Source organism: Artibeus jamaicensis, unplaced genomic scaffold (genome assembly GCF_021234435.1).
Source record: "Artibeus jamaicensis isolate MK-2021 breed Jamaican fruit bat unplaced genomic scaffold, CSHL_Jam_final contig_1998, whole genome shotgun sequence".
In the NCBI taxonomy this organism is placed as follows: Eukaryota; Metazoa; Chordata; class Mammalia; order Chiroptera; family Phyllostomidae; genus Artibeus; species Artibeus jamaicensis.
Window position 1 is genome coordinate 13,182,634 of NW_026521407.1, and position 70,660 is coordinate 13,253,293.

A 70,660-nucleotide genomic window follows, 5' to 3' on the forward strand; every position below is an offset into this window, starting at 1 on the left:
CCAGTCCATAATGCCGTGGCAGTTTTAGCTCCAGAACAAAATCGATGTTTGGCCCGGGGGCTCTCCGAAACTCCAGAACCTCCTCTGGAGGAGGAACATCCTGCAGCCCCGCAGCCGACTGCAGGGAACCCAAAGCACCCTGAGGCGACACTCCGCATCCCCATCCTGTTCAGGCTCAGCAGCCAACTTCGACTGAAATGACAGTTCAGCCTTTGGACTGGCGCTCACCGTAACTACTTGACACCTTGCCCCGTCCCTGCACATGCCCTGGGTGCAGAGTATGCCAAAAGGTGCCCGGAGGTGAGCGGGGCCAGAGGGTGGGCTCTGCCCAAACTGTCTCGGGTGAAAGGACGTGGAGCCCACTGGCTGGGCCGAAAAGGGAAAAAAGGGAGTGAAACAGCTTCCCTTCTGCACAGCCCACCCACCTGTCTCCGAGCTCCACCTCAGGCTCCTCTGGCCTCTGAGCAGCAATCATTTCTCGGATGTGCTGGCGTGAGGAAGATGTAAGCCAAGCGCCAGCGGCCACTGGCCCTCCCAGCAGCTCTCCTTCCTCGTCCTTGGCAGCTAAAGGCGGTTTAGAGCCATCAACTCCCCAATGCTGCCCTCCTCCCCCGGACCTCTCCAGTTCCTCCTCTCCTTCAGCCGCCCCGGCCACCTTGTTCTCCCCCAGAAAGTCTCTCCTAGTTAGCGCCCCCACTGCCACAGCCTCTCTCAACTCTTGTCCCTCAGCCTTGGAGATTCCATTGCTTTGTCTTCCAGTTATCCCATGTGAATAGTCCTTGTCACGCCCTGGCCAGTGTGGCTCAGTTGGTTGGGCATCATACCACAAAGCGAAAGGTTGCTGATTTGATTCCAGGTCAGGGCACATGCCTGGGATACGGAGGTTTGGTTCCTGGCCAGGGTATGAACGAGAGGCAACCCATGTCTCACATAAATGTTCCTCTCCTTCTCTTTCTTCCTCCCTCCCCTCTCTCTAAAAATAAGTAAAATATTTTATTTAATAAAAAGGGTTCTTGCCTTTCCAGTTAAAACCGGAATAACCCACCACACCTGGAGGTATTCAGGGCAGTGGTTCTCAACCTTGACAACACATGAGAATCTCCTGGAAAGTTAAAAAAAATTTTCCCCCTGAAACCTAGGTCATATTCCAGATCAAGTAGCTCAAAACCTCTGGGGACAAGCCCCAGAACGGGGACTGATTAAACTCTCCAGGTGGTTGCAGTTCAGACAAAGGCGAGACTCCTTGCTGCAGACCTCTGGAGTCTGCCACAAACACTGTCTTTCAGACCCCTGCCCGTCCTGGGAGGGGATGCAGGACAGGTGTTAGACTATTCTACAAGGAGGAAGATGAGGCTCAGGGGGTGCCTGCCATGTGGCTGCCACCAGCAGGGCTGGCTGGGACCGGAAGCCAACTGTCTGCATTCTGGATCCACAGCTTTCACTGCTGCCTCTTTAATTACTGCCAGGAGCAGGGGGCAGAGGCTGCGTCCAGCCCGTCTGCCCTGAAATGACCAACATGATGCTGGACTTAGGCCAGGGCTCTGGCAGTTGGGTACTGAAGGACTGAGGAGGCGGGAGGGCTTCCCTGCTGGGCCCTGTGCAGAACTGAAGTTGAGAACCTGTGCTAGAGGGACCTGCTCAGAGGCCCTATGACGAGGCATGTACCAACTGCACTTGGCGGGACCGAGGACCTGCCAGACTCCCCCACCCCAGTTCCCTCTTGTTCTATGTGACATATAAAATGAAAGGGCACAAAAGGGGGAGAAGGAATGAACACACTTTAAGAAATGTTTCCCATGCTTGTCTGCAACATGCTCATCTGTACCTGTGCTGTGGGGACTGAAAGGGGAGTTCTAGAAGTTAGAACGGTACTTTGGGAGGTCTTTTGGCCATACCCTGACTACTTCAAGTACAGCTCAGAGCTGCTGTTGAGCCCGCAACTTTGGATCTAAAAAGGACCAAACAAATCTGCACTTGTTTCCTCCTCTTTCAACAACAGGCCTAAGATGCTTCTTCTGGGCAGACCAGCCGGATAGTTATGTCGCCCTCTGGTGGCCAGGCCTGAGTACAGCTCCCATTCTCCACTTGCAGAAGTCCCCAAATTGCCTCTCCCCTTTCAATTTAGGAAACTAGCCCTGGGTGGTGTGGCTTAGTGAATTGCGTGCCAGCCTGTAAACCAAAGGGTCACTAGTTTGATTCCCAGTCAGGGCACATGCCTGGGTTGCAGGACATATCCCATGTGGGGGACACCCAAACACTGATGATTCCTTTCCCTCCTTCCCCCCTCTAAAAATAAAAATCTTCAACTGGGGAAAGTTTTATTTTCAGACAAAGAACCTCCTATGTAAGGTGCAACAAATGCCTTTTAGCCTTATAACCAATCCTGGCAGAGTGCCTTGGTCTCCTGAATCTCATACCAAGCACAGGGGCCAGGTCAGCGCAGTATGAGCTTGGGCGATGAAATCCTACAGAAGGCTAGCTCCTCCGGGACTCCTCATGGGGCCTCGGGAAAGTCACTAAAAGTGCAGCCTCCTCAGACACACAACAGGGATAGTACAGCGCCAAACTCAGAGGGCTTGTGCCACGTACGGGGGACAGCCAGGAAAATAACTATGCCTGGCTACCAGTAAGGACCCCGGGCAAGCGAGCGGCATTAATGGTCCGAGTTTTCCCTTGAGCAAATATGGCACTGCCCCCGTCCCTGTTCCTGTTCAGTCATGCTCCTCTCTTTGCTTTGGCTGCCGGGGCCTGAAGCCAAATTAGGCATTCCCCAGAGCACTTCAGAAGGGTTTCCTGACATACTTGAGTTGGTACTGACATTCTACTCTGATTTGTTCTTGGTCCTCACTTCTATTTCACTGTTTTAGTTATTTCCTACAAGTCTCCTCACATCTTTTCTGGAATAAGATAGGATATAAACAAATAAGACTTTACTGGGGACTTTTTAAGTTTTGTTCACACAATATTGAAGGTCTGTCTGTAAAAAGCCCAGCCATTTTTAATATAACAAGAACAGTTTGCAGGACATAGATATAACTTGGCAGTGAACTGGACAGCCAAGGACAGTGAACTGGAATGTGCACGTGTGAACAATGAGGACTACACTGCACTAGTCAGTGGGGGCAGTACACACCCTCGAGTGAGCATGTGTTCAGTGTGGCTGTTGCATTCAAAATGACTGAGCAAGTAGAGCAATGAATCTGCATCACATTTTGCATTAAGCTTGACCATTCTTCACAGAAACTATTCAGATGATTCAGAAGGCCGCAGCTATGGGCAACTGGTGACTGGCAGCTTCATCACGACAACGCATCTGCTCGTGCATTGCCTCGTGCAGAGTTTTTCTGCGAAACATCAAATCACCCAAGTGACCCAGCCCCACTATAGCCCAGATTTGGTGCCTTGTAACTTCTGGCCTTTTCCAAAACTAAAATCACCTTTGAAAAGGGAAATTTCAGACCATTGATGAGATTCAGGAAAATATGACAGGGCACCTAATGGCAATAGGGAGAACTGTGTGAGGTCCCTATGTGTCTACTTTAAAGCGGACAAAGATGACATTGTCCTATGTACAATTTTTCTTGTATCTTCTTCAATAAAGGTCTCTTTTTCATAGCACGTGGCTGGCTACTTTCTGAACAGACCTCACATGCTAAGCTAGTTCATCATACATTTTCACATGCTATCACCTTTGATTAAGACAAATATTCGGATTCAGAAAGTTTGGGGTAGGCCCCAAGAATCTGTAATGACAAGTTTCCCGGCTGCTTGTGAGGCAGCCAGATGAGCCCCTACCCACGGAACAGTACTGGAGAATGTCTGACTTAGAAACATGAAAAAGAGGGTTATAAGTTTTAACAATGAATGTTAAATAGCTTTACAAAACAATATTCTAAATAAAATAAATCTCAACTTTATTCAACTGGTATGCTTCCAAAACAATGGGTTCAAGTCCAAATTTGCAAATCAAACCCATTTAAGTCACCAGGGCAAAAGACTCAGGGAAAAACCCGGAAATGAAGCCTATACAAATCAAGACTCTCTTACTTACTTGGTCTTCAAGACTGGTGTTTCTTAAGGTGGTCACACAAGTATATTCCACAGAAAGAAGATACTCCCAAGTTCCTTGACAACCCACTCATCTCAAGCCTCAAAAGGCAAACCTGTACCAACAGGCTGCACAAGGTCACAGACGCTGCCAACTAGAGATCCTTGTACCAGCTCAATGTGATAATTCACCCCAGCTCCACTAGAAGGCGCTCCTTCCCTGGCCCAGGACTGTTCCCTACACTGGGACTGTGGAGACAGAGCACCCAGTTAGGACAAAGTGGGTTTCTCACAGACACACCATGGCTGCTGTTTCCTAGCCCAGGATGGCAAAGAGCCACAAAAATGCCCCCACAATTTTTATTACAAAGGAAGGAGAGTGGCTCTGAAGGAGGGGGAAGGCCTTACTCCTGGTTCATCAAGGCCAACGATCACTATAAAATGAGGAAAGACAGTGGTGTGACCACAAATGGATGGATGTCACATCAGAACAAAAGAGAGCGGAGGGAGTTTTGGTTTCCCAGAGTTCAAGTCCAACTGACTTAGCTGCTCCTTGTACACCTTCCTCCAAAGCACACATGGTCTGGCAAGATCTTCAAGGGGATAGGACAGCCAGGTCTGTGCAGTTTAAAACCCCATTTTACAGACTGCTAAAAGCTCCGTGCCAGGTCCCCAGGATGGCAGGGGTGGTGGGCATGGAGGGAAATTTCGAACTGCACCTCCCTAAAGTTAGATCTGGGTCTGACGATGCCTCAACCCCCCCCCCCCACTATTTTCATTCTGTCAGGGTACTCAGACCTTTTCGGAAGGGGTCACACATTCCCCTTTCCTCAGAAACCCAGGGCCCAGAGCAACAGAGAGTCCACCAAAAAAAGTATGAAATCAGTACCCAGGAAATGCAGAACTAGTAAGAAACATTTACCAAAAGGGGATCTACGTCACAGATGTGGCTGAAGAGACCAATACTGCCACAGAAACAGATGGGAGGTGAGTGAGGCAGCTGGAATGGAACACACAGAAAAGGGAGAGATGACAGAAGGTAGTCCAAAAGACAAGAAATAAAGACGGTTGGTGGAGCAAGACAAAGGTGGGGTAATACTGACCAGGTTTCCAGTTTTTCTGGGACATTCTGAGTGCTATTTTATGTCTTGCCATAAGGCTACTGAGCATAGAGCTTTCTGGTACTTTCAGCAATTAATCAAAATAGAGACTAGCTTTACCACGAATTCCACAATACACCAGGTGGTGCACAGTCTTAATCCAGGGTTGGTCAGAGAAGAAAGAGGGTCCTGGGCCCTGGAATGACAGTCTCACAAGGACACCAGAGACGGTTTTAGCGTGGCATTTGCCCACACTGGCTGGGCACAATCAGGGCTTGGCTGGCAGCTGCTAATGGATTTCAAGGGAAGGGAAGAAAGCCAAAGCATCAGAGATGCTAAAACTGGAAATGAGACTAAATTGACAGATCACTTTCCTTTGCTCACAGTACTAAGGGGCAAACGCCCAACAAACCCTGGGCATGGGTGCCAGGCTACAGTCTTGGAACTTTAAAAGCCAACCATTCTAATAACTACCAAAAAACCAAAAAAAATGGTAACTAAGGTTTTTAGTCTCAAGCCTGAACACACCCAGAAAGTAACGGTGGCCTTACTTTGGAAAGAAGGAACACCCAACGGCTGTAACGTGGAAACTGTTGCTCGCCAGCAGCAGCAGCAGCAGCAACGCCTGTTTCCTCTAAGTAGCTGCTTCTGGGGAAGGGCGACGAGTGTGGGCGATCAGTCATCTGCTTGCCATGAGGGGCTGGGGGGGTGGCCAGTAGCAAGAGCATCGGAGTCCACTTACTACAATGGACACAGGAAAGGAAGACTTCCTTCCCCTCCTTTTCGCTTCTGCTTTAGCCTATCCATCAGGAGCCAGAAAGGCTGGATGATAACGAAGTGTGGACAGTCCTGTGCACAAGGGTCACCACGAAAGCCGTCCAGGGGTGCGCACCGGCCACGTGGACAAAACCACCAAAACCACTCTTTTCCGTCCTGCTTCATCCCTTGCTCTTCCGTCACTTCCTCTCCCAGGGAGGGCGAGCGTTGAGAGAACAGGTGCTTCTTTCTCTTCCTACGCATCCCGAGCTTGGCAGCACCAGCTTCCCCTCCAAGATGCCTCGGAAAACAGAGCAGGCTTGAAATTCTCACTAGGTTACAGTCCGCAATGACTTCTCAGTGGTTTTCACAGTTAAGATGAACGTACATTTTGAAATGTGGCCTCTGGGCCCCCCAACCTCCCTCGCGAGCACATGTTCTCTCTCTCTCTCTCTCACACACACACACACACACACACAGTGGGAACGCTGTGCAGCTGCCAGGCTCAGCTGGCTCATGTCAAGTACTGCACCACGAGGAACATGACCACACAGGTGAGCAGCATCCCACCGACCATTAAGTACTTGTCCTGGAAAGCCCGCTTCTCGATGAGTCGCATCACTGTGTTGGACAAGCCCAGCATGTTGGCAATGTCAAGGATCCTCTTCTGAGTCCCCTGGGCGGACAAGGAGAGAAAGAAACAGAGATCAGCTCTCTCTGCCCAAGGCGGGTGGACGTGGTCATGAGACGGGACTTGACCAACAACGGTCTCCTGGCCATGCCTGCAGCGTCCACAGCGCAGCATCAACCAGAAATGGGCCACTCTCGTGTGGCCGAATGACTTCTGATCAAGATACCAGAGCACCACCACGGGAAAGAAAAGTCTCTCCCACAAATGTGCCGGAACAATTGGTTATATACTATGTATCACATATGCACATATTCCTTGTATAAATCATATATATATTTATGTGTATAAAAACTGATCCTTGATTCATATATACAAAATTAATTTGGATTATAGAATTAAACACGAAGGCTAAAACTATAATTAGCCTTCCAGAAGAACACACGGACTATCTTAAAAGCAGAAAGAATGCAGGTGTGCATCAGCAGAGGACGGACGGACAATTATGACGCGTCTGACAACGGGACACTGCTGGGCAACACAAAGGACCTAACTGCTAACGTGTAACACTACGAGTGAGTGAGAAAAACACTCCTGAGAGGAGGAAGTCACACACACACTAGTAATGTGAACACAGTTACATGAAGTCCAGGAACAAGCAGAATTAATTCCTGGTGAAATAAATCGGAACAGTGGTTTAAATAAATCAGAACGATAAATCCACAGGGACTGGGGGAGGGGCAGCCTGCCTCGGACGGGCACCAGGGGACTTTTAAGGGTGACGAAAAGGCCATGTCTTGATAGTGGTGTGAGTTACAAAAGGGCGTGGTTTGTCAAAATTCAATGACCTGTACAAATAAGATCTGTATACTTCTCTGTGTGTGCACATCACCTCAATATAAACCCTGAGAGTATTTTACATTAAGACTCAGCCTCTCCTCCCAGCCCCCAAATCCTTGCTGCTGTCAGACGTCTCTTCCTGCCGAACAGAAATCGGGGGACCCTGCTGAGCACAATGGGCAGGCAGTGCCCAGGTTCTCGAGAAGGCTCGACGCGGGCAAGACGGATCGACAGCAACACAACGGACAGACACCAACACAATCATCCAAAACCCTTTATATAAATGCCACCGCCCACCACAGAATACAGAGGGTGTTTTATTCCTAAACCAACCGCCCAAACCACCCAGCCCGATCTTCCTCTCCACTTTCTCTTTCCTTTGGAAGCACATTCAAATTCTTACGAAGTAACAAATACAAGCGAGTGCTGGGCAGACCCCGAGCTGCTTCTCCCCACGTCACCAACTGCTTCTGTATGGACGGCATCCAACCGACGGCCCCACATCCATCTTTCAAATGAACCACACGCATTAACGAGCAACTGAGAGATGAGGCCAGAGGAGCAGGAATTTCACGAGGCACCATGGACAGGAACTCAAACCTACGTTCTGCCCAGACAATGACTCAACAGCCTCGCCAAAGAGAGATCTCACAAGTCAAACTTGATCATCGCCAGGGAACAGAGGCTTGGCTTTGCCACACCGGGGATGGTAAATATTAGACTCTCGCTGAAGATTCTGCTCAGCTCTGAAAGTATAGGTTATTTCCTCATCATCTGAAGTTCAAGACTCAAGCTTCTAAAATCATCTAAAGATTACCATAAACTTAAAAAATATATATACATTTTCAACAAGTCTCCCCAAACCACGGCCCAGCTCCCTCATGTTCTCTCCCACGTTAATTTCAAAGGGTTAAAGCAGAAGTTCTCTGCCAGAGGTGGGGGGAATGGAGTGGCAGGAGACAGGCAGTGGTGGGCACGCAGAGGCAACGGGATTGGAGAGCTCGCATCCCAGCCTCCAACGGCCAACCCGGCACTTCACTTCTGGGGACAGTCAAGGGCGGGCGGGAGCTGCCTGCACTCCTCAGTGACTCCAGACTGCAGGGGAAAGCCAGCGTTTGCTTTCACAATAAGCTCTGACCCCCAGGGGTCGATGTTAGTGTGACTCGGCGAGTCCCATCCTAAGAGGGTTTTACTGTTTTTCTGAGATATGAAAACGGGGCCGGCTGTCTTCTACACAGAGGGTGGATTAGCCAACGTGTATCAGTTCAGATTACGGCAGGTGGCCGCGAGGCTGCTGGAGACCACACTGGAGACCATCTAGAGCACCGCAGCAGTCAGCGGGAGGTCAGGTGTCACTTGTGGCTCGCCTGACCTTCTCCCTGGCAAAGGCGGCAGAAATGTACCGAAGTCTTGTGGAGCTGACCGGCTCAACAGGATCCAACAAAAACTAAGATAAAGCTCACGCTTCCGAGTGACTGTTTCTCACAGCTCAGTGGCTGGCAGTGCTCCGTTCACAGGGAACCACACCCTGATAAAAGGCACAGTCCACACCCCATTATCCATCAGGGTTCATACAGGAAAAGGGCTGAGGCTGAAACATCACGACTGACATCAGAGTCTGTGTAATGTTTCTGTAAATTACTCCCTCGGGGTTAGCGTCTCGACCAATGGGCAGGGTTTCTAGCAATACCTGGAGCTAAAGAGGGAGGGGAGAGCTGCTGGGGACCACCTGCACGTGCGCCAGAAGCCAGCTGCCGCTGAACACGCAAGGCAGCCCTACCAGAAAACACCCGAGAGTGAGGTGCCGAAGTACAGCCACATCTTCCTTCCCAGGACAGCGGGTTCTAGAACAGAATTCCTTAGTCTACTGGTTCCTCTCACGGCAGTGGTCACTTTCCTAGTCGGTTCAGCAAACTGGGAAAGACCTGGATACCAAAGGATGCCACACTATGATTCGTTGCAAGCAACAAGAATACATAATAGCAAAGGGAAGTTGGTTCCTTTTGGACTCATAATAATTCAACGCCAGCAGGAAGGATCCCGAACGAAAGGGCTCTGACTCATCATCACAGCATCGCAATTTGGGGACATGTAATCAAAATGTAAACGCAGGCACCAAACTGTTGGATGAGGCCAAAACAAGAGGCCTTCTCCCTGTCCCCCATAATGGCCCCCACCTTCAAGGTCATTCTCTGGGCCCTCAGTCCCTCCAGAATACTGTGCCCGCCTCCAATGAGGTCATCCATGCCGTGGTGAATTTTCTGGAGGGAGGAGTTAAACTGCAGTGATTCGTCCATTGGGATGGCAGTGTCAGAGTCCTGTGAAAGAAACGCAGGCACTTGATTAACTTCGCTTGGTGATCAGCTCCGACAGTCCCACCACGTCTGACTGCTCTGCCTTTTGGCCAAGGCCAAGTCAGAGGAACAGCCAGAGGGAACAGTGCAAGAATCGGAGGAACCTAACAGAGAAGAAAACGCAAACCAAAGATCTAGGGTGGCCTCTGTCCACTTCCCTCAGACTTCCACTACACGAGTCTCGATAACACCTGCCTCTTACCAGTACCCCCAGTTAGGAAAAACTCTATTCCTTCAAGACCTCCCTGGGCTTCTCTCGAAGGCTCTCTCTGAGTATTCACTGACCTAGCTTGTTCCAAATGTTTCTTGACTTGGCTTCCCCTTAATACAGTATTAAATGTTTGCTTTTATTCTTTAGCTATTTTATCTATAGCTTATCCCTCTGATTAGACCGAGACTGACAAAGGACAGAAGAGACTGTGCTTTCTACTGATGGTTGAATGGTGTTCAGATGGGACTACTCTCCTGGGCGGGCAAGAGAGATCTGCACAAAAAGGAAGGGAGACAAAAGCTACTACTGATCAAGTACTTTGCGCTTTGCATTCTCATTACCCTAAGCTCACTTAATCCTCATCTAACCTCCTGAGGTAGTTAACGCCTTATCCGTATTTTAGAGAGGGGGAAACTGCAGCCCAGACAGGTGGAATAACTTGTTCAAGATCTCAGAGAGCGGGGAAGGAGTCCGGCAGGGCACCGAGCCCCAGCACTGAGTGCGGAGGCTGCTCTTCATCGCCTGCAGGGAGGAACATCAAGACCAAGCCTAAGCGCTAACTTTGCGCTGAGAGTGAACTGCACCGAGAAGCCAGCCCTGACCGGCCGCAATTCTGTTCTCTTCCCTGCCTCCTGATGATAATCATACACTCTTCTGCCAACCAGGGCTGTTTTCACCCCTTTTAATCATCATAAAGAGGTTAAACCACATTTATTTGGATGCTTAAGTTAAAAATCATTTTTCATGCACACATTTTCAATCCCCCTTGCTAACACAGGAGTTTCTCACACACTTTATTCTCAGCACCTTAAAAAGTGTTCTACAGCTAATGCTCAATGGGTCAAAAGACTACAGTATGTGAATTAATTAGAGACTTCTCTCCATTTGTCAGGCAAGCATTTATTGAATGCCTTTCCCATACAAATCTTCCTTCCTCTCCCACTTGAAAGGGTGTAGCTGATGAGCCACTGTCTCTCAGAAAAATGGTTGGTAATGCACATAACAGAATAACCAGGATGTAGTTCATCCAGCAAGTGGGTTTTTAAGGGCCCAACATATGCACGACATCACACCAGGCTGGTAAGACACAAAATAATTCTGAGCTATCACCCCCAACCCAAAAACGCCTAACAATCAAAAGCCCACACAACCTCTTTCGGGGTGTTGCACAGTCCATTACTTTTGAAAGTTTGCTGCGTGTACCGCTGTACTACCTACAGGTCTGCACCACGCTTTCGAGTTGTTAATCACTACCTGACTGCTCACTCTAGAGAAACTGACACTACGGAGGCACGTTCTGGAACACTTGACGGCATTTACTGCAAGTATGGACACAGCAAAGAGTGAAACACCTGCAAAGTGGGAACTGATCTGAATTCTGATGGCAAGCTAGGAAAGCTATAACTTCTTTAGAAAATAAATTTCTCCATAAAAAAAACCCACCCGAACCCACCTCATTGGGTGGAATATGTGACGCGGAAAAGGCCAGTCTGCTCTACAGCCACGTGCAGGAAAGGATCCTACTGAGACCGAAGGGCAGGGCCAATGGTGTTCCTCAAAACCAAACATGTGAACCAAAACCGGCCACTTCACACAGGCCTGGGTCCAACCATCCATTTAAAACAAAGTGTCTGTTAACAAATTCCTCCCGGATTGCTGCCCACCCAGACTAGGAACACAAACATTTTAATGCACCTGACACTGGATGACACCCTCGCGGCACACCCACCGCAACTGCCGGGAGGCAGCTTTGAAACGCGGCCCCACTGAAAATGGTCTAAGTCCTAATCATCCGTCCCTATCTGATCAGAAAAACGCTTCCACCTTGTCAGCCATGACCTCTCTGCATCAGACCAGTCAAACCAGGTAATTTTCACCTCTGTCCAGTCCCTCACATTAACTGCTTCCTTTTCATGTTTCTGTGTTAGAAAAAGAGATTCTCTGTCTAGGTAGAGTCCGTGGCAACTCACAAAGTCAACTGTCATTTCCAGTTGGTCTCCTCATCAGTCTGCCTCAGACGCCACCTAAAAGGGCGAAGCCTGGAGACCTGAGCTCCAGCTGCAACACACTGTCAAGTACCTGCAGACCCCCACCCCGGCGCCTGGCTTACGTTGGCGGTGAAGGTGCGAGACAGAAGCTCCTCTCGCTGCCTCTCCTGCTGCTCCCTTGCGTGTCGCCGATGCTGGAAGTTTGTGAGAGCACTCTGCAGATGCTGGACATCATATTTTAACTGGTCAACACGACTGGAATTGATAGAGAGAGAAATTATATTCCAGGAACCCAGGGCAGCACAATTTGAGGTCACCAGGCTTTGGAGTGAGGAGGGAAGGCATTTCCTTACTTCTTTCTATACCACTCCATGCTATCCCCCCACCCCAAGGATCTGATTTTGATCAATGATGTCGAAAATAAAGAAGCAGCTTGTGGTTAAAGTAGGGTTGCAGCACACGAGATTCCAGCAGCTTTACTTAAATACCTGCTGGTCTCTGATTCTGGATGCATGACAGGGAACAGGTGACAGGAAACCGGCTCGATGACCTTTTCCTGACCCTCTGTGGATTATATCACTCTCCTGGAAGAAGCCCAAGGGCATCTTTGGAGTAAAGCACCAACATCGTTTCATGAAACTTTTGGGAGCAGGGGCTAGCGTGGAGGTGGTGAGAGCGGTTTCATTTTAACTTCATGGGGGACTATCAGACATTAGATCGGTATTTCATGATAATTAGACTGACTGAAGTGATTAAGAGCAAGATTCATTTCAACCCAAGAATGTAGTGGGAGCCACAGGGTAGAGTCAACTCCCGGCAGCGTTAGGCTTCAGGTGGCCGTGGGTCTGGACAGAGAAACAGTACTGGAGGCAAAATTTCAAAATGACATCAATGAGTTAAGGGGACACAGAGCTTCCAAACCACTAAGGTCACAGAATGTTTATTCTGAGACAGTATCACGCAAATAGAACTGTGCCCTCTATGGAGACTTTATCTTTGCATAATCCCCATTTTCAATGTGTCGATGATTTTCAGGCCCTCCAATAGCCTCTCCTGGAGAAAGGCCTGTCCCTCGGGCCTGGGGTGTTCGAGCACTCACAGCTTGGCGTTTGGTCTTTTGTTGGGGGGCTCCTTGCTGGACAGAATCTCCAGGCGTTCTAGCTGGCTGAATATCCGGTCTATGCTTGCTTGGATTTCATTTTCCACTACTGCACGAAAGAGAAAAAAAAATAATTGCTGGAAAAGAGACAGTGAACTTAAATTAGAATGGTAAATCAAACATATCTTGTTTTCCATATCCAACAGACTCAAGAATATGTATTTCAAAAGGAGAAAAATGTGTACACTATTGAATAATGGAAAAAGTTGAAGTTATACTGAGTCTGTAAATGTTTCAAATATGTATAAATAGCTGTTAACGCCATAAGAATGCCAATTTCTTAAAAAGCTGAGGGTAAATCTGTAGAAATAAATTTCCTGCCTTTAGAAAATAAAATGAGCATTTAGAGGTTGTCCAAATAAAATATTAAGCAATATTTTCTGATACAGAATGAGGTCTCTTTTCCTTTGAGATTATACTCAGATATAGATTATGAATATCTAATAAAAAGACAACCAACTGAATTCCCTACAGTAATGAGGTTAAAAAAAAGTTCGGGGGGAGATTAGTAATTGAAACGTAGAGAAGAGTTCCCTCAAGGCTTTCCACTAGAATGGGAGGGCTGATGCTGGAGTCCCCAAAATAGACCAAGTATCAGTAGGAAAGGCCCAGGAAAGAATCCGCAGAGGTAAAGATATGATAAACACAGTCATCTTCCTTATCCCTTGTGATAAGCCGTCCAAATGACCTCTTTTCCATTTCTAATCATGTAACAATGAGACTGCTAGGAAGGCAAACAAAGTCGATGGACAGAAACCAAACTGTGCACAGAGGCATCCAGACTGCTTCTTGCCCCTGAAAGACATGACAGTAATGTCATCTTTGTAGGTGAGCTAACAAATCCAGATTAGAACAAAGCAGGGCACAGAACCAAGAGAAGAGATGCTTTCTGAAGCTGCAGAAAGGAGAGAGGAGAAATGGGTGTGACAATAGCCACACGGTGAGGTGAGATGAACTTCTGCAACGTGCAGGGAACCAGCAGTATCTGCATGACCAACTCAGAAAAAGGACCTTGTCTTATGATAGGAAAAAACCTCAAAAACACAAAGCGACCCTCTTCTAGAAAGAAAACAGGGTGTGGGAACTAAGCTAATTAATATTGCTATTCATTTCTAACTAATCCTCCTAAAAAGCCGCAGTACTCAGCTCAGAAGAAACGGCCAATTCCAGTTCAGCGTGTCTGACTTTTTACGGAGCGCATTCCTCTAAGGACTAGGTAATTAGATTAAGACAGATGGAGGAAAAGACTTCCACTCCCACAGGGCCATGTCAGGTTGAGTGGAGGGGTAATGGAGGATGAGACTCACGGATTCCAAAGGGCACAATCGGGGAAATCAGCGAGTGTGCCACGGGGTTTTCTGGGCCCTAACAACAGAACTCACTCCTCAATGAATCATTAAGCCCCTGGGGCAGAAATGCACTCAGGAAACCCAGCCCATTAGCACCGTGTCATCAGAGAAAGGACTCTGGTCTCCATAGTTAATTACTCACAGTGCACAGACTGCTTGTCTGCTGACTCCAGGCGTCCCATGTGAGACTGGATCTGGTGGACCTGCCTATCAAAGGAAGAGGGAGGAAACGGGTGAGACAGGAGCAATCAACAGTGTTTCAGTCGGGAAAGACAGTTTTTCTGATGCCAGCATGTAACAGATTTAAACTGACAGCACCACCGGCCTGTAAAATTTGTATGTGGCATTTTATGCCAAATGTTTTGGCATGGTTTATAATATTTTAACATTAACAATAATACTGATAGGCAGCATGTACTGAGTGCTTACCACATCTGAGACATTCTGCAAAGTCAATAACCCTATGAGTAAAGTATTATCATTCTCATTTTATAAATAAGACAACTGAAGCCCAGAAAGGTTATGTAACTTTTTCAAGGTCACATAGCAAGTGATAAACCTGGATGTGGACCCAGCCAATCCCAGTCGCTGCTGTTTGACCCAATGTGCTGAGCACTGGTCTGTACTAGGGAGAGTCAAAGGGCGAGAGAGATGGAATCCTTGTCCTTGAGAAACAATGTAATTAGGAACGACAGGCCAAATGGACAAGAAAAGTCCCAAGAAGACAAGAGGAAACTAACACATGCATATGCAAACAAGTAAAGAGCTGAGGAGCCAAGCACAGCAGTGCCAAGCAAATAAGTGAACGAAAGGGCTGGGGCTGAGAGAGTTAAGTTGGAGAGGTCTTGCAGGTGAAGGGAGTTCTGAACATCATTTTGAAGGGAGGTATGATTTGGTGAAGGAAGATATGAAGAAAATGATACAAGAGGCAGGCAAGGCAAGACACGCGGAGTACTAGCAGGCTTGTCTGCCTGGGAGAGTCGGGGTCGGAGGGGAGAGGAGGGTGCGGTGATTAGTGGACCATTGGAAGAAGGCCCTCAAAGAACGGGATCTTCTCTTCGGTCTTTCCCTGCCAGTATGAAGCAACCGCCATCTCATTTGGAAAGGCAACACTGTGCCTTGGGCATCTGGCATGGTCCCCGACATCAGGCCCCAGAGCACTCTCTGGGGGCTTCCCAAGGCTTGGCCAAGGTCACCCCTAAGAACCCTTCCCAGTGTCCCTGGGATCAGTCCTTGGAACCGCTTATGCCACCCCCAACAACCGTCCCCAGGTGCTTACAGTCTCTTGAAGGACCTGCTGAGCTCTTGTACCATTCCCAAATCTTGGGGGAAAGGTCAGTGACCATCTTTCACCATGAGTACCACAAACTGGGACCCCAAATGTACTGACACAAGCCAGGAGCCCAAATCTGGCTCCTCCGGTCTTTTCCAGGGCTTCCCTGTGGCCTCTAAACATGACCCATCGCACCAGAAGCAAGGCCAGCCTTCTAATGACCCCCAGAGTGCTCAGGGGCAAGACCCACATGCCCTGGGAATCACTACTAGAGACAACTAGAAATCTACTACGAGAGTCCGAGAGACCAGACTGATACTTCAGCAGAGTAAGCCCGGACGTTTTTGAATGGGACGCAGGGAGACATGGAGGCAAATGCAGGAATTCAGCCTGAGGCAAGGAACAGCTGGATCAGGGCGACAGCGGAAGCAGCCACAGAGGACAGGATGGTCACGCCGACTGGAGAGAGAACTGAGGCTTTACGGAAGGCCTGGATGCAGGCCGTGAGGGAAATTTCCAATGGTGGCCTAACAGCAAATCTGAACACTGGTGGCATTACTGACAGGAACAGGAACAATGTGACATCACATGTCACCCATTAGATTAGCAAATACTTTAAAGTCTGAACACTGCTGATAAGGACAGGGAAACTAGAACTCTTGTACAAGACTGGTAGGACTATAAACTGGTAGAAACACTTTTAACCGCCTTTTGACAATGCCTGATAGTCGAATACGTGTGTATCCTTTAGCCCAGCATTCTACTTCTAGGAATATGGCCTCGAAAGGGGAGAGAATGGGCGTGGGATTCAGCTCTTTCATCTTTAAATCTCTGACCTGGAGCACATGTATTAAATGAGTCCTAACATGTTACATTAGTACCTATTTTTATGTCTGAAATATTTCGCAGATAAAATAACTATAATAGTTTTTTCCCAGATGTTAAGAGTCGATGGTTTAACAAGGATCATTCATTTTTTCACTCAGCCATTCATTCACTCACTCACGCAACAAGTCAGTGGGATGTACAATCACGAGGGTCCACGGGCAAGTGGGGAATAAAACCACAGGTGTGCCTACAGTGGGCAAGGAGCAATGCACTGAGGACACCGCAGGAAGTTTATGTCGATTTCAAGAGGCATTTGACCATTTCTCGTGATCTCTTATGGTGAACAAGGTTTGGTGACATTACAGGCTGAGGGACTGATTTCCAGGTTCCACCACAGTGCTGCCTTTGGTTCTGTTTCATTCAATATTGAAAAGGAGTCGACTTATGTTTATGGAATTTGCACATGACTTTGTGCCAGGATAAGGGGTTAGGATACTGTACAACAAAACAAACATTAACATTTTCCATTTAGACTAAAATAGGGATTAAAAAGTATTGACTTTAGGGTTTTTTTTTTTAAGTCAAATGGACACTATAGAATGACATTCAATTCTGAGAGCCATCTGATAAAGACATCCTATCAATTAAAGGTTTCCCCCAATGGCAGCTGAAAAGAAGTCAATTCATGAAGGGAAACGGTCAAAATAGTAAATAGTGACGATAAGCTTCTTGGAAAAGAGAAAACAAAAGAAAGATGGAGCAGCTGCTGCTCTTCGGATCACCCAGAGTGGACCGAGGAACAGGCTTGCTCTGTTGCTGCGCGGGAAGGGAGGACTGGGACTAAAGGGGCACATTTCAAGATGACAGATTTCAGGGTAACATAAGAAAAAAAGACAAACAAAAAGAATTATGAACTATCTCGTCAAGAAAAGGAAAGAAAGAGCCCCTGCAGGTTTAAACACAAAGGGTGACCAGTGTAAGGTAGAATGAGAGATCTTCCTAGTCCCTTTCAATTCTTAAATTCTACAGGACAGTGGGAGAGATGAGGCCAACACCCACCAAACCCTGTAACACCCTTCAGCTGACTTTTACCATTTCCTAAGCTAAAAAGGATAACCTTAGAGAGGCTGCAGGGAGCCCCGGCTGGTGTGGCTGAGTAGACTGAGTGCCAGCCTGTGAATCAAAACGTTGCCGGTTTGATTCCCGGTCAGGGCATGTGCCTGGGTTGCGGGCCAGGTCCCCAGTTGGGGGCATGTGAGAGGCAACTACACATCAATGTTTCACTCCCTCTTTCTAAAAGTAACTAAATTTTTTTTAAAGTAGTGGGGAAACACAACTGATTTTTTGTCATCCAATCTTTTTGCTTCGAACGAACTAGAAAAAAAAAATATACCCAATAAAGTGATTCCAATCTCTCCATTTCACGCCTGAGAGGAAATATATGCAAAACAACAAAGCAAGTATGCATGGCATGGTGGGAACTACTATGTGCCAAGTGGAAAATCTGTTTTAAACTGAACTGGGGGTTCAGACAACACACTCAAAGCCAGTAAGGAACAGATGCTACGCTGATGAGACCCAGGACTGTGGACACCAGAAACCAGAAGTCCTCACACTGTCTAGCATGGGGTCCATGATGGGCTTGGGTGATAACGTAACTGAGCAGAGAGACACAGGAGGAAGTAAGCAAGGGTCACTATTGCTGATTTTTTTAAAAGGGTCAGTAAAAAATCTGGGAAGCATTTTAAACAGAATTTTTTAAAAAATATATTTTATTGATTATGCCATTACAGTTATCCCATTTCCCCCCTTCATTCCCCTCCCCCCTGCACTTCCCCCTCCCCCCCATTCCCCCCCTTTCGTTTATGTCCATGTGTCACAAGTTCTTTAGATTCTGTATTTCCCATACTATTCTTGCCCTCCCCCTGTCTATTTTCTACCTAACGTCTCCGCTACTTATCCTCTATACCTTCTCCCCCTTCTCCTCCTCCCACTCCCCTGCTAACCCTCCATGTGATCTCCATTTCTATGGTTCCGCTCCTGATCTAGCTGTCCTCTTAGTTTGCTTTTTTTTTAGGTGTGGCTGTTAGTAACTGTGAGTTTGCTGTCCTTTCACTGTTTATCTTTTTTATCTTCTTTTCCTTAGCTAAGTCCCTTTAACATTTCATATAATAAGGGCTTGGTGATGATGAACTCCTCGAATTTGGTCTTATCTGAGAAGCACTTTATCTGTCCTTCCATTCTAAATGAAAACTTTGCTGGGTAGAGCAATCTTGGTTGTAGGTCTTTGGTTTTCATGACTTGGAATACCTCTTTCCAGCCCCTTCTTGCCTGTAAGGTCTCTTTTGAGAAATCCGCTGACAGTCTGATGGGAACTCCTTTGTAGGTGACTGTCCCCTTAGCTCTGGCTGCTTCTAGGATTCTCTCCTTCATTTTAATCTTGGCTAATATAATTATGATGTGCCTTGGTGTGTTCCTTCTTGGGTCCAACTTCTTTGGGACTCTCTGAGTTTCCTGGATTTCCTGGAAGTCTATTTCCTTTGCAGATTGGGGAAGTTCTCCTTTATTATTTGTTCAAATAAATTTTCCACTTGTTGCTCTTCCTCTTCCCCTTCTGGTACCCCTATAATTCAGATGTTGGAACGTTTAAAGATGTCCTGAAGGTTCCTAAGCCTCTCATTTTTTTGAATTCTCATTTCTTCATTCTTTTCTGTTTGGTCATTTTTTTCTTCCTTCTGGTCCACTCCCTTGATTTGAGTGCTAGTTTCTTTTCCATCACTATTGGTTTCCTGTGCATTTCCCTTCATTTCAATTAGTTTAGCCTTCATTTGTTCCTCTAATTTGTGACTAAAATCAACCAGTTCTGTGAGCATCCTGATCACCAGTATTTTGAACTGTGCATCTGATAGGTTGGCTATCTCTTGGTCACTTAGAAGTATTGGCTCTGGGGCTTTGAGCTGTTCTTCCTGAGCCATAATGTTTTGGTCTGTTCGTGCCTATTAGGTATGAGGGCTGGAGCTTTAGGTGTTCACCAGGATGGGGCAACCCAGTGGCTGGGTTGTGATGCTTATGTGGGGGCGGGGTCAGAGAGGGACAATGGCGTTTGTTTCACTCTCTCAGATTTCGGTCCCCTCTGCTGCTTCCCGCAAGCAAACTAGGACCCCTGGTGCCGGTTCCTGGGTGTGTGGGCCTGTGCACCCTCCAGGACCCTGTGGGGTCTCTCCAACAAACTCTCTGTGAGCCTGGGAGCTTCTCCCAGCACCTCAACCCCGAAAGTTTTTCCAATTGGTGCTTTTAGGCTTTAATCCCCGTTGCTGTGGCCCTAGCCTGTGCGGTCTGTCTCACTGCTCGCTCCTTTGCCTGATTTATCTGCATGTGGATGTGTGACCGTCAGCTAGCTGCCTTGTGCCCTCACTGGGTCTGCCTGTTGCCACCCCACACCTGGGATCTGCCAACCACCGCCTGCACACCTGGGTCAGTCCGGCTGCTTTTTCCTGCTGCGACCTTGCTCTGCCAGCCACTGACTCTGCCCCTCTTATCAGTCTGGCTGAATGGTTCATTGTTGTCGGACTTCCACACAGTTCATTTTCTGTGTTTTGGTTGCGTTTTTGTCACTAAAACTTTGTTGTCTTTAAACTTGGTTGTGTGAGGAGGCACAATGTTTCCACCCACGCCTCAATCTTGGCCGTAAGTCCCAGAATTTCTTTTTAAAGTCTAACCATGCTGTCTCTGAGTACCATAAGAGGGAAACAAGGTTTTGGAGTTAAAAGATCTGATTGAAGTTCTAGTTCCACTATGAACTGGCTGAAGGACACTGAACAAGTCATAAAACTTTTCTTTTTCCCAAGTCATATAACTCTTTTATGCCTCAGTTTCCTCAACTGTAAAATAGGGATACTAATAATCACAATTACTTTTAGGGTGGTAGATCCAAATGCAACATGAAAATGCTATGTAACCTATGCAGCATGATAAGAGTTTGTTGTATTAACTTAACTTAAAAGTAGTAAAATTGTCTGGTCATTTTTACTTCACCCACTTTGCCTCTATTATACAGTATTTAGCCTCTCATCAGAAGGCAAAATAAAAAATAAAAAAAGGAAAAACTGGTCTTGACATAAGGTAAAGTTCTTAAACCCAGCTGCTCATCAAAATCACCGGAAGAGCTTGCTAAAAACATAGAGCTTCTTAACACACACACACACACAAAATCCAATTTAAAAATGGGCAAAGGACCTGAACAGACACTTCTCAGGAGATATGGATGGCCAATAAACATTATGAAAAGATGCTCAATGTCACTAATCATTAGGGAAATGTAGACTAAAACCACAGTGAGATGTCACTTCATATCTGTCAGAATAGCTATCACCAGTAAATCAACAAATAGTAAGTGTTGGCTGAGGATGTAGAGAAAGGGAACCTTTGTGCACTGTTGGTGGAAATGCAGACTGGTGCAACCACTGTGGAGAGCAATATGGAGTTACCTCAAAAAATTAAAAATGTAACTGCCTTATGACCCAGTGATTCCACTTCTGGGAATACATTCAAAGATACCTGAAACACTAATTTGAAAGAATACGTGCACCCCAGGGTTCACTGCGGCATTATTTACAATCACCAAGATATGAAAGCAGCCCAACTGCCCATCAAAAGATGAGTCGATAAAAAAAACAAACCTATGGTACATTTATACAATGCAATACTACCTGGCTGTAAAAAAGGGAAATCTCAGCCTTTACAACAACATGGATGGACCTGGAGAGCAGTTATGCTGAGTGAGATAAGGCAGTCAGAGAAAAACACATACCATGTGATTTCACCCATATGTGAAATATAATGAACAAAATAAGCCAACAAACAAAATAGAAGCAGACTCACAGATAGAGAAAAAAATAGAGCTTCTTGTATTCCAAACCCGTCATACAAGAACATTTCTGAATCAGAATTTCCAGGGCTACAGGGGGACAAATGGGGCACCCTTCCAACACTGGGATCTCAAAAAACAGAAGCCTGGCCATTGGCTCCTCTTTAAAGTTCATCCTAACACATTAAGTATAAAATGTTTATTTTGCTTTTCGTTTTCTTTTCCATTCATTGTTCGGGCAGTTCAGGAGTTTTTAAGATACATAACTCAAAAATGTTTATCTAATTCCAGTGTACTTTCAGGAACACGGCAAGAGATAACCATAATTTGGGTTCAAAGTTCCAGTACAATTAATATGTTCAGTTACTGTTGCTTCAATTTAGCTACGATCATTAATTTCTGCAACTGCAGAAGTTAATTTCTGATGCTTGCAGGACTCTGCATGTTTCCTTTTAAAGACACCTGATCACCAGTATTATGGAGCTGAAAGGAGCCTTACAGTTTAACCAGCCCAAAACTTATTATTTTATAGACGAGGAAAAACAAGGCGGAGGTCTAGAGCCAGAACTACCACCAGTTTAGTACTTGAGGAGAAAGGCAGATTAGAATATACTGCAGCATGAGAAACGGGAAACTCCCTGAGGCAGGGCTGTACTGCCAGAACTGAGAATGGTGCTGAACACACAGTAGTACTGAATGAATGAGTGACTGCACTGTAGGGGACGTAACAGTGATATGCCAAATCTGGCCCACTGCCTATTTTTGTAAATAAAATTTTATTGGAATACAGCCACATCTATTTGTTTATATATTGTTTGTGTCTGCTTTCATGCTGTAACAGCAGAGTTGAGTAGCTGCCTCAAAGACTCTATGGCTTGCAAAGTGTGAAATACTTACTATCTCACCATTGACAGAAGTTGGTGGGACCTGTTATAAAGTCTAATGGTAGATTATTGGGAGGCCTGCAGAGGTAAGTACTTCATCTACACTTTACAATCTTGTTTGAGACACCACTTAGTATTTCTCCTCTCCCTAAATTTACAAAAAATTGAGCAACTTAGATTTCTCAGTGGTTGACTACCTCCTACCCAGATAACACGTACAGTCTGAGACTCTAAATAAAATTCTTCTTGAGAATAAACTGGTCAGTCTCCTTAGCAACATCCTTTTACCACATCAACTAGCTGGATGAGACTGATTAACTACAAGGCATACTTGGCCCACTGAGCCTTACTATTATAAAAGATCTACCTTTCCTAGTAGCATGAGCATAATTTGTTTCCTTCCTTTTCCAGTTGACTCGCGGGTCTAATAGTTTAAATCTCTTATAATTTTTATATAAAATAGGGCTCTCCAGTATAAGAGCAAATTCTGCCATTTTAATACCATTACAAAGTAGGCTATATATTTTTACCCACCCAAACCAAACACTTAATCACTAAAGTAAAAAGAAACCAAAACTCTTGGAAAATGAAAGAGTAAGAGGATCACCATCCTTACTCCTAATGCTCCAGAGCATTTCTGTTGTTGTGAAGCCATTAAGGAGGCAAGCCCCTTTTTTAATTCATTTGCAGGCCCAAGGTGTGTGGTTTTATTTTCATCACAACAAAACTACGGCATAAATATGGAAGCTGTTAAAATAGGATTGCTATAGATATATACTCCAAAAAAAATGAAAACAGGGACTCAAACAGGTTTACACCAATGTTCATATTAGCATTATTCACAATAGCCAAGAGGAAGAAACAACCCAAGCAACCATTGGCAGATGAATGGATAACAAAGTATGGATTGTGTACACACACAGGAATATTATTCAACCATAAAAGGGGTGATATTATGATACAGGCCACAACAAAGATGAGCTGTGAAAAGATGTTAAGTGAGCCTTATCTGGAGTGGCTCAGTTGGTTGGAGCATTATCCCTTAACCCAAGGGTTGTGGGTTCGATTTCTGGTCAAGGCACGTGCCTAGGATGTGGGTGTGATCTCCAGTCCAAATGCATGTGATCCCTGCTATGAGCACATACAGGAAGCAACTGGTCAGTGTTTCTCTCTCCCTTTCTTTCTAAAAGCAATGGGGGGGGGAAGTCCTCAGATTGAGAAAGAAAGGGCGGATAGAAAGAAAACACATTGAGTGAAATAAGCCAAACACAAAAGGACATATACTGTATGGTTCCACTTATATGAGATACCTAGAACAGGTAAATTCAGAGACAGAAATTAGAACAGAGGTAACCAGGAGCTTGGGAAAGGAGGAATGGGAGAGTGCTGCCTAAGGGGTACAACAGGTTTGTTTGTGCTGATGAAAAAGTTCTGGAAATGAATAGCTGGTTAAACAACACTGTGAATGTACTTAATGTCACTGATTTATACGCATCGAAATGATTATCATGGTTTTATGTTATGTATATTTTACCACAATAAAAATGAAATAAATCACAGAAGTTCTTTCCAAAATAACAAGATAGGTATGGTCCCTGTTACCATAATTAACTACATATCTCAGCAAATTCCAAAAATGCAGGACAATATTAATAAAGGATACTACCAAGGAATTTAAATTGGGAAGCTAAATCAAAATTTGATCTTAACGGTAATCTGTAACTAGATAGGAATAACAAGTAGTGCTACTTATACAGCAATTTCCTCGTACCATAAAAATATGGTCTTTAGTATAAAGTAAATCAGAATAAGAAAAAAATTACAATGTAGCATCAATCAAGACTGGAGACTGACATCGTTTAGGAACTATAATGAAACTTATTCTGACATTAGCCCAGTGATGGATCCTTCTAAATTGCTTAAGCTGATCCTGTTCGTATCTTTCTACACGTTAGCTCCTTTTTCGTACATTGCCTAACTCTCCAACTAAACAGCAAACTCTTCTGTGCAGGGCCCAGTGTCTCTCCATGAGCTCTACCAACCCCAAGGACTGAGTTGGCAGGTGCGAGGCAAAGTATAACCCGTAGGTGACTTCACCTAGTCTACCCAGCAGGTAGCCACGGCCTCGGAGATCCCAGGAGCCATCTAACATAATGTCTCAGGTCCCAGGCCAGACTGCGTTCGCCACCGAGCTGGGCATCTCGCCTACAACTGGCAGTTTCTGAACTGCCCCCAGCAGAGCTCCGGCGGAAGAACTCGGCCTCCACCAAGGCGGAAGCCCCAGGCCCCAGCCTGAGAAGCCGGCCTCACCCAGCCTAGCTTCGCCCCACGCGTGCCCCTACGCGGCCCTCACTTGTGAGTTTGCTGGTACAGCTGTTCCATGTCGCGGGCCCTGCAGGGTCCGGCTCCAGCTTCCTCCGAACACGTCCTCACAGCGCTCCTTCCGGCTCTCGGCTTCCGGTTTCAGGACCCTCTCCACCCCACCGGTCAGGGCTGTCCCCCATACGCCTTACTGATGGTGGTGGTTACGAGAAAAGGAAGGAGAACGAGAAAAGAGGAAAGGAGAAAAAGATTAAATGTAGTCATAGGCTCTGCCTTAAATAGGAGACTAGGAGGTATGGATTTCGCGGGAGACTGTTCAGCACTGAGTCAGGCACTGACAAGGGCAGTCTCAGAGTTCTGACCTGAGGTCCTCAGAGCAAGGTTGGAAGCGAATGGGTGGGTATCTGCTCTTCCCTGCTGAAGGGTAGGGATAGTTTCTGCTAGGCTTCACTTAATTGTGGTTCTGGAGAGTTAGCTCTTCACCGGAGTCTCTGGTACAAGCTTCTGCTATCTCAAATTTGGCTGCTCACTTGACCGCCCATTTCCCCCCCTTCCACACTATTTATCCGTCCAATAAACCCATACTGAATGAGTGGTTACTGTGTCTTGTACGCTGTAGGGGGAAATCAGGTTTTTCCTGCCCTCAAAGAGGTCGAAGTCTAGGAAAGGATATAAATTATGTATACAAATAGACGTCTACAAGGTGGAAAGTCCAAATACAATGAACTGAGCTGGGATTGGCTCTGGTAATAGATTCAGGGAAGAGTTAATGTAGGAGGTGGCGTTGGAATTAGAACTTGAAGGGTTTGGACACTTTGGCCTCGCCACATAGGCCTAACCCATTTCCATCCCACTAGGCTTATCGGTGGTTCCTCCCAAGGGAGGAGACGTTCCTCTTCCTTTGACAAGTTGGTGCTACTATTTTCCTGTATCCTGGATCCCACCCACTTTTGTGTCTCAAGAGACTGTCTATCCATGTACATTCTTTCCCTAACATTATTTTTCCATTTATTCAAATATTTATTTATTAATGAGCACATACTATTACAAGACATGGATATTAGGTGTAGGAATACTAGTAAGACACAGCCCTCAAATCTCTCATCTTTCATTTTCTGTCGACAGGACTAGTCATGAGCTATACTATCAGGTAAAATAAGTGCTACAATAGATATGAAGAACCATTTCCATGGAGAAAAGCAAGTGTTCAGGGACTTTTAAATAACATAAATAGGGCCTTCAAAGATCAATAGAATTTTAATTGTGTCTTGCACACACTACTACTCAGTATATGTTTCTTGTACTGGCTTGGTGGAGATGAAGGGGAGGCATTTGAAGCTGAGAAAATAACTTAAGCAAATGGGGAAAAGAACATGAATCTCCTGTGGCTGTGTTTTGGGTGCTTGTGGCAGTAATTAGAATTAGAAGAAAACCTGGAGCCAGATCATGGGGGATCATAAATGTTAAGCTTAGATTTTTATTTATAGATTTTTTAATTCTACGGGTAGTTGGAAGCTATCAGAGGTTGGATAGAAATTTTAAATTATTTCAAAGAATGTTTATGCGTATATCTCATTCTTCTTTGGACCTCACAACATCCCTGTGACGTGGGAAAGGCAGATGAAGAAATTGAAGTCTAGAGGACCTCCCCACTGCCACTCGGCCTGTTAGGACTTTGTATGTGTTTATTCCTTCCTCTGAAGAGAAGAGAACTCCATCCCTCCATCATGCTGCACTTTTAACTTCTCTCCCAGTTCTTCTTCTTTTAAGGCTAAACCACTTGATCAACCAATTGATTTACATTGCTGACATTTTCTGTGAGTGACTTGCCCTCCAGCCTCTCCTTTGTTCTACTAGAACTGTTCTCTAGGCTCCTCAGTGGTCTCTTTTCATGAATCATCCTGCATATACTCACTGAGCTCATACAATACAATGCAAGGGTTGTGTTACAAAGATGAGTAAGACACCTGCTTGCCATAGAAGTTCTTTAATATACTGGGAGGGAAACATCTACACAGATAATTAGAATATTATGTGATGAGAGTGGGATAGAGTTAATGGCAAGTTTTGCCTAGAGTATGCAGTGAAATATGAATAATAACTCAATGTTGGGAATTTTGTAGTATAGGCCCTGCCCAGGTAGCTCAGTTGGTTAGAGCATCATCCTGATACACCAAGGTTGTGGGTTTGATCCCTGGTCAAGGCACATATAACAATTGACCAATATATGCATAAACGAGTGGAACAACAAATTTATATTTCTCTCTCTCTAAAATAAATCAATACATAAAAATAAAATCAAAATTAAAAACATTTCTGTAGTGCAAATGTATAATATATCTTCTGACCACGTCTTCTCTTGAATTCTTAGATGTTAATCACTGCATTCCTAGAACATGATCTCTTTTGGTGTTGACTCCACCCTTGCCTTCCATGCACTGAAACCAGCTGGCAGAGGGGAAGGAGTGGATAGGCTAGGGTCCAATGGGTGGAGCAAGATATTGCATGTAAGAAATAGCTGGCCGTCACCTGAACCAGCTTAAGACTGACCTGGTAGTTCCTCAGGTCACTACATTAATCAAAAGGAAGAAGACACTGATTGTGAAAACAAGTTGGCATTGCAAAGCAATGGTCTTGAGTGGAGATGAGATAGGCACGCTCACCTCTGGAGGACTGCCTGGCATGTGGTGAAAAGCCTGTGGAGAGGGTGGACTAACCACCCTGACCAATTGGTAATGGGGAGCCCCACACAGGGCAAAGGATACTGCCACCCCACTATTCTGGTACACTGCAGCCTGGAGGCAGCCCTGTGGTCAGACACAGGCTGGCAAGAGCCATGGCTTAGACCCATACAGGTGGCTCAACCCCAAAGGTCAGTAGTGGACTGTCAATAGCTCAGAGTTCTGAACTCATCCTGTATCCAGTGTGAGTGGGAATCACCTCCAGATCAGCAAGCACCATTCCAGTGGCGTGGTCTTGTGCAGTGACACAAAAGAAATACTATGCTGGCCGAATAGAAGCAATTTGCTTGCCAGCTTGTCCTAGACAACCCTTAGGCATGAGCCATGAATGCTTTTCAGAGCACCTGGTCGATGTACACATGAGGTGCAGGGTTGGAGAGTATCCTGAAGAGAAGAAACAGACTGAGACAATCCCAACCACTGAAAGGGAACTTAGAAAAATTCAAAAGAAACATTTCATAGTGTGGCCTCTCCTCCAACTGAGGCCCAGGACCTGGGCCAGGGACTATGCTTGCCTAGGTCTCAGGACAGTACTGGATGATAAAATAAAGATGGTCTCATATTCTTTGCTACTGCTCTCATTAGGAGGTAATCTAATTTCACTCTTTTGAATCTGAGCTAGTCTTAGTGACTTGTCTGACTAATAGAATGTGGCAAAAGTGAAATTGTGGGATTTCCAAGGTCACAGGAAGTGTTGCAGCTTCTCCCCAGCCTCTTGGAATACTCCTGGTAGCCCTGAGTCATCTCGGAAGAAGTCCAGCTACTCTGAGGCCCTCATACCAGACAGACCATGTCTTCAGGTGCTTCAGTCAATATGCTCAGCTGAGAGCCCAGTCTTCCAGCCAAGGCTCCAGAAATGTGCGTGAAGACACCTTATACCCTCAGTACTAGTCTATCCACCTGCTAAATCCCACCAGGTGACCTCTGCAGACTCTATATGAAACAGAAGAATTGCTCAGCTAAACTTCTGCCTGAATTGCTATGCCGCAAAATCAAGCGATTTAGTAAAGTGGATGATGTTTTAAGCCACTGAATGGAGTGCTTTGTTATGCAGCAATAGATTCCCAACCTCAAAATGTTTATCATCTAATTTAGGAGAGGGGGTTCAGGGCTTAGGAAGGGGTAACAATGCAAGAGGAGGTGTGAATGTGTAATGAATATTAAAGACAATTAATTTCTGTTGGAATGCAGAAAAGGAAGAGATCCTTTTGAATTTGGATGATCAGGAAAGACTTTCCAGAAGAGATGGGATTTTGGCTGGACCTTAAAATACAAGAAGTGTTAAGACATATGGAGAGGCAGGCACAGGGCATTCCAGGCAAGCAGAGAGGTTAAATTGGGAAGGTGTAGGTAGCCCAAGAGGCAGTCTGTGTGGTTCCTCTTGTCTAGAGCAAAGGGGTTCTGCTGTAGAGAAAGACAAGCTGGAATCACGAAGCAAAGTGGTACTGCAGACAGGAAAAATACTTTGTCTCCATCTTGTGGTGTTGGGGACTGTCTGGAAGGTTTTGAGCCTCTAATGATGGAATCAAGACCATTTCTGGGAAATCACTATGATGAACTTCATGCTCTCTCCTTGTATTTGAACTTCAAGAGACATCCCACAGTTCTACTGCTCCAGAATTTGACAAATCAATCCATTGTCAGCCTGTTTGTTCCCTTTATAGTCTGATAAACTTGGAACATATCCGTCTGAGGAGTGTTTTTGGTCTGTCCAATTTGATGAAACCACTCGTATCTCTGAAACTACGTTAATCTGTTGTGTCTCTCTGGCCATCTTGATCAAATTGAATAGACAATTCTATTACCCTTTCTACCAAACTATGAGTGGTCCCTTTACTCCCCCAGCCCTGGCCTCCACCCCCTCCCACATACCTCCTGTTTCTCTTCCCTTCTGACCAACCAACCCCCTTGCACCTGTTGTGTATCCCACCCGAGCCAATGCTCAAGCGCCACTTGGAATAATTGATGCCAGCTACAAGTTTGTGTCACTGCCTCTACGGAACTGTGAGAGCCTCTTGAAAGGTCCTTTTCACTCCTCAACCACTCCCTTCCCATTCCAACAATCCCCTTCGATATTGCCCAAGAGAGCTTTCTAACAAAGAGATTTGATGTCATAAGCCTTTTGATAGCTCCCTGGTGCCTCAGACACACACTTGGCAGTCAAAGCTTCCTTACTGGCCGCATCCCTGGTCATTTCCCCCATCCTAACTAGAGTCAATGCAGCTCTTATCACAAGGCCTTTGCATGCACTGTTCACTGTGCCTCAAGCACCCTCCCCTCTGCTCAAGCCTGATTAACTCCCACTCTTTGGATGTCTGGTTTTACCTCCCTTGGGGTGCACCCCTGATACCCAGCCTGGGTTAGAATTCCTCCCCCATGCTCCTCTGGCACCTGGTGCTCCCTGTCAGCATTTGTCACAGGTATCTCAATTCTCTGTCCACTAACCTGAGGGCAGGAGTTATATCTTTCATTCTTACATTTCCCTGGCATCCAACTCAGTGACTCCAGGTGCTTGTTGACTTATCTGTTGACTTGAAACGGACTCCACTTAAAGAACTCACTCTCCTAGGTATTCTACCTCCCTGCCATTCCAGAAGCCCAGAGTTATTTGAAAGTTGGTTTTCAGGCAATTATAGACTGCCTGATCAGCGGAGCCATTCTTGCAGAAAGAGTTGTCACTTGAAATCAGTGCATAGTGCTGAACAAAATGTCTCGTTTTTAAGCACTTTCACAACCGTTTCTCATTCTGGGCTCATAACCACCTGGTGGGAGGCAGGACAGGCTTCACCATCCCGGTTTCCCAGACAGACACGCCGAGCTTTGGAGAGACAAACTTGCTTTCTGAGTCGACCGTGGGAGAGGGGACATAGGTCCATGCTGCAGTCACACGGCGCCCTGCAGGCAGCTTCTGTATCCTCCTTCCTGTAGACCCAAACAGGCCTTGCCACAGATCAGTAGGATGCCTCTGACGGCTTCCACTTTGAACAGCAACAAAACTCTAGTCACCCCACCAAAGCCAAAGAAACATAATCTCACTGCCTCTGGGTTTGCTCCCCAGCCCCTTCGATTAAAGCTGAGCAGACAGAAAGGATGACATTTCTGAACTCAGAGGCTGCAATGAGCTGAGAAAAACAAGCATCTGTGGCCCCTGCTGGGACCCACCAGGTGGAGGGGATGTTGCCCCGGGTGCTGCAGGAGGCGGGGAGGGGTCTCCCAGGAAGCTGCCCTCCACGGAGAGTCCATCAGCAAATTGTCTCATGTAGCCATAACAGCCAGGAGCAAGGTGGGGGAGCAGGGTTTTGTCCCAAAAGAGCCAGTGTATTGTAAACATGATAAAAGGGGCTGGAAAGCCCCACTTATCACTGACTAATGTGTCCCCAGGTCATCGGAGTTGGACCCCCACCAGCAGCCCCGAGCAGGGAAAGAGAATTCCCAATTAACCCCATCTAACCTCATCAGCTGTGAGCAGCACCAGGGCAAAGGTCTGGTTCTCCCTCTTGCTCAGTGATTCCCATGGTCATTAGGCAGTCAGAGGGCGCAGCACAGATTCTAGGAAGCCCTTTGCCAGGCTGCAGAAATGCCTCTGAGCCCCTACTCCTCGGGGCCACATGGATCGGAGTGGGTGTGTGGGCACCCTCGGAGGAGAGGAGGTCTGAGGAAGACAGAGTTAACATGAGGCTGGGGCAGTTGCAAGGGGGAGAGGGGATCTGGCTAATCCTTCTGGAGGTTTCCAGGTGAGCACACGCAGCAATGGGTTGGCTTAATTTACTCTTGAGGGACTGATTGAGAATTGGTCTCTCTGGGCTCTTAATTCTAATGATCTTGTTCATTCCTTACAAGCCCCTCGTATGCAGGTATCTTCATTTATAGATGAGAAAACTGAGGCTCAGAGAAGTTAAGTAAAAGTGCCCAAGTTACACAGTGGGTAAGTGGCTAGCTGAGACCTGAACTCAGGTCTTGCTGACTCCCAGCCTGGCATTTCAGCATCAGTTGGATCAGATGCACCTAGATCAGTACTGAAGTTTCCACACTTCAATACTGAAGGGGAATGAAGGGCTTCGCATAGGTTTCTGTGTCAGCTATTGTCACAGTGATTGTCATAAGACCTCCTGTGTAAGTTTCATGCCTTCAGTTTTGGCCCCTTGGTCCCCCTGCCTCTCCAGGCATCTTGCCTTCAAATTCACCTGCTTAACAGACCACTTTATGCATGTCTCCCACTCAGGAACCGTAATACTTGCTACTGCTCCCACAGCATGGAACTCAGCTTTCCTGGACTGGCCCACCATCCGCCCCCAGACCTACAGCCTCTTCTTGCTTGGCCAACCATGGGCTCGAGTTACAATCCTACTCCGGGAGTCCAAACCTACTGTGTCTTCTCACACCTGTGGGCTTGTGCTGGCTCCTTGAAGTGATTTGTCCCCTCTTCCAAGCTGGCTCAGATCCCAAACCCTCCTTTGGCCGGGTTCCTGACCACCCATCCTGTGGAAACCTTTCTACTCTCTTGTCTTTGCCATTCCCTGTGCCTCAGTGTTCACCTCCTGGGCATGTCGGCTTTGCACGTGTAATCCATCTCATCCAGGTTAGATCATAGCTTCCTGAGCCCAAAGACCTGTGTCTTTCAGTGAATCTGTTCACCTGACCTAGGCTGGAGAGGCAGTGGGCCTACAGGGATGTCCTCAGGAACCAATCCCTCTACATGTCAGAAAGAGGTATCTTGCCCTGCCACGTGAGGCCCTGAAGGAGTGGTACTCTGCGGATCTGCCTTACTGGAGAACTCAATATATAAATTGACATCCATAAATTGATTAGAGGCATGGAAGGCCTGTGTGTATGGGGGAGTGTGTTTGGCAGGTGGCAACATTATGGGACCTGGCAAAGAGTGCCAACGTAGAAGCTCTTCCCTCCATTCTACTGCCCCATGGAGCTTTCACCAAGCCTGCAGGAGTCCCTGTATCATCCCCCCTCATCTCCACCATTCAATGAGTCCTCAAGGTTTCAGGTGTGCAGTGGGAGGCAGGGGTGTTGAGTAAGTTCTTTCCATGTCTTTGATTACCAAGGAACTGAGAACCAACCAGCCTGCTCATTTCCCCACGAAGAAACTGAGGTGCAGAGAGGGAATGTGACCTGCCTGCATGACACAGAGTTCAAAGCCTAGCCGGGGTTGGAATGACATGCCTGACTTCCAGCCCAGTGCTCAGCTCCCTGCCTCACACTGCCTCTTGGGTGCCACACACAGCAATGCCCTGCGTACAGGGATTCTGGAAGCACAGGCCAGAAGCCAGACTTCAAGTGCCGTCCCTGCATTCTGATTGCCTTCAACCCGCGAGGGGGTGAAGAAGCCCTCCCAGATTGAGAAGTCTTCCAGGAGGAGTCCCTGAGCCTCTCCAAGTCGCCCAGACCTGCAATGCCTTGGCACATCCTATCTTTTTATCTCTTTGAAACGAAGGTGCTCTCCCCTTGACCCAAGCTGCATGGTCTCAGGTTCTGCTGTCCAATAGGCTCGCCACTGGCCCCGTTAGCTAGTGAGCACTCGAAGTGTGGCTAGTGCAAATCAGCCTGGACTGTAAGTGTAAGATACACACTGGCTTTCAGAAGCATGATTAAAAATATATAAAATATCTCAATACTTTTTTACATTGACTCATGTTGAAATGATAATGTTATTAAAATGAGTTGCACCTATTTCTTTCCCTTTTTTAAGCTGACTTTTAGAACTTTAAAATCAAACATGGGCCTCGCATTTGCAGATGTGCTCTATGTCTATCGGACAAGGCTGGTCTGGACTGTACCCTGCGGCTCCCCTATCAGACGGCCGGGTCCTGAAGGTGGAGAGCTGACTCAGATGGTACTTCCTCCACCCACTCCCCCCTCCCAGCCTGAGATCCCCGACTGGAACGTGCTGATGTGCAAAGTGGGTCCCAAGTCTCCAGACTGAACTGACCTTCCCTGTGGACTCCTCTGAGGTTCCCCGGACCCCGACTCTCAGAGTGGGGTATGCAGGCGATGGTGTCAGGCTTTCTCTTGAAGGAAAATGGGGCCAGGACAAGAGTGGGGCAAGCCAGGTACTGAGGGCGCAGAATACAAGGAGGCACGTATTCTCAGAAGGTGCGGGCTGACCCTAGGAACTTCACCTGCTGCTCCCCCTGCTCCCTGCTCCAATATGGTTCCTTCAGCGGGACCGGGCAGGGGCCATATCTCCAGAGGGGTTCCCAGATGAACGTACCATAGTCCCAGGGTGGTCCTAAGAGCCCCTGCCTCCCACAGGCAAGAGCCCCACTCAACACCCACTGAGCCAGCCCCCAATAACCAGATCTGTTTGCCAGGGCCTCCTTGCCCCACTTTCGGGCCTTCAGGAGACAAGCTGCATTAATGGCGATAATTTTGCAGCTTTGAAAGGGAAGCGCCCAAGAGCCTGAGGCATGGGGCTAGGGGAGCCCTGTGAGGAGAGGGCCAGACGGCAGGCACCCCTCAGAGGCCTCCATGCTGCTGCAGGCCATGGGCTAACGTGTCCCAACACTGACAGGCTTCCTTGCACAAGCCAGACCTCACAGAGTGAAGGGGGTGCACAAGGAGGGGGGACAAGGAGGCTCGGCAGGAGGGTCGGAGGCTCATCCATCAAGAACCATCAAACAGCAGGGCCACAGGCCTGTCTGAACATTGGGCTTTTTAAAGGGGACTTCTGCAAAACCTTAGCCTCCTAGAATCAAGCACATTCCATTGTGGGGGATTAGGGGGTCTGCAAGCCAGGCTGGGATGCCCCCACAAGCCTGCTCACCCACAATGCTGGGACTGCACTCCTCCACACCCCCCTCTCCCAACTGGGGCTGTGGTTAAGGGGCCCAGGGCAAGATAGAAATTGGTGGGGCCTGCTTTTAAGAAAATAGCATACAATTTGAGACACTATCTTGACTATCTTTTCTTTTTTTAAATCAGGAGATCTGGGTTGCAGTAGGAGTCTCCAAAGCCTTGTTTGTGCCAAGAGCTGGGCCTGCAGAGTGGAAGGGTCCCTCAGATAAGAGCAGAGGACCAGCTGTCCTCCCCACCAAATCTAACACCTGCACCTGGCCTGCCCTTCTGAAGCACCAAGGGTCAGCTGACCTCAAGTGCCCTGAGTGCTCACAGCCATGGTCAGGGTCTTGCTGCCAGGTGGACAAGAGCACGGACTTCCCTTCTCTACTTCCCTCCCAGGGGTGCCCATCTGGGGCTGAAGTCCTGAGAACAGGGCAAAAATGACCGGGAAGCCTTGCTCATCTGGACATCAGAAAGACCTTTGTTCAAATCCTGCCTCAGCCCTCTGCCTCCTGTTGACCTTGGTGGGTTACTTGAATTCTCTTAGCTTTGTGTCTTTAATTGCCAAGTGCCCTTCATATGCCCCTGCTGTAGTGGAAAGCTATCTGGCCTTGGTCTCAGAAAAACCTCGGTTGGGCCAGTGGCTGGCTGTGCATTTTGGGGTAAAGACTTGACTACTCTGACCTACACTTCCCTTATGAGATTTTTGCAAGGATTAAATGAAATCATACACTGGAAGGTACTTGGCACAACACAGAGTGGATGCTGCCCTCCGATGGAATTCCTGCTTCCGTCTCCTGCCCTCCCTCAATGTAGCCTTGATTGCCCGAAGAGCTCTTATGGCAGTGTAGCTGCGGCACAGTTATCGGCTGGTCTCTCAAGCGACAGGACCCTGTGATGACTTCTAGCGCACACTCATGCAATCCTTTCATTTTGATAGTTGGGGTTGCATAGTTACCTTGATGCTCCTTAGTTAGGAGCATCAGCTCTGCAGCTTGAGTTCAGATCTGGGCTCTGCCACTTCCTAGACGGGCAACCTCAGGCCAGTAGCTTCACTTCTCTGTGCCTCAGCCTCCTCATCTGTAAAATGGACACAATGAGAGCACCTTCCATAGAGGATTGTTGTGGAATTTGAATAAGGTAATCATTACAAAGGGCACATGCTACATGCTACAGGTTGTTTTGTTAAAAGAAATTTATTGACCAGCTTGCCTGCCCAGAGATGCTCACCGTCCATCTACTGGTCCCAGTTCTGGGCTTTGGCACACCCTGTCCCGTTAGTTCAGGAAAGTCCTTTCTGACCCGGTGTCTATTTTCTTATGGTAGAGGGGAGGGAGCCGAGCTGCAGAGGAGGCCCGGGGAAGGCCTTAGCTTGGCCTCTGGTCCTGGCCTGCACCCTGCCCGCCCGTCAGCGTCAGCACTGCTCAGAAAGCAGGGTGTGCAGCCCTTCCCTGGGAGTGGGGGCTGGGCCGGCCGGGCCAGCCGCTCCTCACTGCTCAGGAAGAGATGACAGTCAGGGAACACATTCGTAACCGCCCACGGTCAGCACAAAGGTGGCTGCAGGAGGAGCTTCCTCTCTCGGAGGAAGGGAGAAGGTCAACGGCCCACATCCGGACCTGCCTGTTCCTCCCAGATGCTGTGGAAAGATGTCCTAGTCACTTCGTCATTGCTGGGCGGGGTCTTTCCTTCACGCTGGGGCAGATCCCTTGGAGGACCCTAGTCTGCAGGGCCGGGCACACGCTCACAGGCACTCAACCCTCCTCCCCTCCCCTATGCACACATAGTCCGAGGGCCTCGGGGTGAAGTGACCAGTTATGGACTTGTCTGTCTGCTTGACATACCACGGGGCTGTCTTAGGCCACAAGGCACAATGGGACATGGGGAGTAATGTTTATTCCCAGTGTCAGAGTTCATTGCCCAAGAGATCAAGGTCATGGGTTGATACTTCACACCATAGATTTCCTCCTCTTCCACTGCCACAAATGTTCCCTGTACCAGGGCTTGTTCTCTGTGTGCACTGTGTACACAAGGGACCAGTTTGTGACTCAGCAGAACAAAATTCTGTCTCCCTGCTGCTGCCCACTTGGGCTGGGGGTGGGTTATTCCAAGCATCATCTTCATGGAGGACCTTTGGACTCTGTGATGAAAGCTTCCTAAGGTCACTTCACTAGGGCTGTTGTGGTTCCCCTTTATCCAGTGTAAAAACGGAGGCTTTGGGACACGTGGAGAGCTGCTCCAAGATCCCAGAGCTGGTTCCTGTGTGATGGGGGTGGGCTGCTCTTGCTTTCTGTTTTGAGAGATGGAGGCCCAGGTAGGGGAGTCCCAGGAGACAGGAGCACCTCCTGACTAAGGGACCAGCAGAGTCTGCAGGAAACCCTGGGGAAAGGGGGGGCCTTTCTGAGGTCTTTGCTGGGCAGGTCCCAGTTTTCCTGCAGCCCCAGGCAGAGCTCAGGCCTCTATTCACATGGAGGCTGCATGCAAGTCTTCTGAGTTTGGAACTTTTATGCCTCTTCAGTCCATTCTGACCTTGATTGAAGATAAAATAAGAATATAAGAGCGGATACTGGGGCAAAGTTGCTGTGAGAGATGGTGAGCTCCATTCATCCAGCCATTCATCTGTTGAGCACCCACAATAAGCTAAGCTTAGTGTTGGGTGCTGGAGACCTAGAGGTGAGGAAGCCGTGGTTCCTACCTTCAACTTGTTTCCCCGTAAGGGAGACAGAATCAATTAGGGTAGACGTGCCCTGCCTGAAAGGGCTTAAAAAGCAAGAAAAACTTAGCTCACATAGCAAGAAGGCCGCAGGGAGGAGGAGGCTCTGGTATTGGTCAATCCAGGGACTCAGTGCATCGCTGAGAACTCAGGTTTTTTCTTTCTGCTGCCAGCTTGCCTCATGGTGTCGAAGTGTCAGCCACACGGCTGGGCACTGAAGGCCAATACTGTCAAATTTAGTATTTAGTTATTTACAGTATAATAACGGAAGCATAAGAGGAGTAGTTTCCTCCTGCAACTCTTTTAAAGAGAGAGAGAACTTTCCCAGAAGCCCCAGAACTTGACTTCAACTCTCACTGACTAGCACCGCATCACCTGCCCATGTTCAAAATAATCTCTGAAAGGGCAAAAGGGTTGATCACACCAGGATTCGCCCCTTAACTGGAGCTAGAGATCCCTTCTCTGAGGAGAATGGGTGTCTCATTAGAACTGGGGTTCTTTTACCTCGAAGAAGGGGGACCAGGCTACTCACATTGTCTGTTGGCAACCAGATCCCAGAGTTTTGTGTTTCTTCCCCCCACCCCAGGGTGGGACACTCATCCTGGCTTTCTCAGCCCCCTGCTCTGTCTGTTGTTTTTCTCTCTAGGCCTACTGCTTGGCCACAAACAGCTCCTTGTTTGTTGTTAAAGCTTGGCCAAGTGAAAACTTCCTGCCACAGAGTTTTCTCTGCCTCTCATTCTTATACACATGCTATCCGGGTGTCCACAGAATTACTCGGAACTCTGAGGAAAATGTCTGTTCTAGCACATGGCCTTTCCCCAGCACAGACACCTTCCCCTCACCCATTTCTCATGGGGTTTGTGCAAGTAGGCATCTCTGAGCCTTCATTTCTGCACAAACACTTCCCAGAGCCAAACCTGAGCTTGATCTAAAGCAAAGGGTCTGATTGTTATCTCAGTGGATGCACCTAACCTCAAGTGCTGCACGTGAAATGCCTAGAATAGAAAGGCATTGTCCGGCTGTGTCCATTGCAGACACCAGGAAGAATCTCAGCGGTAAAAATCTTGCTGCATCTGGCCCAAGGACAGAGCACGACAGCCGGGCATTATGGAGGGAGCCAAGGGCCTTGTTGCAAGTGACTCCACCCTCACGCCATTGCCATATGCGTTAGCATGCTAGATGTCTCCCTTGGAATCCTGTGTTCCCCTACGGCCCCCCCTCACAGGAAGTCCAGAGACCCTTCCCAAAGCAGCTGGCTGCACCAAGTACAAAAATCGGGTCTCTAATGCAGACCACTTTCTCAGTGTGATAGGGCTCCCGCCTACCTCGGGGTCTCCCCTTGGTCATCCCCCCTGCTGTCCCAGCTCCAGCCACCCTGACCTTCTTGCTGTTCTTTAAATGTGTCACACCTGTTCCCACTTTAATTCCCTCTCCCTCAAGTTCCTTCCTCCTACCTTAGCTCAGAAGCCAGTTTTTCAGAGAACCCTTTCTTGAACAGCTATATGTAGATAGAAGGTGTGTGTGTGTGTGTGTGTGTCCCTCACATCTTTATCTGATTTATTTTCATTGCATTACAGCTGATTGAAAATACACTACTTATATGTTGACTTTTTTGTGTCTACCTCCCCCTGCTAGAATAGAAGCCCCTGAGGGCCAGGCACTGGATGGTCTTGGTCCCCGCTCTGTCCTGGAGTACAGAGCTTGGCCTGTCGATGGTGTACAATAATGAGTGAATTAATAAAATCTCCAGGCTGGACCACTTTCCTGGGTCAAAATGAAAAAGCAAACAAACAAAAATCTGCTGCAAAAGGGCTGATAGAGATTAGCGACTTGCATTCTCCCCACCTGGTCGCGTCCTACGATGCTGAACACCCGGGAGCGAGCTGACAGAGAAGCGGGTGCCAGACTCTCCCATGAGTGCTTCTCCTTCTCCTTCACCATCTTAACCCTCTAAGGCTACTGCTCTTCAGGGGGCTTAGGACGTGGAAAAGGAGAGAGGAGGCTGCGAAGGAAGCATCTCTAACAGCACGGATGCCCTCCCACCCCAGGCACTGAGCCACGTGTGTAATGTATAGACTGTTGCACCCATTTTACAGATGAGAGCTCTGAGTCTCATGAAGGTTGAGGGACTTGTTCAAGGTCTCTGAACTAGTAGAGGGTAGTGCCGGAGTTACACTCTCATAGTCAGGCGGAAAAGCCCGTGCCCTTAACTGCTCCGCTAGACCACCTCCCTCCCTCGGGTGTGGGAGAATTAACGGAGATAATCAACTTCCCTAAGAGTTTGCTAGGATTTTTTTTAACAACGGCTCTACTGGGGTAGAATTCACATGCAATAAAGTTCATCCTTTAGATGTGTATAGCTCGGTGGTTTTTAGTGTTTTCACAGAATTACGAAACATCGTCACTACCTAATTCCAGAGCATTTTCACCACCTCCCCGCACATACCCACAGCCATTAGCAATCACTCCCTTCCCCTTCTCCCCCTAGTCCTGGGCCACCACTACTCTATTTCCTGTCACTGTGAATTTTTCTATTCTAGGCATTTCATATAAATGGAACCACACGATATGTGGTATTCTGAGGCTGGCTTTATCCACTCCGCATGATGTTTTCAGAGCTCGTCTGTGTGGTAGCCTGCACCAGTGCTTCACTCCTTTTGGCGGCCAAGTAATATTCCACCGTGGGCATACAGCACATTTGCTCACCCATTCACCAGTCGGTGGACTTTGGTTTATTCCCACCCTTCCACTATTAGGAATACTGCCACTGTGAACATTCCTGTACCCGTGTTTATATGAGCATGTTTCAATTCTCTTGGACAAATACGGAATTGCTGAGTCATACGGGAACTCTACATTTAACACTTTGAGGGACTGCCAAAGGGTTTTCCAAAGCCACTGCCGTATTTTTGTTCTCACCAGCATGAAGGTTATAATGTCTGAGGCGTGCCTGGTGCCGCTGCTGCTACGGCCGGAACACACACCTGTCTGACTCAGCGGCGGCTGGCTGCAGTAGACAAGGGTCCTCTCTGAATTGTGAGGTTCCACACGGCAAGAGCCCCCGTGACTTTATTTTGTTTGCTCATCTCTCCCTGTGGCCTCCTTTCTCCTACTTTCTTCTGGCTCTAGTCTCTAACTCTCCTCTAGCCCTGTCACCCCCACAGGTCTCACTGTGCCCTCCCCACACACAGTCGGGTGGCCGGAGACCCCGGAGGGCCACAGAAGAGGACAGTCCTAGGAGAACAGCCATGGACACAGACCGCGAGGAAGTAGCTCACTACCTGGGGGGACCCTTGAACTTAGCAGTGGAAACCCTTGGGGTAGCAGGCCAAGACGCTCCATGGAAATTATTTAAAATGTACGACTTTTAGCCCTGGCTGGTATAGCTCAGTGGATTGAGCGCAGGCCTGCGAACCACACGATCGCGGTTCGATTCCCAGTCAGGGCACATTGCCTGGGTTGCAGGCCAGGTCCCTGCAGGCCAGTTCCCAGCAGGGGACGCACAAAAGGCAACCATACATTGATGTTTCTCTCCCTCTCTCCTTCCCGCCTTCCCCTCTAAAGATAAATAAATAAATAAAATCTTTAAAATAAATAAATAAATAAAATGTACGACTTTTAAAAATCAATGTTACTAAGATTTCAGTTGTTAAGAGCTTGGAACTTTTTCTGTGGGCATTTGAGATGTTCCGAGCAGTGCATTCGTTGGAGAGGGGAAGGTGGAGAAGTGGAGGGAGAAAAGCCTTTCCCCACTTTTTTTCTGGGGCATCTCAGCAAGATCACAGTAGTGGCCAAGGCTGAAATGCACAGAGAAATGTTGGCCCTTGGGTGGGTGGAATGGAGAGGGTGTGACTTAGGAAGGCCCTGGCCCCAGTGGCCCACTCCTGATAACGTTCTGCTCTGTCTCCGGGATATTAGTGCTGCCTCCTCCAGGGAGTAGCCTTTGATCCTACTACCCAAAGTACTTTCTGGAAAAAGAGGAGACCACATTAGGAGGCCAGGCACTGCCTCTCTTGCTGAACAGGCCCCACCGAGGGACAGACACTGGGCGTTTGATACTCACCCATATGACACACATCACTTTTTGTTTTTCACTTCGGAAAGTTTACAGTGAAAATCCAGGACCCAGGTAGTGAGGAACACTGTGGTTCAGGCCGTGGAAGAAGTGGCCCAAGAGTCTCTATGGCATTTCAATGCCAAGTAGAGTCAGTAAAGGAAAATACAGGAGAGCCTGCACAAGGAAAACCCGTCATCCAATATGAGTCCAGGGACGGACTAGCCATCAGTGACTCTGTGGCTCAATGTACTGGCTCGTGATGAGGCTAGAGTTCCAGTCCATGGTAGTCCTGGATGGGATCTTCTGGGGTTCTCAGAGCCTGTGTCCTGTGGGGCTAGATGGTCCCAGGCAACAACAGCACCAGGAGAAGGTGGCCCTGTTTATGCCTCTTGGAGGCAGTGGCTCTAGACTTGGTAGCCCCGGGCAATCTGGGTGCTGGGGACCCTGTGGTGCTAGTGCTGGAGGCCCCATAATTCTAGGTGCTAGCAGTCTTTGGCACTAGGTGACCGACGAGTTTGTGGGCGTTGGCTGGAGCTGGTCAGAGAAGAAGAGAAGAGGAGCTAAGCCAGAATTGCCCCATGCTTCTGAGGTGCAGTTCTGAAGCCTGCATGGTTAAGCCCTGGGCTGCCGCAACGTCTGAGCTGAACTATCTGGAAGGGACAGTCACCATGTACAAATTAGTTATTATAAGTCACTGGGGGGCAGGGTTGGGGGGATCCCAGCCAGCAGTCTCTGCACTGACCCGTGGCTGAACCCAGCTGGGCTCCCTGCCCTGGAAGCAGGGCGATGCCTGGGGACGGATGGCCCTGTGTCCTCTTACCCTGGCCCCATGGGAGCCTAAGGCCACCTTCTAGTGCGCTCTGCTGAGGTGCAGGAAGGGGCCGCCACTGAGGAAGGTGGGATCCAGCAGGTCCGGGCAGGTCTGCTCTGCTGAGGCTGGGCCCTCTCCCGGGTGGCTGGGGCACCCAGAGCAGGCAGGAGAGCACGTCCCAAGCGCCGGCCCCTGCCCGGAGGCCCAGCTAATGACCCTGTGTGCATTCCGGCCTGCATCAGCAGGGAATTGGCTGAGGGGGCAGCCCCATTAGCTGGAATTCTCCCAATGCTCACACATCAGAGTGGAGGGGGGAGAAGTGAAAAGTTGAAAAAGAGCTAATTATCGCTTTTATCAGAGCGGGTGGGTTGATGGGTCCTGCCCGAGGGCAGCTGGGGCTGCATTAAAGATTAAACACCAGGTAGGGGGGAGCAGGGCTGTCATTCCACAGGAGGGAGGCCAGTGGGCTGCCCTGTGGAGACCTGGTGGCAGGCGGCAGCCTTAGATCTGTCAGGCGAGCCCTCCGTTTCAGCGCCCACCAAGGCCACATTCCACCAGGGGACCCCGACGGCGCCCCGACACTTCCGCCCGCCACGGTGGAGAGGGCAGCCCAGGTCCACGTCTGCTCCCTGAAGGGGTGAGGGGTCAGGGCAAGCCTAATTATCCAATTGGTAGGTTTCCTGGCACCTGTCTTGAGGGGACTGAAGTTACTCCTGCACATCACCCGGTGACCTTATGTGTGGAACCTACGCTGGAATTATAGGAAGCTTGGCAAGCACTCAAGGTCAGGGAGTCTGCTCTTCCTTGTTACGACAGAGCAGGAGCAGGGGGGCCGGGGAAGGAAAGGAACTCGGTCAGTCACATCACTGTGTGGCTTGGCCCATGAGGTTGTAAGTCCCTAGGGGATGAGGGCTGCATCTCCTATTCTTGTCTTTGTACCCGAAGTAGTGAGGTTAAGGGAGCTAAGGGGGATTAGCAATCAGGGCCAAGTAACTTCATTACTGTAACTCGGTAGTGTCTGGGACACGCTGGGTGTTGAGAGAGTGTTTTGTTAATTGGTTGTAGAGATGACAAAAGGGTGGCACCTAAGAGGACATGGTGGCCATTTGGATCACTTTCCAAATCTTGGGAGCTGATGCATTGGCCATCATATAGGTGAGTATCGCAGTCTTGAGTCGCCAGGACAAACCAGGGCCCAGGTGGGGCCTGGGGTGCCGAGTACAACAAGCCGGTGGTGACAAGGAGCTAGTTGTGCCAGTGGGGGGCGCCAGCCTTCACTGCGTGTGTCTTGTCGTCAAGACCCCTCTACCCCACAGAGACCCCGGAAGCTTGGCGTCCACTCGCTGGCCCCACTGGGGACCCACAGCACTGTGTGGCCAGCTCAGATCTCATGACGGTCAGCCCTCCTGAGGGTCAGCCCTTGCCCAGGAGAATAATTAGGCTCCTTGCTTCTTTCTTTCCTCTCTGCTCTAGAAGCCAGGGCCTCTCTGGCTTGGTTTCTTCAGGTTTCCAACCTCAACTCAGAATTTGATGCTGTTTTCACCTCTCCTCATGCTGAGAAAATCCCGAAATGACATGGAGATAATGACCTGCCCCAGTCAAGGGGACCCTGGCCTTCCCAGCACTTCCCAAACACAGTCCCACAGGCAGACACCCTTCAACCCAATGATTTCGACTAGACCAGGCTAGTAGAGCCCCGATAAGTGTCTGGTGGGAGGGGGAATGAATATGTCTGAACAAGGACAACTTAAAAGGATCTAGGGTTCAGGAAGGACCTCAAGCTGCAATTGCACTGGCCACATGGAAATTCTGATAACCAAGCCAACATGATGCTGGATTGCTATGAAAGATTGGAATGCAGCAGCCTGTTCCTCAGTATCAGGTATTATTTAAGAAAGTTCAGGTAGTTCTTCACTGAAGGAGAGAGAGAAGGAGGGATGAAGGGAAGCAGAAAAGAAGGAAGGAAGAAGAGGAAGAAACTTCTCAGGAACTGGGGTGGATTAGAACCAGACCTTGCTCAGAAGGAGCTTGCAGCCCAGTGGGGTGGGGGGCGCGGAGAGAGAGAGATGGGTGCACAGTCGCCCACAATGCATGGTGGTCAGTGCCAATGTCAAGAAAAAAAAACATCTGATGGTGGAAGTTCAGAGAAAGAGATTCGCTCTGGGAAGTGTTGGAAAGTTTCTATGGCTGAGTTTATAAGGGTGGGGTAGCAGTGAATGAGGCGAACAAAGGGAGGTGAGTGATTCTCAGCAGGACCGGCAGGAGGAAAGGCAGAGAGGCAGGAAGACGTGACCTCATGCAGGGAGAGGTGAAGTGGTTCAGCTGCCTGAGGCGTGGCGCCTAGAGTCCCACTGGGGCCTGGAGATGTGAGCCAGACAGTGGGGACAGCTGAGGAGCTCACCTGTGGGTAGACAGCTAAGGTTTACGAGCAGGAGTGTGCGGCATGTCCGGCCACCAAGAAGTGTAAAGGGAAGGAGTTGGAAACTCTGGGACCAGTATTAACCTTACTAGAAAGAGGGACCACTTTTTTTGGACCTGAGAAAGCTCCGGGGTCCCTGGAGCCCTGCGGAGGGTGGTCCTCTGGCCCTGTGAGTGGAGCACCGAGAAGCAAGTAACCCTGGTGGGAGGGTTCTGCTGGGCTGTGTGTGAGGACATTTCTGGCTAGGAGGCCGTTGGGCCAGGTAGGATGGGAGGTATTTCATGGTAATCCTCCCCCTGGTGTTTTGTACAGGCAAAGTGACATCCTGCTCACTGAGCGGATGGACTAGGACAGGAGAAGGTCAGAGGGGCCCAGATGGAGCCTCTTGGGTACCCAGTGGAAGCCTCTCAGCTCCCGGGGCAGCGCTGCTGGGAGCGTTGCAGAGGGCAGGGGCGCGTGACGATTCTCGTCCATTAGAGGAATGAGCCCCGTATCCCCACTCCGCACCTCTGGGCCCTGAAGACCTCACCTTGAGTTCCTGAGCCTCAGCTCCCTTACCTGCAAAAGGGGAGGAACAGTCACGCCCGGCTTACCTTGTTGGCTGCTGCACACCTCGACAAAGGCATAAAAGCCACAGAAGACACCTCATGCACGGAAATGCCTTATACAAGGGTTAGATGTGGTTATTAACACATAACAGCTGTGTCACAGGGCAGAGAAGACCCAGACATGAAAGGTCGGGAGCCTGTGCCCAGGTCTGTTAGGGGATAGGGTGAGCCAGGGAGAGCCCCTAAGGCTCTGCTGTGGGCCTCTCTCCCCTGTCAGATGGTGTTCAAGGAAACAGACCAACCTGACTTGAAACCCCACTTTTGCCTTTCCTTGTGGTATGACCTTGGGCAAGGCACTTCATTCTCCAGGCCTCAGCCTCCTCACCTCTAAGCGGTGATTGGAGAGCCCACTGGGGGCTGTTGTGGGAGTAAAGACGAGGCCTGCCGAGTCCTGGCACATGTTTGGACCACTGAAAATGCTTGTGGAAGTGGTTGTTGGTTTGTCTTCCTTCCCTCCCAGCACTTGACCTCCTCCCACTCCCCTGCTCCTGCTTTTGTCTCTCTCTACGAGCCTCGCCCAGGGTTCCTGAGGGAGACCCCTGCGTCTGGTGACGTCCTTGGAGCTTGGGCCTGAGGAAGGCGGGCTGGTAGCGAGGTCTGAGAAGGGCTTCTAAGGCCGAGGAGGTCACATCTGTGGCCAAAGGCTCTGGACCTCCACCCAAGGGGTGGGCCCAGTGGTTTTACAAAGAGCTTTTCTGTTGCAGAATTCCGAGACACTGGGACTCCTCTCAGAGTGGTGAGCGCCCAAGACACGATCCCCAGTGTGACTCCCTCAGTCATAGGACACTAGGATGGGAATCCACAGTAGGGCAATGAGGCCGAGACTCCGAGACCTCCAGCTCCCTGGTCTCCTGAGCTCCGCCCATTGGTGGGGCTGCTCCTCCCAGCCCCTCCCGCCCCAGCCCAGCCCCATCTCCAATGGGCAGGAGTCCAGGAGAGCCCACCTGGGGAATTCACAGGCCTGCCTTCCACCTCCCAAAGCCGCCTTCTGCAGGGCAGTCCCTGCCCCTCATGGGGCGCTTTAGGCTGACCTAGGACACTACAGAAATTTTCAGCTGAGCTGAAGGAACATAACGGCCTCAAATCTGAAGTGACAGCAGCATTATTAGCCAGCAGAGAGCCGCAGGAGCCACAGGACAGCAGGGAGGGAAAGGGAGAGAGGAGGAGGAATCGGGGACAAAGAGACAGAGCAGACCGTGGAAGGAGGCAGGGCTTGGGGTATGGAGACTCAGGCAGGACCCAAGGGCTGGTGTGGAAAGGGCTGCCCAGGAGTCCGGGGGCAGAGTGTCCCAGTAACGGCAATGAAAATAACACTAAGAGCAGCTAATGCTTGTTTAGAGCTGCAGAGTGCCCAGCACTGATCCAAGCTCTTGTATTAACAAATGTAATCCTCATGATGTGGGTGTGAGTATTACTACCCTCATTTTACAGATGGTATACAAAGAACAGCACAGAAAGGCCCAGCAACAAAGAATGCTCATCCCGGCTGCAAGGCTCGGGGTCTGCTGCCCTCAGAGGCCTTCTTCCTCTGCTCTCTAAAGGTCAAAAGTTAAAGGCCTCACTCAGGGGTCAGTGAGAGGCAACTATCACGTTCGGGCTGCGTGGAGCCCCTGCCTACAGAATTTGGAAAGGAGGAAAGGCTATGAGCTCAAAACTACCTCTCAGGCATGGACCAGATGAGTGCCAGGGAGCAGGGGGGCCAGAAACACAGAGGTCAGAGGACTTGATTAGCCTTTAGGAGTCAGAGGTCAGAGGTCCATTTAGCCAACCAGTGGCTGAAGGTTATGACCACTGACATTTGGCTTGGGCCCTGCCGAGGTCATGGTGAAGCTATAGGTTAAGATGTGGCTTCAAGTTTCTTCCAAGAAGGACTGAGGGAGCACAGTCACCAGCTGGCCAGCCCGCAGCCCTCCCAGGGTCAGGGCTCTTCCTCTCTGGCCCTGGTCAACCACGCGGGAGACCTGCTGAGTCCCCTCCGGAGGGAAGCACTTCCTATTGGGCTAAGGCTGTCACATCCCAGAGGGCCCAATTCCAAGTGCAACACCCCTACGTGAGCTGCGCACCCCACCCTATCCTGCATCTAGACACAGTCAACCCCTGACCATCCGGCCTCCCTGGAAATCAGATTTTCAAAACCGTGTTGATGTCACCGTGCGTTCTAAGTCTAGGACACAAATGAGGTTTTAGTCGTGCTTAGTCGGCTGCTGAGTTGAAGGAAATGGTTCGCTTCCTGTTGCGGGAAGGGCTGAGCAGGCAAGCAGAGAAAATCTGAGGCATGGGAGCTCTGCTTTGGGGCCAGTAATGGCTGAGAGGCCACCTGGGATCAAAGCCTGACCATGTGACCTGATGAAATGATCTCATGAGGATCACTTGACCTTTGCACGCCTCATCTGTAAGACGGTGGTACTGAGCGCATCCAGTTCCACGCTCCTGGTGGGGTGACTGCTAGGAGGATGATGCATCGGGGCATCGTCAGTGGCCACGATGCTGGTTTCCGGCGCCATGCTGTACACTGGAGGGAGTTCTGTCCCTTCCCAGCGTAGGGAAAGATTCTTGGTCTGTGACATGTGATGAAAACCCCCTGGGGAAGTTGTCCCCTGCATCAGAAGTCCAGGGTAGTTTTAGTCCTATGTCTCGGAGTGGGGGGTGCTGATTCCAGAAGAATCAACCTCTGCCCCTGAAAAAGGGCCCCCTCAGCTTAGGCCTTCTCTCTGCCTTCCTGCCCCTTGCGCTGGATCCGTATAAACTATAAAATGTTGCAGCCGTGCAGGGAGCTCCTGACACCGAGGGACTTCCAGAGGCCTGGGAATGCATTACAGAGTCGGTGGCAGCCCCTGTTCATGGCAGCAATGGGAGAGGAATGGCCGCCATGAAGACCGTACGTTGAGCCTGGGTGCCAGGCACTTTCTTAGAGGGTGTCTCTAACCCTCCCAGTGACACTGCAAGGCTGGTTTTATCCCTCACACTCTAACCTCCCCCTGGCACCTGCACCCCTCCCCCTCAGATTCCTCCCCTGGCCAAGGCTTCATTTCGGTTCAGGCTGAAGCTGGGCTGTCACTCCTGGGGGGCGGGGGGGCTCTTTCACTTCCTCCAGGCCAGATCTGCCCCCACACCCCTGCAGCGTTGGCTAAGCACTCTGTACTTACCCCTTGTGAACACTCATCACACTTTATACTGATTCTACTTTTTATTTCATCTATTTTGACGGGTGAGTAAGGCATTCACAAGGTGCAATCCAACAGCAGCAACCAGGCATACAGCTAGAAGTCTCCCTGCCCTCCCACCCGTCTCCCGGCCACTGGGTTCAGTTGCCCCGGGCGACCAGGGATGTTGGTTTCATCACCCCCAGTTGTGATGACTTGTTTCTCTGTCCTCTGTCCTTTAGGAGCTTGTGCCCGCCTTGTTAACTGCTTTACCCCCAGCGCCTGGCGCAGAGCCTGGCACACGGTAGGATGTATGTAATCTGTCTGTCTACCCACCCAGCTACCTATCCTGGGTCATCTGCGGAGAGGATTTTGTTGGTGGCGGTAGCTCGTTTGATTGCCTGCTTTTGTGCATGAGGCTCAGAGAAGAAAGGTAACTTGCCCACTTGGCTCTAGCTCCCAAGACAGGGCTTGCCTGGGGACTCGGTTTATATGACTTTTAAGGACCACCTGTCCCTCCTTCTTGGACTTTTGACCATTCTCTGTGAAATGGATCCTGATTTAATTTGTTTTAATTTTTTTAACTGGGACAGAAATAGTTGCCCTCAATAAATGATCACAAAGCAAAGAGCCGAGTGTCGGGGAACAGAGCATCGTCACACTTCCGAAGCCCCCGGTGCCCGCCCGCTCCTGACCCCACGTTGCGGGCAGGACATCACCACCGCTGCTGCTGCTGCTGCTGCTACTCACCCGGGGGCCTCCATTTCCTCATCTGTAGAATGGAAAGGGGCCTGTCAGTCTGCAGTTCAATGGATTGTCTTCTCTAGTTTTACCCCTGCCAGCTGGTACTGTTTTATGCCAGCACTAAGAGGAAATGATAGACGAGAAAGACATTTGATTAAAGTGACTGCTCACTACCAATGTAAACAGATGCATGAGGTGGGTCCAGACAGTTCTCCGCACACGGGCCAATCCAGCCATTTCCCTAGCTCTGGCCAAGGGTCAAGTATACACAGGACCTGCTGTAGGTCCTCTGAAGAGCTACAAGGAAAGGCAGGAGGAAGTGGCAGGTGAAGAAGTAGGCGGAGCTGGGAAGCGATAACCACCTTGGAGACGTGGGGTGGCCCATGCACCATCTTAATTAACTAGGGACCAGAGGCTGCTTTCCAGCTGCCTTAGCTCATTTCTGCCTGGGGCTGTAGAAAGCAGCCTTCACCTCGTGGAAGCTTCAGGTTCGACCTTCTGCATAACTTTGTTCTTGGTGGTAGCCAGGAACTCTGGGAATTGGGAAGATGAGGCAAGAGGGAGTGAGGAGAAGGGAAGGGAGGAGAGAAAAGGGCAGGGAGCTCGGCTCGCGAGGAGCCGCCATGGTGGGGAGGGACATGGAGCCTGCTGGCACAGGAAGCGTGCTAGGGTAGGACACGGCGGGGAGGGCAGGCAATGTGGAAGGGGAAACAGTGTGGAGAGAAAGACTCAGAAATTCATTCATTCATTTGTCTTTTCACTCACCTATTCAATAAAGATGCCACCATTGAGATCATTGCTAATCGAGGTATATGCAAAATGCTTAAAAAATGTAAAAGGAACAAATAAAAAATTCATGGGTTGCAGGAGTGGGAAAGTGAGGGGAGTGGGCCAATTTTGCCGAAGATATTTAGGTCAAGCCATGAAGCAAGCAAAGGTGAAGCCAGCCCCCAAGTCCTTCCCAGCTCCGTGGCCTTTTAAGGTTCTCTTCTGGAACCTTTAGATCCCAGTCTGGCTGTTGTTCTCGTGGCTTCGAGTCCTAGTTCTGCCACATACTTGCTATGTGACCTCAGGTAAGTGATCTAACCTCTCTGAGCCTCTATTTTCAGCCATAAAATAGGGATAATACCGATTGCGAGGGGTGTCAGGAGATTCAAACACAGTGATATGTGACAGGTACTTTGACGGGCACCTGGCACCCGTACAGGACGCTCTCCAGACAACCCGCGGCCGAGATCGTCAGTGCTGGGAGCAGCAGCAACTTCATTCACCCGACTCTGGGCCTCTGTCTTTGGTCAGGGGAGGAAAGCCGAGGCTCTTCCCAGCATCCCCCATCCCTGGCCCCCAGCCCTTGCGGAAACATGAGAAGCTGAGCTTGAGGATCTAATGTGTGCCCCCCCAAGCCCCTTAATCCTTCCTGAACTTGGAGGGGGGGCAGCCCTGCTGTAACACCTGCACGGCTCTGACATCTCCTGCCTCTGGGCAGAGAAAGCAATTTCAGAAATGACATGTTGCCAACAAGCAGAAATCAGCTTCTGAATTAAAATGTGTCGGCATCAGGTGACCCCAGGCTCGGAGGGCTGGCTGCACGAAGACAGCTGAGATTAGGGCCTGTCAGCCACAGGAGGGGCTGTGTGGGAAGGGGTGCAGGCACCCGGGGGGCTACTGGTGGCCGCCCTGGACTTGTTTGGACGGGGGGCAGGAATTCGGATGCTGGGTCAGGTTCTCCTATGACTCCGACCAGTTTCCACCTCTCAACTGTCCACTGTCTGTGGTGGAGGCGGGGCAGGGAGAGTCAGGGACTCCTCCAGGGCTCCAGCGCGTAAACACTCTAATGGGCTCGAGAGAGAGCCAGGGAGGAATGTGGGCCCCACAGGCCCCGGGGACTCAAGGAAAGATGGGAGTAAAGGGGATAAGAACCCAAGGGGCTGTCAGCTTCAACACTGCAGGTATGCAGGGAGGAGAGAAAAGGGGGGGGGGGAGAGGAAAGCAAGAAGGAGGAGGGACAGAGTAAAAGGGAGGAAGATACTACCAGCCATAATGAATCCTTGCAATTCCCTGATGCCGCCTGCTCCCTGGTTCCCAGACCTTCGCACAAGTCATGCTCTACACGGTGGGACCAGAGGCACGAAGGGGCTGTTTCATTTCCAGCCAGCCCTATTGCTTATTGTGGCACCTTGGGCATGCCAAGGGGACCTCTCTGAGCTTCAGTTTTCTTACCTATAATATGGGTTCATGGTTTTATGTAACCCTAGCATGGTCATAGTGGTTAACTGAGATGATCCAGGGAAACGAGACTAGGGTTCCTGCGCAGTGAGGTGCCCCTCACAGGGCTCATCACCCAGTGATCCCTTTTCCTTTCTGTGACTTCCCTGAAGGCCCAGCCTAAGTCTTGTCACCACGGCACTCTGGCACACTCTAGGTGGGCACTTAGTTTGCTGAGTGATCAGTTACAAGAAGACACACCAGGTGAGAGATGTGAGAAGTGATAGAAAAGGGTGGGGGGTCAGCAGAGGACCCTGCCCCATGGCTCTCTCTACAGAATGTCCCCACACCAATCACAGATCATTCCTCTGGTCTTTGACAGACTTCCTTCTGGAGTAGAGCTTAGCAGGCTGTGCTGGATACCTAGGCGGTGACCATATTTCCCCTGTGGGAAACGGGACATATGGGATCACTCCATGTGTGTCTAGGTGTTGGCAGAGGCAGAATAATTGACCTTGGGCCTGTCTCAGGAGCTCCAGGGCTTGGGGCCACCTCAGTTGGGCTCTACAGAGCTGGGAATCCGGCAGGGGCCAGAGCAGGGCCAGTGGGGATAGTGGGTCATCAGGAGTAGCAAAGAGGGAGGCCGAGGCACTGCTGAGCCTCTAGGGTTGGACGGAGGTGGTCCAGGGAGACAGCAGCAAGGCTGCCTCAGGCTTTGCAGAGAGGCGTCTCCTTCCCCTCGCTCGCTCTACTGGTCTAAACACCTCCCACAACTGCTGCAGCAATTCTGCTGGAAGATGGCTCCCCTTGGCACGCCCTACTCAGAGCTGAGTCACCAGAGAAGAAACCTGGGGGTTTTAGAAGATTCCAGAGGGCAGTGGGTGCGGGTTCAGGCATGAGAAAGGCCAGAGCCGGGAAGTGAACTCTGCCACTCACTTGGCAAATGGTTTCCTGAGCCTGTTTCCTCATCTGTGAAGTGGAGTAAGAACTGCGGTTGTGAAGATGAAAAGGAATGCCCTGGGGGGAAGGGAGAAGAGAACTCTCTTCTTTATGGCCAAATGAAAACGGGAATGACAGAATCAGGGAATCGCCACTTGCAGTCGATTTGGGCAAGGATTCGCAGTGGAGGCTGAAACTATTGGGTAAAGTGTTGGGCCACAGGATATTCCCACAGTCTCAGAGCATCGCCCCACGGATGAGTCATCCATCACATGAATCACAAAGGAAGAAAGGCGACTTTGCTTCGGAGAAGCCTGTCGGAAACCACATTAACCAGGTGATGAAACCCCGCATCACCGGTAAGGTTGACAAACTGACATCCCTTGGCTCTCGACAGCACGCACGGAGGACACACGGCACCCACGTAGACCGCCTGCCCAAATCTAATCTAACCGGAACCCAACTCCACTCATAAGGCACCAATCAGACAAATCTCCACTGAGAACCATTCTGCAAGACATCTGGTCCGAACGATTCAAAAGTCAACGTCATAAGAACGAAGCAGGCAGGGGGACTCTTCAAGACTACAGGAGACTAGAGAGACATGACAACACAATGCAATCACTGCCTGATTCTTGGGTGGATCCTGAATCAGGAAAAACATATAAAGGACACTTTGAGGGACAATTGGGGAAGTCTTAGCGTGGACTGTGCAGTAGTTAATATCATGTCAGTGTCAAATTTCTTGGACGTGCTGATGGCCTTGTGGAGAATGGACATTCTCCTTCTTTTGGAGAATGTTTTATATGAAAGGTTTTGTTTATTTATTTATTTACTTACTTACTTATTTATTTTAGAGAGAGAGGAAGGGAAGGAGAGAAACATCAGTGTGTGAAAGGAACGTCGATCAGCTGCCTCTCACACTCCCCCATCTGGGACCTGGCCCGCAACCCTGGCAGGTGCCCTGACTGGGAATCAAACCACCAACCCTTCCATTCCCAGGCCGGTGCTCCATCTGCTGAGCTGCACCAGCCAGGGCTGGAGAATGTTCTTGTTCTCAGGAGATATATGAGAAAATATTTAAGTGTCTCAGAGTCTGCAATGTTCTCACAAATGGCTCATTAAAATAAATACATTCACACACAGAGTGAGCAAATGTGGTTAAATATTTTAAGGGGGGTGCACCATGGGTAAAGTACCCACCTAGCGATCGTCTCAGAAAGCACTGATTTCCAGGAAGAGTGCAGCTCTGAGCCACTGAGGGTGAAGAGGCCCGAGGGTTTGTGTGGAGCTGGTTTATCGACAGGAGCAGGGAGAAGCTCAGCTCGGGGTGGGGGAGGCTGAAGTAACATGGGATACAAAGAACACGGATTTGGAGGCAAAGACCTGGGTTGACTTCCTAGCTATTCGGCCTTCAGTGAGTCACTTGACCCTTGTGTGCCTCAATCTCCCTATGTAAAAAGGGAATAAGGATGCCCTCCCTGTGAGGCTCAAGTGAGCAGACAAGTAAGAAAGCCCCTGGCACAGCGAAGCCTGCAGTGCATGTGGGCACTCTGTCCCAGCCCCAGGCCAGGACACCGGCAGGAAGAGCACGTTAGGACAGGAATGCAGGTGGAACTGTCGGCGCCCTCAGGGTTGGACTGTGGACCTCCCTCTGCCTCCCTCCCTGGGACCCTTGTGGATCCCAGCAGGGCTGGGGGTGGGGGTGGGGCAGGGACAAGCCCTCTCTGCTTCCCTGTGCTCAAAAAGGGGCCTCCTGCCCCATCAGACCCTCAGGAGTGTGGCTGGTTGAGGACATGCATTTTCCAAAGCATCCGGGAGGCAGTGCGGCCAGAGGAGGGACTCTTGGGCGGACACATAAATGACCCAAACCATTGCATGCCCATGCCTCTCGTTTCTCCTACCGGATCGTAAGTCCCAGAGGTACTGGCTTTGCTTTATCTTGCCCCCACCCTAACCTGCATTGCTGGCCATTAAACAGGGACTCTGGAAATACCCTCTCTGGGAAGGGAACCAGGCTGCAGCATGACCTGACTTGGCATGTGACCTCGGAGGGGTTACTTCCTTCCTCTAGGCCTCAGTTTACCCAGAATCCATAAAAGGGGGTGACCCGTCCCTGAAATACCCACATCTGAGTGGCGGCAGCAGTGAGAGAGGAAGGAACACATGCGCTGGAGGCCGGCAGCTCTGTGCTCCAAGCCTGACACCAGTGCTGGTGGTGTTTGGGCCTTCCCATCTCACAACGCCAACTCCCTAACGTTCCCGTTGGGGCAGCTGTGTCCAACGAGCCAGGTGGTCACAACCAATCGAAACACAAAGGGCACAGACAGCTGACACGTCGTTTATTGGTTTATTGTCTCTCTCTCCCCCACTAGAGCATCAGCCCTAAGAGGCAGGGACATGGTCTCTGCTCACCCCTGCACCCCAGCCCCATGGTGGTGCCTGGCGCTCAGTGGGAGCTCCCTAAACAATTGTCGATAGCATGGATGGACAGAACGGGTACTCAATATATGACAGCTCCCATTGTAATTCTCAAATGTGCTAAGAAAAAAAGCATTTGAAGTTCATGGTTGTTGACAAAGAAAACTCTGGAAAGCAAGAAATAATCTTCAGGGTTGGCATTGGTCTGTCCATCTGTATTCCGGGCAAAGAGGACACCAGAGAGGCTGGGTTTGTCTGCACCAGGGGATGGACATGACGCTCCCATGGGAGCCACGAGGATGGGCCAGAGTAACGTGGGCTGAGGTGGGTGGTACCTGGCAAATGGGGAGCCCTGTGCCTCCCATCCTTTGGGGCTCCCCTTCTGTGGCCAGGTGGGGATGCAGGTCCACTCCATCAATGCAGCTGATTTTACAAGAAAAGCCAGGAAGCCAATGGCAAATAATCCATTTTAAAAAGGAAAACACAAATAAGAGCAAACAAGCCCCCCAGTGGCTGGGAGCAGCCCTGTGATGTTGCCCACTCGCTCGGGCAGCCTAGGCAGAAGGAGGGGGCCAACGGCGGAGCCCCACGTGTGGCCTCCACCATGTCCTGGCCACTCTAGACTTCTCAGGCAGTACTAGCCTGTGAGACACAGGACTCTACTTAGAAAAATGTTGAAGTGCTGTCCCGGCCCAAGGGGCCCATGTCGCACATGGTCAGGGAAGCAGCCACTTCCTTGGGTCCTTGGGCTTGGGACGTATCCAGGCTTTGGGGCTGCTGGGCTCAGGCTGGGTCAGCTCCCATAGTGCCTGGCCTCTGGAGAAGCTCAGGAAATAGTCACTGAAGGGACCTCTTCTGCACGACCTTGAGCATAGCCCTGCATCCCTGGCCACAGCTGTAAAAGGGGCCCAGCGATGTGGCCCCACCAACTGGCAGGGATAATGGGGGAAGCAAGGGAGTGTAAAGGGGTGAGGGTGTTTCTGAAGATTGAAAGTGCTTCACAAAGGCAAGGTGTGGTCATCCTTGTTACTATTATTGTGAGCAAGATAGTTCAGCCAGAGGAAAAGAGGGGGCCTGGGCCCCCGGAGAGCAGGGAAGTTACAGGTTTCAGAAGGAGGATGGGGATCAAGGCCCCTGGGGCTCACGTGGAAGGGTGGGTCTGGGGGGGGGTTGCTGCAGGTGCTGCCCATAGAATACAGGAACTATATAAATAACATAAATATTTTCTCATATATCTTAGCTATATAAATTATTCTCTTTATGTGAGGTAGACAACAAATACCCTGTGAGTGCTTCCCTTAAAGCTATACAGAATGAGACGTCAGTGGTAACCGGTCCCCAGGGTCCCAGCAGGGCTGAGGTGGAACTTTGGGGGCAACTGGAAGAGAAAGAGAGGGAGCAAGGGAGGAGAAGAGAAGAAAGGGCTGGGGAGGGATGACCCTGTAGGCCGAGGGGCCCTCAGAGCCTGCACCGTGCCCTTGGCCTGGGTTGTCAGCGTTGGTTGCCAGCCATGGTGTTGGTCGCTCAGAGTCGGCCCTTTATCCTCCTGCAACCCTGACACTGCCGGCCACGGGGCTGGGGTGCAGGTGGTGTGTTGGTGGATCAGGACCCCTCTTTCTGAACCTCGGGTTGCGCCAGGGTGGAGGCAGTGCTGGGGATCAGAGGAGCAGGATGAATCGGCCAACTGAGAGGACGTCTCCTTGCGATGGGGGTGGGAAAGAAACGAGCAAACAAGCCCTGTCTCCATTTTGCTCTTTCCGCCAAGATGTGGGCCAGCTGCTTGGGTCAGCAGTCAGTCTAGAAAGGGGTCTCATCGGAGCCGCTGCAGCCAAAGATCCTTCCAGCGTCCTGCAGGCTGCCCTGGTCCACTGAGAACAGGGTAGCTCCTTCTCACCCTTGCGGGTCTCAGGGGGCCCCCAGGGCTTCTTCCTGGGGCTTTCATGGACGGTTTTTGAGCATTCTGCTGATTCTGAAGTTTCCTGTTTCAGCCGAGGGTCAGCAACTCTGGGTTCAGGGAGAAAGGAAGCTGACAGAGGGTGTGGCAGGGCCAGCAAAGTGGCCAAGGGCATCCCAGAGGAGGCCACTTCCTCCCAGCTGGCATTGAGCCCTGTTCTGGGGAAGCACACAGCCTCCAGAAAGGTGATCCCTGCAAGGCCTTGGTGCTGAAGCAGAGGGCTGTGTGCTGCTGAAGGGAGCCCTCAGCCTGGCAGGTCCATGGGGTGTGTGTGCACACGTGTGTGTGTACCAGCCTCTCTCTCCTAGGCCCATACAGGGCCTGGTAGGTAGCACTGAAAACGTCCACAGGACTGGAGAAAACTACCAAAGTCACTTCTGTCCCTCAGGTAGAACCAGAGTGTGGGGCCAATAGCAAATGAAAAGACCCCCAAGAAACCAGGTTTAGCAAAGACTTTTCATGTCCCTATACCTCTAGCCAGGGCAAAACCTTAACTAGATGAGTAGCTGTAAGAGTAGAAGTGTAACCAGAATCAGAAGGCATATGCCAACTCTCCTGCATCATGAATGTCAACTGTGTTGGAACCTCACAGCATGGAGGGAACCCCAGCTACCAGGCAGCTGACCAAAGCTGGCTGCAAGAGAGGTCAAGAAACTGAGCTTGCCCCATCCCTGCCTGGCACCAGGGGGCAGGGACCCTCTCCTGGGATGGGACTAAAGGGTCTGTGTCCCAGGGAAAACAGGAAGGGTTCCCTGTGTCTCTGTGCCACCTCAGTGCCCCATCTGAGCCCCACCCTGGGGACTGGCTCTCCCTATGGGTCCTACATCCGCTGGTGCTCTGACTGAGCAAGGCTGGGTGGGTGTGGATTACAGCTCTCAGGACAAGAATGAGGCCTCAGCACAGGCATATTTTAAAACAAAGTCAAGGACACAGAGTTCCAGGGCATGTGTCTGACTTGGGTCCACTCATGCCCAGAAAACCTTTTTTCCTCCAAACCAAGAGCTCCCATCACCTGGCCTTTCCCCTCATCTCTAGTACAGCAAAGCCATTCAGGTAGCGCTGGTGTGTGGTCCCCAGGCTCGCTGCCACCTCAGCAGGCCCAACAGGAGGGACCGTCCCATCCCGGCTGACACTGCCTCCCTGTGCCTTCTTGACTCAGAAGCTCAACTCCCTGCCTCTTTCTGGTTCCAGACCACTTATCCCAGGCATTGAGATGGTGGGAGATTCCCCCTCTCCCCTCTGAACCTTGGTCTTGCCCTCCTCCTGGTCTTTTTCCTTCTACGTCTTTCCCATTCTGCCTTCCTGTTCCAAGTCCTCAAAAAGGTTGGAGACCCCGGCTTCGGTGGAAGGGCCTGCACCTCTCATTCTGAGAGCTGAGGGAGGGGAAGACGGCCCGGCCCGATGGAGACAGGAGTGCGCATGCTCTGGCACACACGTCGATGAGCGCATGCCTGCAGGTGGCTTCGAGGAGCCGGCCCCGAGGGGGTCCCGGCAGTGCCCAGCTGGCACGCTGGGCAGCAGACCTAGTGCTTACAGGTGTACACCAGCTCCTCCTGCACGCACTGCTGGCACTCCACGTAGCAGCACCACTGCACCTGGCAGTGACAGGAGAAGGCCACCAGGCGGCTCTGGGTGTCGTAGCCCCGCCCGCAGCACAGGCTGCTGCAGCTGGCTTCCCGGGAACACACTCGGCCCGCTGTGCCAGGGGAGTACTTGCTGGGCCGGCAGAAGCTGGGTGAGTCCTCCATGTAGACCAAGTCCCCGGGCCGGGGGGCCAGGCCCTTGGTTGCGCTGCCTGGCCTAGCAGGTGCCCACAGCTCCAGGCGGCCCAAGGCCTCATTGGTGGCACTGGACACCTTGACAGCTGAGTCATAGCGCAGCTTCAGCATCTGGCCTGTCTCTCGGAATGGGGAGAGCTGCTTCCAACAGGTGCGCACGGCACAGGAGCCTGACACGCCATGGCACTTACAAGTGGTCCTGAGGCCACTCTTCACAGCCTGCGAGGAGAGGCAGGATAGAGGTGTGGTCAGAGGCCCAGGGCCCACAGCCTGAGCCTGCCCCCAGGGTGCCGACCACTTCAGGGGAGTGGCCATCAGATGGGATGTGGCATCAGTTGTGGCACCTTTGTGCAAACTAGCCCAAGGCTTCTCGTCCGCTGGGTGGAGGCAGCCCAATGCCAGCGTGCATGCTTCTGTGAGAGCAGTGTGGGCAGGCTCTCAGCCCCTGCCCTGTCCCTTGGTCAGAGTTCTTGTGTAGTGGACAACTTGCACGTGTGAACACAGCCGCTGTGCTTTACACCAGCTCAGTGATGAGGGCGCAGAGCACAGAACTCGGTTTCCTGAAGAACTGGAGTTCCAGCCTGTCCCAGCCTCCCCACCCAGTAGACTTGGACACCTTTTACCCTCAGTCTTCCCTCTGCTCTGTGACCTCAGCTAACTCCCTTCCCTTCTCTGGGCCGCCTCCTCTTCCCATTTGTAAGCTTTCAAACTACGTTGGCTTCTGGGACCTCCAGGAAGGCTAGCCCTTGGAATAGAGACCCCGCTCCAACATGTTCCTGCCTTACCATGGCCTGGTCCCAACTTCCGCCTGACTTCCGCCTGCTACCCAGAGCTGATGACACCCAGGACCCTTCCCTGCTTCCTGATCATGGTCTACAGCAAATGCCCAGGGAATGCTGGTCGAAGGAATGGGGTTCATCCTGGGATAGCAGTATGTGTGCTGCGGAGCAGGGCACGGGAGGACCTCCTACAGGCCAGCTCCCTGACTGGAAGGGCCTTGGGCCACTCAGGAACATGCTCACCTTGATGCCCACGTGGGTGTTGTGGGCGTCTGCCCGTGCCCGCAGGTCTTTGCTTCCTCTCTTGGGCCCCAAGAAGTTGCTCAGAAACTTGGTGCTGTACTTGAGGTTGTCGCCACACACGCCCCACTGCCAGGCCTGCCGGCTCTCCAGGCCCGGAGAGTCATCGCAGGTGCAGCGCTCCATGCGCCCAGCACTGCAGGCCCTGGCCAGCGTGTGGGTGAGGGCAGCTGAGGACACCGAGTACAGGAAGGCCGTCTCCTTGAAACCTGGGCCAGGAACCGGGGAGATTGGGGGAGAGGAGGAGAGTGGGCTTACAGGCTGCCCAGGTGGGCAGGATGAGGGGTTTGGGAACCTGAGGACACAGCTTGGGGCCACTGCCCTGCCGCCTGCCCCTTAAACACGGGCCGCAAGTTGCTGTTTACAATGGGACTTGAATTCACTGCGAAGTATATGCCTGGATTGGCCAGGCGGCAGGTTGGGAACCCATGAGAACAGTGAGATGCAAAGAGAGGTGACTTAGGCACCTGGTGAGGCACTGAGCTGGGGCCGAACCACTGATCCTGCTTCCAAGTCCCTGTGTGAACAAGTTGGACTGAATCACTTCGTAAGCCCCAGATCCCCTGAAATATGCCCGGTAGGCCTCCTGTACTCCATGATAATCTTCAGATGTCATTCTCTGCTGCCTACTGCGGAGTGCACCCGATGACAGAGTGACTTTGGGTCTATCGCCAGACTGACCGTCCATCCACTTCTGGAACTACTGCAGCTCTTGCCCTGCTAGGGTGTGCCCCAGAGCTGGCCTCCCTCACGGGCCCGCTGCCTCCTGCCTGCTCTCCCGGCGTACTGGGCTGCTGGCGACACTGGGGGGTGGGATCAGCTCTGGCCCAGGCTCGCCCCAGCCTGGGGGAGCAGCTGGCCCACAGGGGGCTGGCTGCTGCTCTGTGTTATGGCTGCCTTTTCGTAAAAGCCCTGTTATGGCCCCTGCCCCTGGGTGACGGAGTCACATGATGGCCTGTTTCCGCCCGTGGGCTGCATGCTTTCTGAGGGTTGACGGGGTCTTGACCAGCTCTGTGCCTTCAGCATCCAGCACAGGGCCTGGCTCACTGTGAGCCTCACCAGATGCTTAGTGTACAGATGGCCAGTGGAGACATGGAGAGATGCCAGGGAGGGGTGGTAGGGAGGGAAAGACGGATCAGTGGATGTGGTGAACAAAGAAACAGGTGAATGAACGAGTAAATAAACGAATTCGGCCTGTCTCATGGTGTTTGGCCAGCTATCAACTGCCTTCCACACTTGTATGTTCTTGTACCTAGTTTTGGGCATGTGTGTATGCAGAGGAGGCTCAGGGATGGGACCGGGGAACCACCCATCTCATGTGTGGACTCTCCAGGGTGGGCTGTACCTCCTCCTGTGTCCTCCTTGCTCCTTTGCCCCACCCGCCCGCCCAAACCTACGGAAGGCTGGGCCTCATTCACTTCCAGGATGCTTCTCACTCAGGACTGTGCTGGGTTCACAAGGGCAGTGTGGCCGGAGTGCGGTGGCCAGAGGTATGGGAAGCACAGACAGCCCCCAGCCCTCCTCCCTCCCCACCATCCTCCTCATCCCGCACCCTGCCCTCCCCCTACCTCTCTTGAGCAGGCCTGTCCTCCCCTCCAGGCTGCAATTCCAGCGCTCGTGCCGAAACTGGAACTGGCACTCAAGCAGGCTGAGGTGGGCAGCGTCCTGCAGGGTCTCAGCCAGGCCAGGCTCCCGCCGACAGAGCTGCTTCTGCCGGCGGGACAGCTTCAGCAGGTCACACTGCTTCAGGTGGGCCCCACCCTGCGCTGGGGCCGCCGCAGTGCCCAGCCCTGGGAAGGGCGTCAGGACCTCCCGCCCGGTCAGGCTGGAGAGGGCAAGAGAAAGGAGACCTGTGACCCTTAGGGGTTGTGACAAGGCAGGGGGGGTAACAACAAGAAGGGTGACAATCCCCGAGGACGTGGGCAGGTGAGGGGAAGGGGGCCTTCTGGGGGGACTTCACTATTTCTGGGAGGGAGGACAGTCCCATGGAGTTATACTCCCATTTTGTAGAGGAGGAAACAAAGGTGCTCATACAAGGGCTAGTGCGTGCGGGACCCCCGAACCCATTTTCCGGATGCCAAAGTCTCTGCTCTTCTTACCCAGTCTCTTAATCAAATTTGCCCGATCACAACAATCATGCAGGGTGCTTATTAAAAATACAGATTCCCAGGATCCACATGGCAATTCTGCTTCTGTGGGTCCAGAATGGGGCCCGGGTAATCTGTATATTTAACACAAACCCCGGCAGCTTCTAGTGATCAGGGAAGTTTGGGAAATACTTCGTGCAGCACTGGCAGCTGCCTGGAGGGGAGGCCACATTCCTAAGAGGGGCGGGCAGAGCGCTGTAGATGGTGAGCAGACACCAGCCCCCCTCCCTGGTAGCCCGCTCTCCCTTCCACCTGTCACTGCCCAAGAAACCCCACGCCAGCCTAACCGAGTTCCGTAATTCCCAGATAGATCTTTAACCATCTGGCCACTCAGGACCTGTTACAAAGAAATGTTTGTGGAATACCCGTTGGGTGGAAGGATGGACGGAAGGAAGGAAAGAGGGAAGGAAGGAAGGGTGTGTAGGTGGATGGATGGACAGATGGGTGAATGAAGGTGAAGGAGCTGAATTTCTACCAAGCCATGAGCTCCAGACTTCCTGTTCTACCATACCCGAAGTTCATGGATTCTGGAGTTGGCCGCCAGATTCTAATCCTGACTTCCTAGCTATATGACCTTGAAGCCTTGGTTTTCTCCTCCAGCAAGTACAAACAGTGGTCCACGCTACCTCCTGGGGCTGCTGGGAGGATTGCATGGAAAATACCAGCCACAGTGCCTGGGACATGTTTGTTCACTTTCCTGCTAGCTGGGTTTCTTAAAGTTCTTTTCTCTTGCAAGATGCTTTACTCCTTAACTTGGGCAGAGTCTTCCCTTTGTCCAGATAAGGAAACGAGGGTTTTAGGAAGAGGCAGCAACTGGCCTGAGTCACCCAGCGGAGCAGCAGCAGCTGGGGACTAGGATCAGAGCTCACCTCGCCTCTCCCCAGAAGCTCTCAGTGAAATGGTTCCACGAGTTCAAGAGCTTCGCTGTCATGGACTCTGGTGGCCCTCTGTGTGCGTGGAAGCAGCTCCTTTCTGGCAGATACTGGCCTCGTGGCCAAGGTGAAAGAGCAAAGGCAGAACCACGAAATGGCTCTTAAAGCTCTTGCTCCAATGTGGCCCTTGTCATTCCTGCTCATGTGCCACTGGCAAGTCCTGGCCAAGCCCTGAGGGGTCAGAGAAGCCCACGTTCTATGGACACAAGGGCCCAGGTCTCCTGTCTGGAGCCACCTGCCCCAGCCAGGGGACATCTGGCTTGATGCCACACCCTCCCTGTCTAGGTGGGTATGGGTCCTGGCCAGGTCCCAGGCGTCCCCAGAAAGTGACCGTAGATTCCAGACCCATCAGGTGTGGCCAACCCAGTATGGAGTGTATCTTTGAAACCTCTGAGCAGAGACAGATGCTATCAGGCTCCTCTGGGCCCAGCCCAGCCCTGGGTTCCCCTCCCAGACGGGGTGAGGGCAGGGGCCCGTTAATCATTAATCTGGGGGCAAATGGGTAAATTTCCAGTCCACCAGGTCTACACCCAAACCCCTCCCTGCAGCCTGGCAGGAAACCCTTATAGCTTGACCCTTGGAAGGTCCACGGCAGAGCCTGATGTCGAGTCCAGCAGAGGAGGCCCCGCCCTGCCTGCCTTCCAGTGTGGAGGGCCACTCGGGGGCTTCAGGGAGCAAAGGGGCAGCTGCTGCATAGCCCTTCAAATGTCCTCCCCCCACCAGGGGCTGGTGTGAGGGTCGGTTTTAGCTGATACATTTCCTGTGTTTCAGAAATGGGGACCTTCCTTGTAGCAGTTGATTGACAGGTGAGAGAACAAGCAAGGAGTGATGGGAATTTTGACCAGTAGGGCCGCACAACCCTTGAAGATCTGTCTCGAATGCCATTAAAAAAAAAAAAAAGATTTATTTATTTATTTAGAGAGGGGAAGGTAGAGAGAAACATTGATCAGTTGCCTCCTGTAAAACAGGCATGTGCATTGTCCGGGAATCAAACTGGTGACCTTTTGCTTTGTGGGACAATGCCCAACCAACTGAGCCACACAAGAATAATAGCTATTTCCCTGGCTGGTGCAGCTCGGTGGATTGAGCACTGGACTGCAAACCAAAGGGTCACTGCCAGTTTGAGTCCCAGTCAGGGCACATACCTGGGTTGCGGGCCGAGTCTCCAGTAGGGGGCACTCGAGTGGCAAGCAGAATTGATGTTTCTCTTCCCCTTTCTCCCTCCCTTCCCCTCTTTAAAAAGAAATAAATAAAATCTTTAAAAAAAGGTAATAGCTATTGTTATATCATCATAGCTATATTGTATGATATGATATGATACAATATAATATGTGTACCATTTTGAATGCTTATTACTCAGGCCTTTAAAGTACTATGTGGACAAATGCTGGGTTGGCTGCATTTGTAGATAGAATGTGTTCCTTCTATCTACATAGATAGAAGGTTAGCATGTGGTCCTTGTAGATCATTTTATGCCCCTTGACCCTGCTGCTCTGGCCTGTTGATTGGACCAGTGAGGATCACATAACCCAAGCTGGGCCCATCAGTCCTTTCCTGGGGAATTTGAAATTTGAAGTAAGCGAGCATACAGTTGCTTTCTCTCTTTCCTTTTGGGTGACTGGGCCAGTAACTCGGGTGATAAAAAAGAGCTGGTCTGGAGAGGGACTGAACCAAAAGCATGGAGAGAGCGGAGGTGAGAGTGGGACGGAAAGCGTGGGACACTCTTCAGCCCCGGGTCCGGGTCTTCCCAAGGTCAGCTGCGTTCCTGCCTGAGACACTCCTGCCTGTGGAGCAGTGCCAAGGCTTGGAGCTGGTCTGTCTAACTACGGGTGCCTGCCGCCCCTGACCTCGACCTTGTGACAGCCGAACGGTCCCAGCCTGCCCTTGGGCTACATTGGGAGCCAGGCTCCCTTCCCCCATCCACGGGCACATGTTTTGTTTTTTTGGTTTTTAATTCCGTGTAATAGACCCTGTGATTGATGGCCCCAGGAGTCCAGTATAAAGTCGGTTAATTTTATTAGCGGTAATGACACTTAGTAGCGATTAATGGTCAGGAAAGGCAGCCAGCCGCACGGGGGCCTCGGGCCACAGTGGGCCTCGTCTGCCCAGGGCTGCTCCCAAAGCAGACTGCCAGGCACTGCCCTGCAGGGCCCGGGAAGGCAGCCGGAGCCCCTCCGGGACCCAGTTTCCCTCTCATCTGTTTTCTATATTGCAGTTTAGGACCATACCTCCTTTGAAGAAATGGGACCATGACATCGAATTTAGAAAACACCTCAAGGCATTCCCTTATACGGTGCTTGGGAACTCCTCCGCATGCCCATCTCAGGGCAGCTGCTAGGGAAGGCTTCTTCCTGGACCTCAGAAGAGTTCTAGCTGGTGCAGGTTCCATTCTGTTCCGGGGTCAGTGGACATGATCCCCTGCCCTCAACACACGATGCTCTCTGGCACCCCAGGCCCGAGAACCCCATCCACCAGGCCCCTCTACAACAATCTCTGGCTGACACATTAGTTGAGACCCCGGGGGAATAAACCAGAGAAGATCAAGTGAGGTTCATTAATCTAATGAATCCAGACAAACTGAGTTTTAATAGAAGACACTGCTCGCTCCTTGGTGAGTAAGGTCAGAGCTATCAGTCAAACAAGTGACCAGTGTTCTGAACTGAAGCACAGAGGGTGAACAATTTGCGTTCTTGCTAATTGCTGGTCCAGGCTGGGGGGCCAGCTCCTTAGGTTTCTCTGCCTGTGATCACCCCCCTCATTGGCTGTGCTGGCTTCAGCCCAGCTGGTCTCCCCCTTTCCTGCTTCCTGTCCTGCTCCCCCAGGCTAATTTCGAGACTCTCTTTTCCCATTAAGAAAGCAACAACCCCACGTGACCAGCTCTATTCTTCTCCCTTCTTCCCCCCAGTCTCTACCTTCTGCCCCCTGCACCCTTGGCCTGTGACCCTTAGGTTAATAACGAGACAGGAAGCCCCCATTCCCACACAATGAGAAGTGTCTGGCTTTGACCCCAGACCATCCCAGCCACTTCCTCGCCACCTTATCTCCCCCCAGAGTGGGAAGGGCGCCCCTCAGGACTTCATCTCACATACACCCCCACCCCATCCCCAGATCTCTTCTGGCCACTCCCGGCCCTTCCCGCCCCTGCCTCCTTTCACATTCCCCAGTGCTCACCCCACCCATGGTTTTGGCCGAAGCCACCCCATCTGGGATGACCTTGAAGCAAGCAAAAGAAGGTTCTCCAGGCTGTGGGGAAAGCTTCTCAGGAGACCACTTTGGTTTACCATCAGCAGGACCCCCAGAAACCATCAAACCCCTGAGAAGAAATAGGGTTCATCCTGGAGCAATCACCCATCACCTGCTAGAGTGTGGGGACCCAAGACTGTTTCGACCTGAGTAGCTGGGTCCCAGGTCTGTCCTCATCCACTGGTGACCTTGAGGATGTGCACTCACCCCCCCCCCGAGCTCCTTCCATCTAACAAGTACACGTTGACTGGTGGGAGAGCGCGACCAGAGCCAGACCGTCCGGGTTCAAAGCTGCCTCTCCCTCTCGCTAGTTGTGCCACCTCCGGCAAGGGACTGCCTCTGTGTCTCACCCTAATGACACAGGTAATCACATCCCTACTTCTCAGGGTGGTCCTGAAGATGAAACAAGTTCTCATTTGTAAAGCTCTTAAAACAGTGCCTGGCACATAACAAGTTCCAGATAAGCAGCATTCTTAAGCACCTACTCTGTGCTGGGCACTGTGCTGGGTTCGGGGTCCTGTTCCTGCTCTCAAGGAGCTCACAGTGTGGAGAGAACCCAGCTGGATCTGAGAGTGTCCCAGGCTCTCCCAAGGCCCCAGAGGGCAGGGAAAGGAGAAGAAAGTTTTGAACCAGCCCAGCTCCCCGAGGAAGAGCCGGTAGCTGCTCGGGCACCCAGGTCAGAACTCCCAGCCCCACCTGAGCAAGAAACCGACCTCGGCCAGTCCCTCCTGCTGTGGTGGGAGGTCTGGGGGTGGGGAGGAGGCAGGAGGAAGCTCCCAGACCTGGCAGGTGGAGAGCACTTTCCATCACCTGGGGGTGCCCCCAGCTCTGTTCCCCCCACCACACACACTCTTGTTTCTGCTTGAGAGGGTGCAATGGGCCCAGAGGAGGCTACCGCCAGGATGTGGTGGGTACGTGGCAGCCAGGGGTGAGGGGTGTGGGACAAGACTGGTGGTTTCCAGGGCACTGGGTCATGCCAGCATGTTTGGACCCTTAGCTAGAGGGGCCAGGAGCTGTGCCTGGCACCAGGGCCCATGCCAACTGCAGGCGGCTGCCTGGGAACCAGGAAAACCTTGCTCTGCCCGGAGCATTGGCCTTGGCCCTACAAAACCCCATTAGATGCTCTGATAACAGGCTTCCGTTGCAGGGCCATTTACATGGTAAATGCTCCTTTTGTGCTTTCATCTCAAACATCTCAGCCCACCTCTCCCAGGTCTCACTAAACCCCCCACACACACACACACACACACACACACACACACACACATTTGTTACCCCAACCCATGCTCTCCACTACCCAACCTCTTCCCAGCAGGAGGGAGTTAGTGAGGGCAGTGACTGGCCCTCGAAAGAGAGGATGCATGCCTCCCAGCTAACAGCCCTTCTTTCAGACTCCCACCTCCTCTCCTGAATTCGGTGTCACCTCCCACCTCCTCCAGGAAGGTGTCCTTAGTGAGCAGCCTGGCAAATCTGTTTCCTAGCTTCACTCCAACTCCCTCCAGCCCCACCTTTCACTCAGTCACTCACCCAGTCAGTCAGTCAGTCAGTCACTCACTCATTTAACATTAACATACAGGATTTTATTGCTCATCAGCTTCATGGCAGGTCTACCCACAGAAGGCTGAAATAAACAAGGACTCACTACTTTCCTGTCTGGGTCCCCCAGCCCCTCCCGGCCCAGCCTTTCTTTCCTCCCCAACTCTTAACCTCAGAGCCCACCTTGAGGACTGAATCTTGCCTCATCCCTCACCACATCCCTGGCTCAGAGAAGGAGTCTGTCCCAGCTGTGGGCTTTGTCTCTCCAAGAACAGCTCCACTCCTGCTTCCGCAGAAGGGGCTGCTGCTGAGGATGGCAGTGGGACACGTGTGCTCACGAGCTAAGTGGGCAACATGCTTTGCATCTCAACAATCTCAGTATTAAAAGCGTAACTAGCGCAACATCTGGGGAGGAAATGCTACCCCCTTCTTTCTTCCTGTCTCTCTCCTTCTCCATTCAGGCTGAGGCTAGAGCTGAGGACAGGAAACCTTTACCCCTCAAATGCATGGATCGGGTGGCGTGGAGGGTCCCAAATTCACCCCTGCGCAAAGGAATCCCTCACCTCTACATCTCCCCCAGGTCCCTGGCTGGATCCAAATGTATACCATTTGAATTATTATATTGTAGGGCTGCATAAACCCTTCAAGATCACCCGGTCCAGAGGTTTTTTGCCCTGATGGCTCCTGGGAGGTGTCCCAGAGCCTTCTGGGGGCAGGGGGGAGGGCAAGAAGTCTGCCAGGTGTCTCTGCTTTAACTCGCCCAGTGCCTTGAGAGTTCATGTAAGACTGTTGTCCAAGGTGACCCACTGAGTGAGTGGCGGGGCTGGGACTGTGCCCCAGGTCTCCTAGCTGTTGCTGTCAAGCCATCTGGTGACTTCTGATTTCTATTTCAATGGCTTCAGAGAAGCAAAATCAGCCCATCACCAAAGGAAATGTATAGGGAGATAGGAACACAAGACAGATTTGAAGAGAAGGAAGCCCGGTCAAAACTCCTCTGGTCCCCTAGGCAGCCACAGGGAGACAAGGACTCTTCGTTGAAAAGACTACTTTTCCCTAGTCTAAAACTCACTCTTTTTTCAGCCACATGTCAGACATCAAGCTTCTGACTTTCGAGAAGCAGACTGCTATTCATACTAAAGTGTAAGAGTCTGATATAATACTAGTGCCTGAGGACATACTTTGCTAGATTAAAAAAATGTCAAAAAAAGAGAGCACTGGGATTGTGAAGAAAAGAGAAGCCTGGAGAAAGGATCAGGGAGAGCAGAGAAAAGGGGGGCCAGAAACCCTAAAGAAAAGTTTCCCCAGCTTCTTTGGTTCACAGGCCCACCCCTAACCTAGGGGAGAAGCAGAGTAGGAGGCACGGGGTAGGGACTGCAGGGAAAGGCAAGCAGTTGCAGAGGCTCTATCTCCTGGTGGCAAACAACACCCCCATCCAGCTCTGCTCCACCCACGGGATGCAGGCCCCTGGACCGGGTTAACCATGGCCAGGGTTCGGCCCTCTATTAACCATGGCCAGTTGGCCAGCTAGTTAACTAGTTTGGCATGGTCCTAAGTAGCCACCCCCTTCTCAATGGATGGCAGCCCAGCCTGGGCTGTGGGTCCTAGAAGAGCCAGGCCTTTAGGAAAGGTCTCAAGCGTGATCACTCTGTAACAAGGACAGTTTCATTGTTTGTGGATGCCCCCCATAGAGATGTTCCATGCTACAGATTCCATTTGTCCTCCAGCAGGTCCCAGGGATGGCCCACACCCCTCCTCTCAGCCCCCAGAGAGAGCAGGAAGCTCCTAACCTCGTCAAGGGGTCACTGCCTGAGTATGCCCAGGGAGGCCCAGAGTGGTGCAGGACAGCCCCAGGTTGCTCTCTTGGGAACAGAGCGGGGTCCCCCAGAGCAAGACCAAAGCAACTTCCCACCTTGGACCATCCAGAACTCACAGTGAGCCAGGGCTGGGGCAGAGGGCCCTTCTCCTCAGGCCAGGCCAGTCTCCGCTTTGTCCTCTAGCCATAGCTCTCAGGCCTACCTCCACCCTTTCTCCAAGCTCTAACCCCTACCTGGGATGCCTTTCCCAGTCCCCAAACCCCTCATGGATCCCCTGGACTTTTTTATAGCCTTTCTCAACAATACTGGGAATGGGAAACGAGACGTAGAGGGCCCACCCAGCTCTAACATGCCATGATGTTTGTCTCCTCCAGGAAGCCCTCCTTACTTGCCAGCCCCATCCCACTTTAATTATCCTCTTTCTTTTCTTCTTCTACTACTTTTGCAGATATAGTGCCATTACCTTTGCGTGGTTCGCACTTTTCCCTCCCTCCTCAGGGCTGTACAGACAGTCTCTGCAAGGAGCCTGTAAGCTCCTTGGCACAGATCACGGTTTCTTATCCCCTGAGGTCCTCGTGTCCCCAGCCCAGATCTTCCACTCCCAGCAAGGGCTCCTCAGACACCTGCTGGCTGCATAAATCCCTCAGACATCCAACACCAGGCAGCCTGTACCTCTGGGCTCTCCCTGAGCCTCCCCCAACCCTACCTACTGGCCTTCCTGCTCTTGGGCTCCCAGGCTCAGCCTTGCAGGCTCTGGGAGGCCTTGGCTCTGAAGGAGCCTGCCTATGGCCACCCTGTCTCTGGCTCTTAAGCGACTGCTTGTGCTTGCTCTCCCCAGTGCCAGATCTCAGGGCTGCCTGGCTGTGGTCAGAGGGACCCTGAGTCCTTCAGCCCTCTCAGCCCCTGTGGGGACTGGGGGAGAGCCAGGTGGGTTTCTTCTGAACCTCAGTTCCTGGGGACCAGCTGTGCTCAGGGCAGCCTGGGCCTCCCTTTGGTACCAGCAAGGACCAGCCAAGAACTTGGCAGAAGTCTTTCTTTAAAACTCATCTTGCACAACCTCTTGGGGCTGAAAGTTTACCACGGGTTCACAAACCTTTATCCACAATTCCGAACTCCAGAAAGCTCAGAAAACTACAAAGTTTTTGTAAGTGGTGATTAACTCATATGGCAGAGACTTGACCTGAACCAAAGTGAGAATATCTCTGGTTTTGATTTATCCCAACGTGTAGATGCTTTTCTGCAAAAATAAAGTGTCTGATTTTGGGGTGCTGCCCTAGACCTTGCTAGGGATGTGATGTTATAGGTGATATATGCACTATATGACCTTTCTAAAATCAGAAAATTCTTGAATTCTAGTTGCATTTGGCCTCAAAGGGATTGTAACCATCAGGAAAGCAGACCTTTGCTCTTGTCCTAAAACCAGTGTTTTGGAAATTCCAGTACTGACTCAACATGGGGTCTAAGTCCCTCCGGGCTGTTTTGAGACTCTTCACCTCCTCACCCCCAACCCCTAGTATCTTCTCTCCAGTGAGGGGGTCTGGTCTTGAGGCAGCAGCCCTACCCCCAAGCTCGTCTCAGCTGCCCCCCAATTCCCATGGAAGGCCAGGTGTGGCTGACTTCTGGAGTCTTATGGGGGCAAGTCTCTGCTCTCAGCGTTGCTTCTAGCTCCTATCCACACAGAGGTCAGATCATGGCAAAGCAACGTGTGCTGGAGAGGGCCAAGTGTGAGCAGATATGATGAGGCAGAGAGGGAGGCTCGGGGGGAGGGGAAGGACCAGTGAAAGGGAGAGGGCACTGCCTGCCCAGACATTCACTGCAGACTAGGAAGCAGTGGTCAGGCCTGGGGCTGGGGGGCGGGGAACTCAAACAGGGCCCCGAGACCTCTGCCTCAAAGGAGCTATGCATGGAGACATGAGCGCATGAAAAACTGGGAAACAAACTAAGAGTTTAAGGCGTGAAGTACAAGAGACGCCTGCGATATAGG

At 50.7% G+C, this 70,660-nt stretch overlaps 2 protein-coding genes across 3 annotated transcripts in view; both read right to left on the bottom strand.

The window, feature by feature from the left end:
* Window positions 1-3,890: 3,890 nt before the first annotated feature.
* GOSR2 (golgi SNAP receptor complex member 2) lies at window positions 3,891-24,744 on the bottom strand. Of its 2 annotated transcripts, XM_037163686.2 has the most exons (6): window positions 24,638-24,744; window positions 14,575-14,639; window positions 13,024-13,132; window positions 12,047-12,179; window positions 9,549-9,689; window positions 3,891-6,579 (listed from the first exon to the last, which is right to left on the bottom strand). In XM_037163686.2, exons 1-6 carry the CDS (start codon window positions 24,664-24,666, stop codon window positions 6,418-6,420), a joined length of 639 nt encoding a protein of 212 aa, XP_037019581.1. In that variant the 5' UTR covers window positions 24,667-24,744; the 3' UTR covers window positions 3,891-6,417. The 2 variants fall into 2 exon arrangements, with proteins under 2 accessions (XP_037019581.1, XP_037019582.1); XM_037163687.2 differs by lacking the exon at window positions 9,549-9,689.
* A 29,116-nt stretch (window positions 24,745-53,860) lies between these two features.
* The window catches only part of WNT9B (Wnt family member 9B), a 23,532-nt gene continuing 6,732 nt past the window's right edge, over window positions 53,861-70,660 (bottom strand). The window contains exons 2-4 of the mRNA XM_037163745.2: window positions 60,573-60,829; window positions 58,948-59,213; window positions 53,861-58,144 (exon numbers count right to left, since the gene is read on the bottom strand). Coding sequence (XP_037019640.1) covers window positions 57,671-58,144; window positions 58,948-59,213; window positions 60,573-60,829 — 997 coding nt within the window. The 3' untranslated portion in view covers window positions 53,861-57,670. The remainder of the gene's footprint in view (window positions 58,145-58,947; window positions 59,214-60,572; window positions 60,830-70,660) is intronic.

Coding starts and splice junctions, on each gene's coding strand:
- GOSR2 (XM_037163686.2), bottom strand. CDS start 24,666: ATGGAACAGCTGTACCAGCAAACTCACAA. Junction 14,640..24,637: donor CTGTACCAGCAAACTCACAA/GTGAGGGCCGCG, acceptor TTCCTTTGATAG/GCAGGTCCACCAGATCCAGT. Junction 13,133..14,574: donor AGACAAGCAGTCTGTGCACT/GTGAGTAATTAA, acceptor TCTTTCGTGCAG/TAGTGGAAAATGAAATCCAA.